Source organism: Rutidosis leptorrhynchoides, chromosome 5 (genome assembly GCF_046630445.1).
Source record: "Rutidosis leptorrhynchoides isolate AG116_Rl617_1_P2 chromosome 5, CSIRO_AGI_Rlap_v1, whole genome shotgun sequence".
Lineage (NCBI taxonomy): Eukaryota > Viridiplantae > Streptophyta > Magnoliopsida > Asterales > Asteraceae > Rutidosis > Rutidosis leptorrhynchoides.
Genome location: NC_092337.1, coordinates 40,534,318 through 40,606,406, shown reverse-complemented (window position 1 = coordinate 40,606,406; position 72,089 = coordinate 40,534,318). Strand labels below are relative to the sequence as shown.

Genomic DNA, 72,089 nt, shown 5'->3' with positions numbered 1-72,089 from the left:
TTATTTTTCAAAGTTTATTTTCATTTCATTTAGGAAAATAGTTTAGCGCGTAACGTTTTTCTTTTTAAGAATTTAAATGGATACAAGTACTAATCGTTTTTAAATATCAATTGCGTCACTAGGCTGGTGTTACTATTGTATACTTAATTTTAAAACATATATTTTTAATGAGCGTGTTTTAAATACACGTTACAACCAATATTCCAACTTACGTTTATTTAATCAACCTCAGTTTAGATAGACAAGTCCTGTTATATGAAAAAGTGTTTTCGTACAGTTGAAAACTACATCAATTGATTACTATGGAATTCCATCGACAAACATATGGAACCAAATACTATATTGTAAAGTATTTATACTTAATATTTCGTTAACGTTATCAAGTCATAATATATACGCGTATTCATATATAATCACATTCGTTCATATAATGGTTCGTGAATCTTTGGAATTTGGTCGAGGTTAAATGAATGTATGAACACAGTTTAAAATTCTTTAGATTCAACTTACAAACTTTGCTTATCGTGTCGGAATAACATAAAGATTAAAGTTTAAATTTGGTCGAAAATTTCCGGGTTGTCACAGTACCTACCCGTTAAAGAAATTTCGTCCCGAAATTTGAGTGGAAAGGTCGTGAATGATAATAAGTATGTTTTCATGATGCATACGGGCTGAAAATTAGAGTTTTATCATCAACGAAAATTTTGGATAAACAATCCATTTATATGAAGAGTACGAATGAAGCTAACATAGAAGAGTGAAATGAGTAAGTGTAGATTCATCTTAACATTTGACGTAGGTATAATTGATTTCCAGATTTTAAGGGATTTTAAGAAAATCTTCGTAATAAGATTTGATTCTCCGGTAACCAAGGGAATTAGGATTCGCTTCAAATGCGATCGTCCATTTTAATTGTTCTGTCAGAGATTTTCTTATAAATTCACCTCCTTCGTTTCCTTACAACTCACACCTTCTGTTGATGCATTTTATGCAAGTCCCTAGACATCTACCCACGTCCATTGCAGGTACAACAGTTTACAGGCCACCATGATCGTTCGTTATAATCCTATCCGTGTTTGGATGTGGTTACAAGAACTACAGGAACGAGATTTGGGTGTTTGGCTATGTTAGACTTAGTCAGACGTACGAGGGAAGCCTCACTCGTTCGGCTGACAGGCTCATACGCACGGTTGATGCTGAGCTAAGTCACAATTACAACCTAAATGAGAAGACACGAGTGAGTGATCACCCGTACGGCTGATGAAGCCAACTCGTACGTGTGATGGATGAATCGTAAGGGTGAGTCAACAGCAGGGGTATATAAAGTCTTATGTTCTTTATTTTAAGTTAAGCCTCTCATTTGTTACACACACTCAGATCTGGTGAGTTCCTCTGATTTTCTCTCAGCCCAAATCACCTAGGTGGTGAATAATAGCTCTAGGTGTTGATCTAATCATACTTGATTTAGTTGTGGTTTGACTAAATTAATCCCAAAAAGCTTAACCTATTCACTAGAGGGTTTGATTCGCTTATTCCGCCATTGTGTGAGTTAAATCTGTTGATTTCTAAGTTCCTAGTCATGTTTCATCACCTTCTATTCTTTCTCCCTCAACTCATATTTTAAAGTATTCATCAATATGCTCCATCCAGTTCTGATTCTTGATATACTTCTAACTTTCATATCGGTCATTCTTCTTTTTCATCTACCGCCGGAAGAATCTATTTACTTCTACTATACTCTTGGGTTTATAGTGTTTCTAGTTCTCCCGTGTCTTTATATTGTTATATGCATCGACATATATGGTTTATAATTTTTGGGTGGTTGTTGGGTTTTATATCTTCCCTTATTTTTTGATGTCCCTGCTTCTGTCTTTCATAATCATTGTCATCTCCAGTTAATGCTTTCTTTTATTTGCTGAAATTTATACCCCAATTTCTGTTTCGGAGCTTTGTCCTTTCGTTTCTTCTTCTTGTGGTTAAGCACCGCTTGTAATGGTACAGAATTCGCAGATATGAATTTCAAAATGAACATTGTTAATGTTCTAGGAAGGAAGTTGTAATGGCACGATCTTGACTTGTCAAATTATCAGAATACCTCAGAAAAGATCGAATTATCAAGAAAATATTTTTTTGATATTTTTAGAGATTAAGTAGAATACAAGAGTCGTGTAACATGGCACATGATGACGGTATGGTCTGTGAATCATCATGTTTCATTAGAAACTCAGCATGAATTACTGTAATATAATCACGTTGATCAAGTGTCATTATATTATACTAACTCATGCTTCATCTCCCAACACTACTTCAAAAATATTCCTATTTTAAACTCGAATGTTTCAGAATTTAGAAACTAAAATAGTTTCTTTTATGATGTAATACAGATAGCGCGAAGAGGTAAATGATTTCATATAAGAATAATTATGGAAATATCTTCAGAAATACGGAGAATATTTATAATGAAAGATACGATGATATCTTAGAATTTCTAATATCCGAGGATGATGAAGGATATTGTCCGCAGGGGTTTAGAGTCAGGAGCATGGTATTCGATAATGACTTCAGCAGATACTGAATCATTTGGATTCTTTGAAGGCAGGTTCAACCTTTGTGATTTGTCCACAGCTTCCTTCATACTTTGCTCAATTCGTTTTTCAGTACCAAACCTCCTCTTTTTCTGAGCTTTGCTAGCATACTACCCTTAATCATCAAACTTTTTACTGTTAAGTTCGTTTATATTTTTTGCTGCTTCATACACATTTTTCCATTTTCGGAGAACGAATTTGTAGTTCGGAGTGTTTTTCAGAAACTTCACATTCAAATTAAGTCCAGAAGATAGACGTTATATATACACATATAACTGTTGGCGTAGACATGCTGCAAGATTTCAAAATACTGATTGCTAATTTCCGATGATTCGTATGGCAATTCTCGTTACAAGATGCGAATGAGTAAATGATGGGATTTTGATAAATATGATGATTTTTAGAAAAGTCAAAGATAAGTGAAGTTGTCAGTAACTTTATTGCTAATGTGGCGAGATATGAAAGGTTTCGATAACGATGATGAGGGGGTAATCTTTATAATAAGGTTTATTCAAATGTAAAATCGAAATTGATTTGCTGGAGCTGTGACAAATTTGGCTATTTTGAAAAGGGATTGTAAAGTTATTTCGGGTAATAATAACGATAAAGAAAATTTCACAGCTACGTGTTAAACGTTTACTTAGTTTCCGAGAGTTTTTCAAGCGCATCACTATATGCATCAATCTTTTCTTCCGTAGATGAAGTGCGGTTGGTTCCTCCTCTCGATTGAGGTGTTTTCAAAATTATGTAAGGTTTGAACGCAGAATGTAATCGTGAAGACACAAATGAGGTTTAAGATGAAATTAAGTGGCAAACTTGAAGAATTGTTTAGTTTCATATGTTATAATCAATATTTTAATTCATTTTAATTGTCCAATGTTGGTAGTCCTCAGTTGATAGTCCACAGTTAGCAATTCAATAATTCATATATAGTTAAATATATAATATTCGAATTAATCAATACGTATCGTGACCCGTGTACATGTCTCAGACTCGATCACAACTCAAAGTATATATATTATTTGAGAATCAACCTCAACCCTGTATAGAGAACTCGATCATTACTGCATATAGAGTGTCTATGGTTATTCCAAATAATATATATATATATATATATATATATATATATATATATATATATATATATATATATATATATATATATATATATATATATATATATATATATATATATATATATGCGTCCATATGATAGGTCAAAACCTTGTATACGTGTCCCGATATTTAAAGTGCATAAAATAAATAACAGAAATTAAATGACGATAAATAAAATTGCGAGAATTAAAATTGAGATAATTATAATGCGATAAATAAATTGCGATAAATAAAATGTAATCAGTTAGCTAGAAACAGTTAGCTAGGAACAGTTAGCGTGGATTCTTAACAAAATTTCTCATAATCAATTTGTTTGTTTCTAACAAATTTTATTTTGTCCAATGTTTTCTTCATTATGCCACTTGTTGGATTCTGATAAATCAAAATCCAAATATGAAATTGAATGAAAATGGTTATTTTATGGTGAACAGATTCGTATATCGGTGAATGTAAATAGGATAGTAAATGACTGTTGAATCAGGTTCGAAGAATGTACAATGTAACTTATTAATATGAAATCTAAATATTCCTCGGGTATTACCTACCCGTTAAAATATTTTCACCATCAACAGTTTGTACGAAAGAATTTTTAATTACAATCTTTATGAAAACATATATACATATATATTTTCTTCAGATGTAATCATAGATTTAATGAGTTAATATGATATTAAACTCATATGATTTTCGGTTTGAGCTAGAATAAGTAATCTCTAAGACTATTAGGAACTACATATTCTTCGCAGAATATTAATGAAGTTATGGGTCAATACTTCATCGTTAACTATTAGAAATCACATATTCTTCACAGAATATTAATGAAATTATGGATCAATACTTCATCGGTTATTGTTGTTGGTACTCCTTGGTATCTATGGTGCGTATGATGTTGATGTTCGTGGGACAGATTGTGAATTTGAGGTGTGAGGTGCGGATGTTGCTGTTGCTGGATGGCGGTGGTACTGTTGATGTTGCTGATGGTGGTACTGTTTATGCTGCTGGTGCTGCTGATGCTGTCGGTACTGCTAATGGTGACGGGGCTGATGTTGATGGTGCTTGTGGTGCTTGTGATGCTTGTAAATCACGCACCATTCTTGTCAGAGTTTCTATCCTACTCTCTATCATTTCTATCCACCCACTCATCTGATTCGATAGATCTTGATTATCAATTTGAAGTTCCCTAACTTCTTCTAATATCCCCCTTCGATTGGTATTCGGAAGTAGAGGTTGAATATTTTCTGAGATTGCAGTAATGCGACCTTCGAGACGGAATATTTTGGCAAGAAGGGTGAAAACAGTGTTGCGCATGGGTTCACCGGTGAGTACATCGTTTTCTCCAATGTTAGGTGGTAAGTTTGGGTCACGATAGGGTTCGCCTTCTTCGTTTCTCCATCGAGTGAGTAAGTCTCGGACCCACCCCCATTTCCTCCAGAAAGAAAAATAGCTAAACGGTGGAGGACTTCGGGTTCATTGACTTCGGAGTCTACTTCAATACGCATCTCGAAATCGCTTCCGAAAATAATGGAATCCAAGCTAGGTGTAGGATCCATCTTTCACGATCAGTAAGAGGATTTTGATATGAAATGATTTTCGGATATCGGATGATATTCTAATTACATAGAATACCCATATATAGTACAGAAGATCCCGTGACTTACGGAGGAAATTAAGGAGACGTGTCAGATAAAGTTTAATGTGATGAGATGTAATTTGTCTGTACATCATCTATGCAATAATTGCAATAAGATGTGTCGAGACTGACAATGATAGGTAGATATTTCTCGACAAAGAACGATAAGCAAAACTTTTGACATGCATGCCAGGTTTAAGTCCAGACTTATTAATATAACCTAACAACTACTAGGTCGAAGTCCAGACTCACTAATGCATCCTAACAACTACCTGTTAGACACACTAATGCAATATCTGGTTCGCTACGACCACCGCTCTGATACCAACTGAAATAACCCGTTCATATACATTATAAACGATTCACAATAGTTGATTACATCGCGAGGTATTTGACCTCTATATGATACATTTTACAAACATTTCATTCGTTTTTAAAAGACCACTTTCTTTACATCGAAAATTGACAGGCATGCATACCATTTCATAATATCCACTATCCAATTGTAAATTGACTTAATAATAATCTTTGATGAGTTCAATGACTCGAATGCAACGTTCTTCGAAATATGCCATGAAAGACTCTAAGTAATATCTTTAAAATGAGCAAACGCACAGCAGAAGATTTCTTTAACACCTGAGAATAAACATGCTTTAAAGTGTCAACCAAAAGGTTGGTGAGTTCATTAGTTTATCATAATCATTCATTTTCATCATTTTAATATACCACAAGAATTTCATTTCCAGTTCTCATAAATGTACGTCCCATGCATAGAGACAAAAATAATCATTCATATGGTGAACACCTGGTAACCGACATTAACAAGATGCATATAAGAAAATCCCCTATCATTCCGGGAAATCCTTCGGACATGATAAAAACAACATCGAAGTACTAAAGTATCCGGTACTTTGGATGGGGTTCGTTAGGCCCAATAGATCTATCTTTAGGATTCGCGTCAATTACTATATCGGTTTACTAATTCTTATGTTACCAAGCAAAAAGGGGCATATTCGGCTTCGATCATTCAACCATATAATGTAGTTTCGATTACTTGTGTCTATTTCGTAAAATATTTATAAAAAATTTTGCATGTATTCTCAGCCCAAAAATATAAAGGGTAAAAAGGCAAATGAAACTCACCTATTGTATTTCGTAGTAAAAATACATATAACGTCATTGAACAAGTGCAAGGTTGGCCTCGGATTCACGAACCTATATTAATTATATATTTTTATATGTTGGTCAATATTTGTCTAATAATTTAAGTCAAGTCATAGTGTACCACAATCCTAATGCTCGAGACTAATATGCAGAAGTAAACAAAAGTCAATTTGACTAAAAATGATTTCCAAAATTTATATATGATTATTATATATTTTAAATATCGTCGTTTTATATTTTTAAATATTTTAAATGATTTATTAAAGTAAATAATATAATTCATTTATTAATAAATAAAATTTCATATAAAAATTTACTTTTATATATCTTAAATAAAATTTATAAAGTTCATTTGATATCATAAAAATATTACGATTAGTTTTATTAAGGTAATTATATTATCTGTATTACATATTTATTTGATAAAATAATTGATAATGCTAAAAACGAGCATATATTTCATAGCATTATTCCTCAAGAAAGACAAACTTTTAGTTGCAATTGTTCTATTTACAAGTGAGATTCGTTTAAATAATAAAAGGTGAATACAAAAGACAGATTCGACGAATTGAAGACGCAAACGACCAAAAAGCTCAAAAGTACAAAAGACAATAAAAAAAGGTTCCAATTATTGATAAGAAACGTCTCGAAATTACAAGAGTACAAGATTCAAAACGCAAAGTACAAAATATAAAATTGTACGCAAGGACGTTCGAAAATCCGGAACCGGGACCAGAGTCAACTCTCAACGCTCGACGCAACGGACTAAAAATTACAAGTTAACTATGTATATAAATATAATATAATATATAATTAATTATATTAATTATATATATATTATATATATATTATAAACCGTCGGCAAGAAAGACTCCAAAAGGGACTGAGCTGTAATTTCAAACTCCACGACTCGCGGAGTTTGAAGGCAAAAATGCCGCGAGTCGCGGAGCCCCAAAAGTCGAAAATCCCTATAAAAGCAAACGAATTCTGATCGCAAAAATAACCAAAAATCCATCTATCTCTCTATCTATATCGTATATATTTATATTTATATTTTAATTTTAATTTTAATTTTAATCCTAATAATAAGGGTATGTTAGCGAATGTTATAAGGGTGTAAGTCGAAATTCTGTCCGTGTAACGCTACGCTATTTTTAATCATTGTAAGTTATGTTCAATCTTTTTATATTAATGTCTCGTAGCTAAGTTATTATTATGCTTATTTAATCCGAAGTAATCATGATGTTGGGCTAATTACTAAAATTGGGTAATTGGGCTTTGTACCATAATTGGGGTTTGGACAAAAGAACGACACTTGTGGAAATTAGACTATGGGCTATTAATGGGTTTTATATTAACTAAACAATACCTTGTTAATTTAATATACAAACTTATAATTTGACGTATTTATATATAACCACATACGCTTGACTGGGTACGGTGGGCGGGATATCTATAAATACCAATAATTATTCATTTTACCGGATACGGAACTGGATTAATAGTTAATAAACTTGTTGAAACAGGGGTGAATTACATTCAAGGGTAATTGGTGTAATTGTTAACAAAGTAGTAAAACCTTGGTTTACACGCAGTCGATAACCTGGTGTATTCATTAAACAAAGTATTAAAACCTTGTTACAATTCGAATCCCCAATTAGTTGGAATATTTGACTTCGGGAATAAGAATAATTTGACGAAGGCTTTCGCTCTTTATATTTATGACTGATGGACTATTATGGACAAATCCGTATGGACATATTAAATAATCCAGGACAAAGGACAATTAACCCATGGGCATAAAACTAAAATCAACACGTCAAACATCATGATTACGGAAGTTTAAATAAGCATAATTCTTTTATTTCATATTTAATTTCCTTTATTTTATATTTAATTGCACTTCTAATTATCGCACTTTTATTTATTGTTATTTAATCGCACTTTTAATTATCGTACTTTTATTTTTCGCAATTTTATTTTATCGCACTTTTATTTATTGCAATTTCATTATCGTTATTTATTTTACGCTTTAAATTAAGTCTTTTATTTATTTAATATTTTACATTAGGTTTTAACTGCGACTAAAGTTTTAAAATCGACAAACCGGTCATTAAACGGTAAAAACCCTCCTTTATAATAATAATATTACTTATATATATATTTGTATTTCTATAAAAGTAAACTAATATAGCGTTAAGCTTTGTTTAAAAAGATTCCCTGTGGAACGAACCGGACTTACTAAAAACTACACTACTGTACGATTAGGTACACTGCCTATAAGTGTTGTAGCAAGGTTTAAGTATATCCATTCTCTAAATAAATAAATATCTTGTGTAAAATTGTATCGTATTTAATAGTATTTTCCTGCAAAAATATAAGCTATTTTATATACTACTCTGCTAAAACATCAAGTATTTTTGGCGCCGCTGCCGGGGAGATCTTCTTAAAAGCCGGAAGCGCAACGCTACATAAAAAAAAAAAGATTTTTAGTTTACTTTTATTAAAATTTGTTTTTATAAAAATACGTTTTAAATATTCAAAAATATAAAAAGAAAAACAAAAATTTATATATTTTTAAGAGTTTGTTAAAAGTTTTATAAGTTTCTTTATTTTTATTTTAGTTTATAAAAATATAAGTTTTATTTAAATATCTTTTATTTATATTAAAACAGAAAATTAGAAAACATAAAAAAAATAATAAATAAAAACGCGTCGAATTTTAAAAAAACTGTCATTTGAATTTCTGAACCCCGCGACTCGCGGGGTTTGCTTCATTGATTACCGCGACTCGCGGAGTTTCTCTGACGCCACCGACAGAACCCTAACTCTGCATTAATTACGAATAATTATTATAATTATTATTATAAAACCCTAATTAGGTTTTAATTAAATATTTATTTTAGTTTTTATTATTATTTTGTATATTTTGTTTAATTAGTTTAATTAATTTGTAAAATTAGTAGTTTTAATAAATAAATAATATAAAAATAATATTTTTATAAAAATTGTACTTTTTACAACTTTTTGTATATTTTTATATTTTGTCCCTTTTTAATCGTTGTAGCGTAATATTTGTATTTTTAGCTCATATTTAGTTTTAAACTTAGTTTTTGCCATAGTTATTTTTACTTCTAGATTTTTAGGCTTTGCCGTAGAATTCCTTAAGTGCTTTTTCTTTAGACTAAGATTTAGGTGCTTTAGAATTTTGCGACGCCTTTTTAAGTTTTAGTTTCTTTTTAAGTTATTTCCATTTGGGATATAGTTTTTCCTGTAAGCTTTAATATTTTTAGACACCTTTTACTATGTATCAATTATCATTCCAATTAGTAATCTCAATTTGCGATTATAATTTTAAGTTAGTTGTAGTAATAAGGTTAGGTTAGTCAAGTATTTTTAATTTTTATAAGTTTCTTTTATTTTTCCGTCACCTTTTATTTTTCAACCATTTTTCTTTTTCAATTCTTTTTCGACGAACTCTTTTTCTTTCTTATTTCTCGCTATTCTAGTTTTAGAACATAGATTTTTATTCTACTTCTTATCTAAATTTCTTAAAATTACGAAAATTTATTTTAAGTGGTTAAATTGATAGACATCAAAATTTTCTGGTTCGTAGTAATAGTTGGATTTGTACGTCGACCGGGTTATTGGAGCCAAACAGTCCTCAATTATATTGAGACCAAACGAATCCTGCCCCTCTGCTGCATCTTTTGGCTATTCGAAACGTGGGCAAAATCAGAAAAGTCTATTAATTGGATAACTTATTATAATTTTTCTTTCCTTTTAAAAACTAATAGGATATTCAGTGAATGCACCGAGCAAGACGTTCACCACCTTTTGTACGTTCACCACCTGTAACTAGATCAAGACATTTAGCAAATATTACTGCCGTTGATTTTTCTTTAGAATCGTCATCCAGTCGACCAAGTACTTCAGTTCAAATTTCCGATAATCCATTTTTTGAACCCGACCTCACAATTGAGAATCCGGAGAATATTCAGGAACGGTTCGTAGATCCTGAACCACTAAACTTTCCTCCGGAACCACCAATCATTCAAATAGAGATTGTTGAGGAATGAACCATTAAATCAGAATCCTCTAGTGATTCCGATTCAACAAATTCAATTATGGAGAATCTGAAACCTTTAAGTATGGAAGATCGAATGAGAGCTAAACGCACTGGCCAAGGTCACGCAATTACTCATCCAGACATTAATGCGCCAGATTATGAAATCAAAGGACAAATTCTACACATGGTGACTAATCAATGCCAATTTAGTGGTGCGCCGAAGGAAGATCCAAATGAACATCTACGTACCTTTAATAGGATCTGCACACTATTTAAAATCCGAGAAGTGGAGGATGAACAGATATATCTCATGTTATTTCCCTGGACTTTAAAGGGAGAAGCCAAAGATTGGTTGGAATCGTTACCTGAAGGGGCGATCGATACATGGGATGTTTTAGTTGACAAATTTCTTAAACAATTCTTTCCTGCATCTAAAGCCGTAAGACTTCAAGTAGAAATTGTTACGTTTACACAGAAACCGAATGAAACTCTATATGAGGCATGGACTAGATATGGAAAGTTGTTAAGAGGATGTCCGCAACATGGTTTAGACACCTGTCAAATAGTACAAATATTCTACCAAGGATGCGACATCACTACAAGGAAAGACATAGATATAGCAGCTGGTGGTTCTATTATGAAGAAAACCGAAACTGATGCTTACAAAATTATTGATAACACTGCTTCCCACTCACATGAGTGGCACCAAGAAAAAGACATCGTTAGATCATCTAAAGCAGCTAGAGCTGATTGTAGCCATGACTTAGATTCCATTTCCGCAAAGATAGATGCTGTGGAGAGACGAATGGAAAAGATGACTAAAGATATTCACTCAATACGAATTAGTTGTGAGCAGTGTGGAGGACCACATTTGACAAAAGATTGTCTCAATATTGAATTAACAATGGAACAAAGAGAGAATATTTCATACATAAACCAAAGGCCTGGAAATAATTATCAGAATAATTATCAACCGCCAAGACCAATTTACAATCAAAACCAGAATTATAACCGAAATATTCCATACAACAACCAACAAGGTCCTAGCAATCAACAAGTATCCAATAATACTTACAATCAGCAAAGACCTAATTTTCAAAACAAGCCACCACAACAAACCGATGATAAAAAGCCAAATTTAGAAGATATGATGACGAAGCTAGTTGAAACTCAAACGCAGTTTTTCACATCTCAAAAACAAACCAATGAACAAAATGCTCAAGCATTTAGAAATCAACAAGCTTCTATTCAAAATCTGGAACAAGAAGTGAGTAACCTAGCAAGGTTAATAGGTGAAAGAAAACCGGGAAGTCTACCTAGTGATACAAATGCTAACCCCCGAAATGAAACAGCTAAAGCTATTACCACAAGAAGTGGTACAACACTTAAACCACCTGAAATACCTGTAACTTCTGATGAAGCTATTCCTACTCCACAAGAACCACAACCTGATCAAGATAAGGAAAAAGAACCGGTAGTTGAAAAGGTTAATGAAAATAACACAGCTAAGGATAAACCTTATGTTAAACCATACCAACCACCACTTCCTTACCCCGAGTAAAATGAAGAAAGAGAAACTTGAAGCTGAGTAATCCAAATTCTTGGATATGTTTAAACAGATAAATGTAAATCTTCCTTTCATTGATGTGATTTCAGGAATGCCTAGATATGCTAAATTCTTGAAAGATCTAATTTCAAATAGAAAGAAAATGGAAGAACTCTCGGCTGTTACTATGAATGCTAATTGTTCAGCAGTGCTGTTGAATAAGATACCAGAAAAACTATCTGATCCAGGAAGTTTCACAATTCCATGTTTTCTGGGAAGTCTTAGTTCAATAGAAGCATTGGCAGACTTATGTGCTAGTATAAATTTAATGCCATATTCACTATACGCTAAACTAGACCTTGGAGAATTGAAACCAACCAGAATAAGCATACAACTAGCCGATAGATCAATAAAATATCCTAGAGGGATAATGGAGAACATGCTAGTTAAAGTTGGTACTTTAGTATTTCCAGTAGATTTTGTTGTTCTGGACATGGAAGAAGATTCTCAAGTTCCTCTCATATTAGGAAGACCATTCTTAAACACGGCTAAAGCAATGATAGACGTGTTCGGTAAGAAATTGACCGTAAGTATAGAGGATGAGAGTGTTACCTTTTCAGTTGATAGAGCAATGCAACAACCACAATCTGCAGATGATACATGTTATTATATTCAAACTATAGATGCACATGCAGAATTATTAGAAGAATTTCCAGAATTATAAGGAACAGGAGAATGTTCTTTAGGAGAAGGTAATGAACCAATTGATGAAGTTGAAATGTTAGCTACACTTATAGCTAATGGATATGAACCAACAACAGAAGAAATCCAAATGCTAAAAGAAGAAGACAGATATCGATATAAATCATCGATAGAAGAACCTCCGAAATTAGAGTTAAAGCCACTTCCAAACCATTTGGAATACGCTTATTTACATGGTGAATCTGAATTACCTGTAATAATATCGTCTTCTCTTACTGAAAATGAGAAATTACAACTCATTTTTGTGTTGAAAGCTCATAAACCAGCCATTGCATGGAAGATTCATGATATTAAAGGAATAAGTCCTTCGTATTGCACACATAAAATCCTTATGGAAGAAGGTCATAAAACGTATGTGCAACGCCAACGAAGACTAAATCCTAATATGCAAGATGTAGTTAAGAAAGAGATTATTAAACTGCTAGATGTAGGTCTAATTTATCCAATTTCTGATAGTCCATGGGTAAGCCCAGTTCAATGCGTGCCTAAGAAGGGTGGCATGACTGTCATTACAAATGAGAAAAATGAGCTTATTCCTACTAGGACTGTAACAGGATGGCGTGTATGTAATGATTATAGAAAATTAAATGACGCCACCAGAAAAGATCACTTTCCCTTACCTTTCATTGATCAAATGTTGGAAAGATTAGCCGAAAATAGTTACTATTGTTTTCTAGATGGATTTTCCGGATATTTTCAAATTCCAATAGCACCCGAGGACCAAGAGAAAACCACATTCACTTGCCCTTATGGTACTTTTGCTTACAAACGCATGCCATTTGGACTTTGTAACGCCCCTGCAACCTTTCAAAGGTGTATGATGGCGATTTTTCATGACATGATAGAAGAATGCATGGAAGTATTCATGGATGACTTTTCAGTCTTCGGTGATACATTTGAATCATGTCTAGTTAATCTGGAACGAATGCTTATTAGATGCGAACAATCAAATCTAGTTCTTAATTGGGAGAAATGCCATTTCATGGTTAAAGAAGGCATCGTTCTTGGTCATAAAATTTCAAAAGAAGGAATTGAAGTGGATAGAGCTAAAGTAGATGTAATTGCTAAACCTCCACATCCCACCAATGTTAGAAGAGTTAGGAGTTTTCTAGGGCATGCCGGTTTTTACCGACGTTTCATAAAAGATTTTTCTAAAATTGCCACTCCTATGAATAAACTCCTAGAAAAGGATGCTCCATTCATCTTTTCAGATGAGTGTATCAAATCTTTTAATATTCTTAAAGAAAAACTTACTAATGCGCCGATCATGATAACACCAAATTGGAATCTACCATTTGAACTAATGTGCGATGCAAGTGATTTTGCAATGGGAGCCGTTTTAGGACAAAGGATTGAAAAACGATTTCAACCTATATATTATGCTAGTAAGACGTTACAAGGAGCACAAACGAACTATACAACTACTGAAAAAGAACTCCTTGCTATTGTCTTTGCTTTTGACAAATTTTGATCATATCTCGTTCTAGCAAAAACGGTGGTCTATACCGACCATTCTGCTCTTAGATACCTATTTTCAAAACAAGATGCTAAACCAAGATTAATCCGTTGGATCTTACTCTTACAAGAGTTTGATATTGAAATCCGAGATAAAAGAGGAGCAGAAAATCTCGCCGCTGATCATCTTTCTCGTCTTGAAAATCCCGAATTAGAAGTTCTAAATGAATCGGCCATACAAGACAACTTTCCTGATGAATATCTATTGAAGATAGATTATAAAGAAATTCCATGGTTTGCAGACTATGCAAACTATTTAGTATGTGGATTCCTTGAAAAAGGATTATCTACCAAAGACGAAAGAAATTCTTCAGTGATATAAAACACTATTTCTGGGAAGATCCACATTTGTTTAAAAGTTGTCCAGATGGAATAATACGCCGATGTGTATTTGGAGATGAAGCTAGTAAAATTTTAAACCGTTGTCACACAGGACCAACTGGAGGGCATTATGGGCCTCAACTAACAGCAAGAAAAGCTTATGATGCTGGATTCTATTGGCCTACAATTTACAAAGACGCACACCTTCTTTGCAAATCCTGTGATGCTTGTCAAAGGGCTGGAAAAATAAGTCAACGTGAAGAAATGCCACAAAATGTCATCCAAGTATGTGAAGTATCTGACATTTGGGGTATTGACTTTATGGGTCCATTTCCAAAATCTCATAATAATCTATATATACTCGTAGCCATTGATTATGTATCTAAATGGGCGGAAGCACAAGCTCTCCCAACTAACGATGCACGAGTTGTAGTCAACTTTTTAAAACGTCTTTTTGCAAGGTTTGGAACACCGAAAGCTTTAATAAGTGATCGGGGTACTCATTTCTGTAATAATCAACTTGAGAAAGTTCTTAAAAGATATGGAGTAACTCATAAAATCTCCACCGCATATCATCCACAAACAAGTAGACAAGTTGAAAATACCAACCGAGCTTTAAAACGTATTATAGAGAAAACCGTAGGATCAAATCCGAAGGAATGGTCCATTAAATTAGAGGATGCACTCTGGGCTTTTAGAACAGCCTACAAATCTCCAATTGGAACCACACCTTTTAGACTTGTTTATGGAAAAGCATGTCATCTTCCAGTAGAAATTGAACACAAAGCATTTTGGGCTTTGAAAATATGTAATCTTGATTTACATGAAGCTGGACGTCTACGATTAAGTCAACTAAACGAATTAGAAGAATTAAGACATGAAGCATACGAAAATTCGTTAATCTATAAAGAAAGAACGAAGAAATGGCATGATAAAAGAATCAGAAGTTCAAAAGAATTTAAAGAAGGAGACAGAGTTCTTCTTTTCAATTCACGATTCAAGCTATTTCCTGGAAAATTGAAATCAAGATGGTCTGGACCATTCATAGTCAAAAGAGTTTTCCCATACGGAACGATAGAATTAATAAATTCAAATGGGATTGAATTTAAAGTTAATGGTCACAGAGTTAAACATTACATACATGGTCCGATGGAAGTCGACAACGAAGTTAATCACAATTTTGACACCACAGCTAACTAAGTGTGGGGAGAATCAAAGGGGTTTATGTATTTCTGTTAGAGTTAGATTGTCTGTTTTCGTGTAGTTCTCGAAAATGGAACCCGAATGGTCTTTCCCTAGCAGACCCTAAAGAACTAGTCTTCTCCCCCCATTCTGAATTTTTTATTTTTTTAGGTTTTTACAAAATGAAGACTGCCTGTGAACTAAACCATGGTCTAATGCTACACGCTTTGATCACTAAATGTAATAATGACATACTCCCGAGTGAATTAGTATCAGTAATCAGAGAAAGAATGGACGGAGTTAGAAAAGAATCCAGATGCGAAGATAAGAAGTTACAATTTGGTAAAGGAAAATCAAAATCCGCAGCGAAAAGAAGAGCACGACACCTAGAAAGATGTCACAAATGCAGAAAATGGTCACATGGAGGTAAATGTTCAAATAATCAAACCTATTCAAATACCGAATTTGTTACTTTATGCATAGACGGACCGTTCATATGTTTAGAAGAAAAGACACGGAATGCTCGAGGTTACGCCTATGTAGCTATGGAAAACCAATTAAATCGACTATCTTATGAATGAGATAGATCATATAACTAAGAAATCTATTTCATAGGTATGTTTGTACAGTTTTTATTTTATTTATTTTTATTTTTAAACCTTTTGATGATAAACGCTAATTTGTTCGCTATAAACTATTAAATTGGTATTAAATAAAATTAGGTTTGGCGACCGAAATTATTGATATCATTCAAAAATTTATTACATCACTGCGAAATTTAACGTTTATTCTTAAGGTATAAATATCTTTAATCAATCAACCCAAAATATTTCAAAAATTCGTCATGAGTTAAATTAGGTCTTGGAACCGAAATTACTTTACCGAAAAGAGGGGCGCATATTTTTGATAATATTTGATTGATTAAAGTGGGATAAAAAGCCAAAAAGATTTTTAATTTTATTTTTACCATGTTTTTAAAATTAATATTTAAATCTTAAATTAATATTGTAAACTTAGTAAAAACAATATATTTAAAATTGTAAATATTTGAAAAATTAATATAAGTTTGGTATGAATTTATAATATGAATTTTTAAATTAAGTTTGGTGTGAATTTTTAATTTTTAAAATATGAAATTTTAATTTTATGCATTTCAAATTTTAAGTTTGGTGTGAATTTTTAATATTAATTTTGAATTTTATATTTAAATTGTGTGAATTTAAAAACAAAAATTTACTTTATCTCATTAAGTTAAAAATATGATTTTTAAAATTCGTCGTAAGTTGAAGACTAGGTCTTTGAACCGAAATTGCTTTACCCAAGGAAGGGACGAGAACTTTTATTATCATTATTTTTAATCTTATTGAATTAAAGTATGCCAAAAACATTGAAAAAACCCAAAAATCTTAGCTTTTAAAACAATCGCTACAAAAAGATAAATTTTAAAATTTTGTCGAGGGACGGACTAGGACATCGATCCGAAACGACCTCGTCCTAAATAACAAGGGAAACAAAATTTTAAAATTAAGTACTTAATTGTTTTATAAGTTAATGATTATAAAAAAAAAAAATAGCAAACTCCGCGACTCGCGGAGTTTGGAGGTTTAATCCCCGCGAGTCGCGGGAGGACCAAAATACAAAAAAAAATATAAACGCACAAACTGATCAGTCCACACCCCCAAAACAGAAAACACTGCGAAATACTCCGAAAAAACACCCAAAAACACCCCCAAAATCACAATTTTTAACCGTTAATCACCAAATCTTTTACTAAAATCATGTTGAGAAGGATGCTATCTAGGAATTACTCAAGAAAAACGGTAAATTTCTACACCTAAACACCATTTAATCCGAAATTAGTGTTCTTGAGAAATTTTTTTCCCAATTTGATTTTGATGCTTTTTAGTGTAATTAGGCTTAAATTGTTTATGTATTATGCTTGTATAACCTAGATTGATGCTGTTTAACATGATTAGAAGCCTTAAACTTCAAATTTTGAGTAATCTAGGGTTTGTGTTCTTGAGCAAATTTGGGGCTTTTTGATATAAACAGGTTATGGCCGATTTTTGTCATGAATTGTTGCTAAATTAAGTAGTGTAACATGTCTAGGTAGTTAAATGATTCAAACTTTGAGCCTAAACATGATTTTGAGAATTAAAGTGGACTTTTTCAAGTCTAAAATTGATGAACTTGATTTTTGAAAGATAATGCCATTTGAAACTTGTTTAATTGCTAGTAATGATTATTTTAACATGTTATTTTAGTTGAATGCTATTGAACTTGGCGAACATTTTCGTATATGCTTATTTGAAAAAGTGTAGATTTGATGAAAATATGAAAATAAGCTTAAGTTTGATATAAATTGATCATGTCATTGTAATTATTTTGATTGATGATTTTGCTGACACTAATGCATATTTGGATGCACAAAAATTGTGTTTGATGTGTTTTGCAGACTGAAAGGGGTGAATCTTCATCCCAAGCTCGCAATGCTCCTGCTAAGAATGCGGAACAACAGGAGGTGGATAACTACTACAAGCAGGATATACCTCATCCGGTCATGACATTTTCTGATATGCACTTGGAAGAGTTGCACCCGAACCTGAGATTTGACAGACTTTGGATAGATTATCCAAAATATCAAAGGGGTTTGCATACTCTTCATTCTAAGGTTGTTGAGGTACCTAGGGTCATAGAATGGGGACCCTTAGAAGCTGTAGAATTGGCCGGGCCAATTAGGGAATTACTTGTACAGAGGTATGGTAATTCTACTTTTAATGACTGGGTACGTTTATTCACCATGCGTAGACCTGTATATAAAGTATGGTGTGAAGAATTATTGTGTAGTATAGAGTTGAATGATCGGGTAACTAGTTTAACCGATCGATTTTTTATTAGATTTTTGTTAGGCGGTTCGATGCACCACATGTCTTTACTAGACATGGCTCAGGCTTTACGTATATATACGCCTGAGGAGTTAGCATCTGCCGATTGTAGAGGGTTGATACTAAACGGTAGAAAGATAGATGAAAATTTTGATACACACGGTGTGTGGAGTCAAATGACAAGCCATCACTGTTTCAAAGAGGGAAATTACTCTTATTTGAATATAGATAGAGCCGAATTAAGAGTGATTCATAGGTTTTTAGCTAATTCGATTACACAAAGAGGAAAGAACAAGGAAAAGGTAAATGAACAGGATTTGTTTTACCATATGTGTATTCGAGACCCACAAAGCGCTGTAAGTATACCGTATTGTGTGGGTTATTATTCATCAGCTATGGTTAGGGGGATGCGACCGCATAGCATAATAGGAGGTGGTATTTTTATTACTTTGATTGGTGAATATCTCGGTGTGGATATAAGTCGGGGGGGATTATTAGTAGAAGAACCAGAACCCCGCGATACTATAGGTTTAAATGTATACCATGGTGCGAAAGTTTTGAAGAGGCGAAATAACGCCGCAGTACCATACCATGGTAGACATCCACAGGTTGAGAGAAACCAACAGCAAGGTAATGTAGGAGGGGGGAATGAGATGCAATAAATGCAAAGGTTTATAGCTTCTCAGGAGTATGAAAATGCTAGACAGAGAGCATTTGAAGATTGGCAAGTTCATCAGAACCAAATCATAGCTCATTGCCAACATATAGGTAGAAACTATATTCCTACACCGAAACCCATCTTCCCTCCCTGGACTATAGAGATGCAACCACCGTATCCTACGTATAACCCTGCCGAAGCATTCTATAGCACCTATGGTTATGCCTGGAACCCCTATTGGTACCAGTATCATCCCTAGTATACTTAGTTTTATTTATTTTGTAATTTGTAATGATTGATACGTTTAATACTTATGTTAATAATGTAATAGTTTTTATAATTTTCTAACTTTTATTCTTAGATTTTAATAATTTTTGAATGTGGGGTAATATACCAAACTTCAAAAATAAGTATATATGTTTGCAGTTTATCTTATGTACACAACAGGGTAAAACAACGCATTTTCAAAGACTGGCATTAAGTTCAGCAAAAGCAACAAATTTTGACGACAAGATGCAAAATATATGTGAAATAACAACAAGACGGAATGAACAAATGATGTGCACCATTTATCATTCAGCAAACAAACGCCAATATATTTGGAAACTTTGATAAAAATTTAATCATTTTCACACAAATCACCCTCAATAATTTAAATTATTACTGATTTCTTGCAAATGAGGGCATTGCAAGATCTTAAGTGTGGGAAGGGGTTAAATTCTTTCGGATTTTAAAATTTTTTACTTTATACACTCGGTTACCATTAAAAATACTAGTAAAGCAGTAGTTGTATTAGAATCTAGTGCTCTCTGATAAAAAAGAACAGCCCTAGTCTTATATACTGACTACCCAATTCTAGTAAAATTTTTCAAAATTTTCAATTAAATGAACTCAAAATCATGTTTATACATATTTATGAACGATAAAACTAGGTTTTAACACCGAAATTATTGTTACCTCGGAAAGGACGATAAAAAGGAAAATAAAAGCCAAGTGTGGGAAAATTTACCAAGTTATCTTAAACATATGTCACATATATCTGTAACAAATAACTGAAAATACTTTTGCTTTGGACTAAACTAAACTGTTTTACCCGATGAAAGAAAAGAAAGATGGATCTACACGATGAATCAATTCCATCATTAAAAGGAAGTAAAGTCTTCCGAAAAAGAAACGCGCTTCTTAATTTAGGTCATGAAGTTGTCATCCAGACCAGCTGTAGGTTGACGAAAAATCTAGAAAAGTCATCACTAAAATCAGCAGGAAATCCACGGACCTCAGCATTAAACAGGGTCGCCAAGTGGTCAGATTTATCCTAATCATGAGAAGGATTTATCTCGTACAATGGGGGGGCACCATGCAAATTAGCTTGATAAGACTAATGAATCAGATCCCCAGAAAGGATAATCTCCTTAAAAGATCAAAAATCAGCTTTTAAGCCTGATATTACTCAATCCTTGAGATTGACCTTAAAGATTGAGAATTACAAACTCATGGAATTCAATGATATCTAAACTTGAGCTTGAACTAGAAAATATTTTGATCAAAATTACAAACCGATTTGTTTTCTGAAAACCCTATTTTCAATGTGTTCATTACCATTGAACGTAAAATCCTAGGAATTCACCTGGAATTCATTAGGTCACCTGAACTAAATCAGGTGTCAACCGTAAGAACGGTGGTTGCATAGCATGGTCAAAGACAGGACCTTGTGCCAGATCGAAAAAATCATAAGGGTGAGCTTTACTATTGCTCCTACCAAGGATAGTAATTGTGTCCGACACGTTATAGACCATAATTAAAAGCATGTCAGGGGACATTGCCTTAACAGTTGCTTGTTCAACGCTTTCCTTTACAACCGGACGGTAGTTTACCGAAAAGTAATATACAGGACAAGTAAACTGGACGTGTTGCTTTCCAAATACAAGGTTAGCAAGTGGGTGACACAAAACCATAAGTTTTGAGCTAAAATTTTCAAATCTGAAACCCACCAAACCCACAAAAATATTTTGCAAACACCGGTAAAGGGTTATTCCGGAAAACTTATCTAGGGTAAAAACTAGATTTAATTTTCAAAAGATCAAATGTTTTCATAAAGATCCAATTTCCTTAATGGATCTAAATTTTTATAGTCATGTGGGACTGTAAACCATATCGTTACTACCATTGTTTATACCGCCGTATAGAAAATCACTGATGTACAAAGTGTGAAGAATAAGGAAGTGATTCTAGTATTTCAAGACGATATTGCTTGAGGACAAGCAACGCTCAAGTGTGGGAATATTTGATAATGCTAAAAACGAACATATATTTCATAGCATTATTCCTCAAGAAAGACAAACTTTTAGTTGCAATTGTTCTATTTACAAGTGAGATTCGTTTAAATAATAAAAGGTGAAGACAAAAGACAGATTCGACGAATTGAAGACGCAAACGACCAAAAAGCTCAAAAGTACAAAAGACAATAAAAAAAGGTTCCAATTATTGATAAGAAACGTCTCGAAATTACAAGAGTACAAGATTCAAAACGCAAAGTACAAAATATAAAATTGTACGCAAGGACGTTCGAAAATCCGGAACCGGGACCAGAGTCAACTCTCAACGCTCGACGCAACGGACTAAAAATTACAAGTTAACTATGTATATAAATATAATATAATATATAATTAATTATATTAATTATATATATATTATATATATATTATAAACCGTCGGCAAGAAAGACTCCAAAAGGGACTGAGCTGTAATTTCAAACTCCGCGACTCGCGGAGTTTGAAGGCAAAAATGCCGCGAGTCGCGGAGCCCCAAAAGTTGAAAATCCCTATAAAAGCAAACGAATTCTGATCTCAAAAATAACCAAAAATCCATCCATCTCTCTATCTATATCGTATATATTTATATTTATATTTTAATTTTAATTTTAATTTTAATCCTAATAATAAGGGTATGTTAGCGAATGTTACAAGGGTGTAAGTCGAAATTCTGTCCGTGTAACGCTACGCTATTTTTAATCATTGTAAGTTATGTTCAACCTTTTTATATTAATGTCTCGTAGCTAAGTTATTATTATGCTTATTTAATCCGAAGTAATCATGATGTTGGGCTAATTACTAAAATTGGGTAATTGGGCTTTGTACCATAATTGGGGTTTGGACAAAAGAACGACACTTGTGGAAATTAGACTATGGGCTATTAATGGGTTTTATATTAACTAAACAATACCTTGTTAATTTAATATACAAACTTATAATTTGACGTATTTATATATAACCACATACGCTTGACTGGGTACGGTGGGCGGGATATCTATAAATACCAATAATTATTCATTTTACCGGATACGGAACTGGATTAATAGTTAATAAACTTGTTGAAACAGGGGTGAATTACATTCAAGGGTAATTGGTGTAATTGTTAACAAAGTAGTAAAACCTTGGTTTACACGCAGTCGATAACCTGGTGTATTCATTAAACAAAGTATTAAAACCTTGTTACAATTCGAATCCCCAATTAGTTGGAATATTTGACTTCGGGAATAAGAATAATTTGATGAAGGCTTTCGCTCTTTATATTTATGACTGATGGACTATTATGGACAAATCCGTATGGACATATTAAATAATCCAGGACAAAGGACAATTAACCCATGGGCATAAAACTAAAATCAACACGTCAAACATCATGATTACGGAAGTTTAAATAAGCATAATTCTTTTATTTCATATTTAATTTCCTTTATTTTATATTTAATTGCACTTCTAATTATCGCACTTTTATTTATTGTTATTTAATCGCACTTTTAATTATCGTACTTTTATTTTTCGCAATTTTATTTTATCGCACTTTTATTTATTGCAATTTCATTATCGTTATTTATTTTACGCTTTAAATTAAGTCTTTTATTTATTTAATATTTTACATTAGGTTTTAACTGCGACTAAAGTTTTAAAATCGACAAACCGGTCATTAAACGGTAAAAACCCCCCTTTATAATAATAATATTACTTATATATATATTTATATTTCTATAAAAGTAAACTAATATAGCGTTAAGCTTTGTTTAAAAAGATTCCCTGTGGAACGAACCGGACTTACTAAAAACTACACTACTGTACGATTAGGTACACTGCCTATAAGTGTTGTAGCAAGGTTTAAGTATATCCGTTCTCTAAATAAATAAATATCTTGTATAAAATTGTATCGTATTTAATAGTATTTTCCTGCAAAAATATAAGCTATTTTATATACTACTCTGCTAAAACATCAAGTATTTTTGGCGCCGCTGCCGGGGAGATCTTCTTAAAAGCCGGAAGCGCAACGCTACATAAAAAAAAAAAAGATTTTTAGTTTACTTTTATTAAAATTTGTTTTTATAAAAATACGTTTTAAATATTCAAAAATATAAAAAGAAAAACAAAAATTTATATATTTTTAAGAGTTTGTTAAAAGTTTTATAAGTTTCTTTATTTTTATTTTAGTTTATAAAAATATAAGTTTTATTTAATTATCTTTTATTTATATTAAAACAGAAAATTAGAAAACATAAAAAAAAAAAAAAACGCGTCGAATTTTAAAAAAACTGCCATTTGAGTTTCTGAACCCCGCGACTCGCGGGGTTTGCTTCATTGATTACCGCGACTCGCGGAGTTTCTCTGACGCCACCGACAGAACCCTAACTCTGCATTAATTACGAATAATTATTATAATTATTATTATAAAACCCTAATTAGGTTTTATTTAAATATTTATTTTAGTTTTTATTATTATTTTGTATATTTTGTTTAATTAGTTTAATTAATTTGTAAAATTAGTAGTTTTAATAAATAAATAATATAAAAATAATATTTTTATAAAAATTGTACTTTTTACAACTTTTTGTATATTTTTATATTTTGTCCCTTTTTAATCGTTGTAGCGTAATATTTGTATTTTTAGCTCAAATTTAGTTTTAAACTTAGTTTTTGCCATAGTTATTTTTACTTCTAGATTTTTAGGCTTTGCCGTAGAATTCCTTAAGTGCTTTTTCTTTAGACTAAGATTTAGGTGCTTTAGAATTTTGCGACGTCTTTTTAAGTTTTAGTTTCTTTTTAAGTTATTTCCATTTGGGATATAGTTTTTCCTGTAAGCTTTAATATTTTTAGACACCTTTTACTATGTATCAATTATCATTCCAATTAGTAATCTCAATTTGCGATTATAATTTTAAGTTAGTTGTAGTAATAAGGTTAGGTTAGTCAAGTATTTTTAATTTTTATAAGTTTCTTTTATTTTTCCTTCACCTTTTATTTTTCAACCATTTTTCTTTTTCAATTCTTTTTCGACGAACTCTTTTTCTTTGTTATTTCTCGCTATTCTAGTTTTAGGACATAGATTTTTATTCTACTTCTTATCTAAATTTCTTAAAATTACGAAAATTTATTTTAAGTGGTTAAATTGATAGACATCAAAATTTTCTGGTTCGTAGTAATAGTTGGATTTGTACGTGGACCGGGTTATTGGAGCCAAACAGTCCTCAATTATATTGAGACCAAACGAATCCTGCCCCTCTGCTGCATCTTTTGGCTATTCGAAACGTGGGCAAAATCAGAAAAGTCTATTAATTGGATAACTTATTATAATTTTTCTTTCCTTTTAAAAACTAATAGGATATTCAGTGAATGCACCGAGCAAGACGTTCACCACCTTTTGTACGTTCACCACCTGTAACTAGATCAAGACATTTAGCAAATATTACTGCCGTTGATTTTTCTTTAGAATCGTCATCCAGTCGACCAAGTACTTCAGTTCAAATTTCCGATAATCCATTTTTTGAACCCGACCTCACAATTGAGAATCCGGAGAATATTCAGGAACGGTTCGTAGATCCTGAACCACTAAACTTTCCTCCGGAACCACCAATCATTCAAACAGAGATTGTTGAGGAACGAACCATTAAATCAGAATCCTCTAGTGATTCTGATTCAACAAATTCAATTATGGAGAATCTGGAACCTTTAAGTATGGAAGACCGAATGAGAGCTAAACGCACTGGCCAAGGTCACGCAATTACTCATCCAGACATTAATGCGCCAGATTATGAAATCAAAGGACAAATTCTACACATGGTGACTAATCAATGCCAATTTAGTGGTGCGCCGAAGGAAGATCCAAATGAACATCTACGTACCTTTAATAGGATCTGCACACTATTTAAAATCCGAGAAGTGGAGGATGAACAGATATATCTCATGTTATTTCCCTGGACTTTAAAGGGAGAAGCCAAAGATTGGTTGGAATCGTTACCTGAAGGGGCGATCGATACATGGGATGTTTTAGTTGACAAATTTCTTAAACAATTCTTTCCTGCATCTAAAGCCGTAAGACTTCAAGCAGAAATTGTTACGTTTACACAGAAACGAATGAAACTCTATATGAGGCATGGACTAGATATGGAAAGTTGTTAAGAGGATGTCCGCAACATGGTTTAGACACCTGTCAAATAGTACAAATATTCTACCAAGGATGCGACATCACTACAAGGAAAGACATAGATATAGCAGCTGGTGGTTCTATTACGAAGAAAACCGAAACTGATGCTTACAAAATTATTGATAACACTGCTTCCCACTCACATGAGTGGCACCAAGAAAAAGACATCGTTAGATCATCTAAAGCAGCTAGAGCCGATTCTAGCCATGACTTAGATTCCATTTCCGCAAAGATAGATGTTGTGGAGAGACGAATGGAAAAGATGACTAAAGATATTCACTCAATACGAATTAGTTGTGAGCAGTGTGGAGGACCACATTTGACAAAAGATTGTCTCAGTATTGAATTAACAATGGAACAAAGAGAGAATATTTCATACATAAACCAAAGGCCTGGAAATAATTATCAGAATAATTATCAACCGCCAAGACCAATTTACAATCAAAACCAGAATTATAACCGAAATATTCCATACAACAACCAACAAGGTCCTAGCAATCAACAAGTATCCAATAATACTTACAATCAGCAAAGACCTAATTTTCAAAACAAGCCACCACAACAAACCGATGATAAAAAGCCAAATTTAGAAGATATGATGACGAAGCTAGTTGAAACTCAAACGCAGTTTTTCACATCTCAAAAACAAACCAATGAACAAAATGCTCAAGCATTTAGAAATCAACAAGCTTCTATTCAAAATCTGGAACAAGAAGTGAGTAACCTAGCAAGGTTAATAGGTGAAAGAAAACCGGGAAGTCTACCTAGTGATACAAATGCTAACCCCCGGAATGAAACAGCTAAAGCTATTACCACAAGAAGTGGTACAACACTTAAACCACCTGAAATACCTGTAACTTCTGATGAAGCTATTCCTACTCCACAAGAACCACAACCTGATCAAGATAAGGAAAAAGAACCGGTAGTTGAAAAGGTTAATGAAGATAACACAGCTAAGGATAAACCTTATGTTAAACCATACCAACCACCACTTCCTTACCCGAGTAAAATGAAGAAAGAGAAACTTGAAGCCGAGCAATCCAAATTCTTGGATATGTTTAAACAGATAAATGTAAATCTTCCTTTCATTGATGTGATTTCAGGAATGCCTAGATATGCTAAATTCTTGAAAGATCTAATTTCAAATAGAAAGAAAATGGAAGAACTCTCGGCTGTTACTATGAATGCTAATTGTTCAGCAGTGCTGTTGAATAAGATACCAGAAAAACTATCTGATCCAGGAAGTTTCACAATTCCATGTTTTCTGGGAAGTCTTAGTTCAATAGAAGCATTGGCAGACTTAGGTGCTAGTATAAATTTAATGCCATATTCACTATACGCTAAACTAGACCTTGGAGAATTGAAACCAACCAGAATAAGCATACAACTAGCCGATAGATCAATAAAATATCCTAGAGGGATAATGGAGAACATGCTAGTTAAAGTTGGTACTTTAGTATTTCCAGTAGATTTTGTTGTTCTGGACATGGAAGAAGATTCTCAAGTTCCTCTCATATTAGGAAGACCATTCTTAAACACGGCTAAAGCAATGATAGACGTGTTCGGTAAGAAATTGACCCTAAGTATAGAGGATGAGAGTGTTACCTTTTCAGTTGATAGAGCAATGCAACAACCACAATCTGCAGATGATACATGTTATTATATTCAAACTATAGATGCACATGCAGAATTATTAGAAGAATTTCCAGAATTACAAGGAACAGGAGAATGTTCTTTAGGAGAAGGTAATGAACCAATTGATGAAGCTGAAATGTTAGCTACACTTATAGCTAATGGATATGAACCAACAATAGAAGAAATCCAAATGCTAAAAGAAGAAGACAGATATCGATATAAATCATCGATAGAAGAACCTCCAAAATTAGAGTTAAAGCCACTTCCAAACCATTTGGAATACGCTTATTTACATGGTGAATCTGAATTACCTGTAATAATATCGTCTTTTCTTACTGAAAATGAGAAATCACAACTCATTTCTGTGTTGAAAGCTCATAAACCAGCCATTGCATGGAAGATTCATGATATTAAAGGAATAAGTCCTTCGTATTGCACACATAAAATCCTTATAGGAGAAGGTCATAAAACGTATGTGCAACGCCAACGAAGACTAAATCCTAATATGCAAGATGTAGTTAATAAAGAGATTATTAAACTGCTAGATGCAGGTCTAATTTATCCAATTTCTGATAGTCCATGGGTAAGCCCAGTTCAATGCGTGCCTAAGAAGGGTGGCATGACTGTCATTACAAATGAGAAAAATGAGCTTATTCCTACTAGGACTGTAACAGGATGGCGTGTATGTATTGATTATAGAAAATTAAATGACGCCACCAGAAAAGATCACTTTCCCTTACCTTTCATTGATCAAATGTTGGAAAGATTAGCCGGAAATAGTTACTATTGTTTTCTAGATGGATTTTCCGGATATTTTCAAATTCCAATAGCACCCGAGGACCAAGAGAAAACCACATTCACGTGCCCTTATGGTACTTTTGCTTACAAACGCATGCCATTTGGACTTTGTAACGCCCCTGCAACCTTTCAAAGGTGTATGATGGCGATTTTTCATGACATGATAGAAGAATGCATGGAAGTATTCATGGATGACTTTTCAGTCTTCGGTGATACATTTAAATCATGTATAGTTAATCTGGAACGAATGCTTATTAGATGCGAACAATCAAATCTAGTTCTTAATTGGGAGAAATGCCATTTCATGGTTAAAGAAGGCATCGTTCTTGGTCATAAAATTTCAAAAGAAGGAATTGAAGTGGATAGAGCTAAAGTAGATGTAATTGCTAAACCTCCACATCCCACCAATGTTAGAGGAGTTAGGAGTTTTCTAGGGCATGCCGGTTTTTACCGACGTTTCATAAAAGATTTTTCTAAAATTGCCACTCCTATGAATAAACTCCTAGAAAAGGATGCTCCATTCATCTTTTCAGATGAGTGTATCAAATCTTTTAATATTCTTAAAGAAAAACTTACTAATGTGCCGATCATGATAACACCAAATTGGAATCTACCATTTGAACTAATGTGCGATGCAAGTGATTTTGCAATGGGAGCCGTTTTAGGACAAAGGATTGAAAAACGATTTCAACCTATATATTATGCTAGTAAGACGTTACAAGGAGCACAAACGAATTATACAACTACTGAAAAAGAACTCCTTGCTATTGTCTTTGCTTTTGACAAATTTCGATCATATCTCGTTCTAGCAAAAACGGTGGTCTATACCGACCATTCTGCTCTTAGATACCTATTTTCAAAACAAGATACTAAACCAAGATTAATCCGTTGGATCTTACACTTACAAGAGTTTGATATTGAAATCCGAGATAAAAGAGGAGCAGAAAATCTCGCCGCTGATCATCTTTCTCGTCTTGAAAATCCCGAATTAGAAGTTCTAAATGAATCGGCCATACAAGACAACTTTCCTGATGAATATCTATTGAAGATAGATTATAAAGAAATTCCATGGTTTGCAGACTATGCAAACTATTTAGTATGTGGATTCCTTGAAAAAGGATTATCGTACCAAAGACGAAAGAAATTCTTCAGTGATATAAAACACTATTTCTGGGAAGATCCACATTTGTTTAAAAGTTGTCCAGATGGAATAATACGCCGATGTGTATTTGGAGATGAAGCTAGTACAATTTTAAACCATTGTCACACAGGACCAACTGGAGGGCATTATGGGCCTCAACTAACAGCAAGAAAAGCTTATGATGCTGGATTCTATTGGCCTACAATTTACAAAGACGCACACCTTCTTTGCAAATCCTGTGATGCTTGTCAAAGGGCCGGAAAAATAAGTCAACGTGATGAAATGCCACAAAATGTCATCCAAGTATGTGAAGTATTTGACATTTGGGGTATTGACTTTATGGGTCCATTTCCAAAATCTCATAATAATCTATATATACTCGTAGCCATTGATTATGTATCTAAATGGGCGGAAGCACAAGCTCTCCCAACTAACGATGCACGAGTTGTAGTCAACTTTTTAAAACGTCTTTTTGCAAGGTTTGGAACACCGAAAGCTTTAATAAGTGATCGGGGTACTCATTTCTGTAATAATCAACTTGAGAAAGTTCTTAAAAGATATGGAGTAACTCATAAAATCTCCACCGCATATCATCCACAAATAAGTGGACAAGTTGAAAATACCAACCGAGCTTTAAAACGTATTATAGAGAAAACCGTAGGATCAAATCCGAAGGAATGGTCCATTAAATTGGAGGATGCACTCTGGGCTTTTAGAACAGCCTACAAAACTCCAATTGGAACCACACCTTTTACACTTGTTTATGGAAAAGCATGTCATCTTCCAGTAGAAATTGAACACAAAGCATTTTGGGCTTTGAAAATATGTAATCTTGATTTACATGAAGCTGGACGTCTACGATTAAGTCAACTAAACGAATTAGAAGAATTAAGACATGAAGCATACGAAAATTCGTTAATCTATAAAGAAAGAACGAAGAAATGGCATGATAAAAGAATCAGAAGTTCAAAAGAATTTAAAGAAGGAGACAGAGTTCTTCTTTTCAATTCACGATTCAAGCTATTTCCTGGAAAATTGAAATCAAGATGGTCTGGACCATTCATAGTCAAAAGAGTTTTCCCATACGGAACGATAGAATTAATAAATTCAAATGAGATTGAATTTAAAGTTAATGGTCACAGAGTTAAACATTACATACATGGTCCGATGGAAGTCGACAACGAAGTTAATCACAATTTTGACACCACAGCTAACTAAGTGTGGGGAGAATCAAAGGGGTTTATGTATTTCTGTTAGAGTTAGATTGTCTGTTTTCGTGTAGTTCTCGAAAATGGAACCCGAATGGTCTTTCCCTAGCAGACCCTAAAGAACTAGTCTTCTCCCCCCATTCTGAATTTTTTATTTTTTTAGGTTTTTACAAAATGAAGACTGCCTGTGAACTAAACCATGGTCTAATGCTACACGCTTTGATCACTAAACGTAATAATGACATACTCCCGAGTGAATTAGTATCAGTAATCAGAGAAAGAATGGATGGAGTTAGAAAAGAATCCAGATGCGAAGATAATAAGTTACAATTTGGCAAAGAAAAATCAAAATCCGCAGCAAAAAGAAGAGCACGACACCTAGAAAGATGTCACAAATGCGGAAAATGGTCACATGGAGGTAAATGTTCAAATAATCAAACCTATTCAAATACTGAATTTGTTACTTTATGCAGAGACGGACCGTTCATATGTTTAGAAGAAAAGACACTGAATGCTCGAGGTTACGCCTATGTAGCTATGGAAAACCAATTAAACCGACTATCTTATGAATGGGATAGATCATATAACTAAGAAATCTATTTCACAGGTATGTTTGTACAGTTTTTATTTTATTTATTTTTATTTTTAAACCTTTTGATGATAAACGCTAATTTGTTCGCTATAAAGTATTAAATTGGTATTAAATAAAATTAGGTTTGGCGACCGAAATTATTGATATCATTCAAAAATTTATTACATCACTGCGAAATTTAACGTTTATTCTTAAGGTATAAATATCTTTAATCAATCAACCCAAAACATTTTAAAAATTCGTCATGAGTTAAATTAGGTCTTGGAACCGAAATTACTTTACCGAAAAGAGGGGGCGCATATTTTTGATAATATTTGATTGATTAAAGTGGGATAAAAAGCCAAAAAGATTTTTAATTTTATTTTTACCATGTTTTTAAAATTAATATTTAAATCTTAAATTAATATTGTAAACTTTGTAAAAACAATATATTTAAAATTGTAAATATTTAAAAAATTAATATAAGTTTGGTATGAATTTATAATATGAATTTTTAAATTAAGTTTGGTGTGAATTTTTAATTTTTAAAATATGAAATTTTAATTTTATGCATTTCAAATTTTAAGTTTGGTGTGAATTTTTAATATTAATTTTGAATTTTATATTTAAATTGTGTGAATTTAAAAACAAAAATTTACTTTATCTCATTAAGTTAAAAATATGATTTTTAAAATTCGTCGTAAGTTGAAGACTAGGTCTTTGAACCGAAATTGCTTTACCCAAGGAAGGGACGAGAACTTTTATTATCATTATTTTTAATCTTATTGAATTAAAGTATGCCAAAAACATTGAAAAAACCCAAAAATCTTAGCTTTTAAAACAATCGCTACAAAAAGACAAATTTTAAAATTTTGTCGAGGGACGGACTAGGACATCGATCCGAAACGACCTCGTCCTAAATAACAAGGGAAACAAAATTTTAAAATTAAGTACTTAATTGTTTTATAAGTTAATGATTATAAAAAAAAAAAAATAGCAAACTCCGCGACTCGCGGAGTTTGGAGGTTTAATCCCCGCGAGTCGCGGGAGGACCAAAATACAAAAAAAAAATATAAACGCACAAACTGATCAGTCCACACCCCCAAAACAGAAAACACTGCGAAATACTCTGAAAAAACACCCAAAAACACCCCCAAAATCACAATTTTTAACCGTTAATCACCAAATCTTTTACTAAAATCATGTTGAGAAGGATGCTATCTAGGAATTACTCAAGAAAAACAATAAATTTCTACACCTAAACACCATTTAATCCGAAATTAGTGTTCTTGAGCAATTTTTTTCCCAATTTGATTTTGATGCTTTTTAGTGTAATTAGGCTTAAATTGTTTATGTATTATGCTTGTATAACCTAGATTGATGCTGTTTAACATGATTAGAAGCCTTAAACTTCAAATTTTGAGTAATCTAGGGTTTGTGTTCTTGAGCAAATTTGGGGCTTTTTGATATAAACAGGTTATGGCCGATTTTTGTCATGAATTGTTGCTAAATTAAGCAGTGTAACATGTCTAGGTAGTTAAATGATTCAAACTTTGAGCCTAAACATGATTTTGAGAATTAAAGTGTACTTTTTCAAGTCTAAAATTCATGAACTTGATTTTTGAAAGATAATGCCATTTAAAACTTGTTTAATTGCTAGTAATGATTATTTTTACATGTTATTTGAGTTGAATGCTATTGAACTTGGCGAACATTTTCGTATATGCTTATTTGAAAAAGTGTAGATTTGATGAAAATATGAAAATAAGCTTAAGTTTGATATAAATTGATCATGTCATTGTAATTATTTTGATTGATGATTTTGCTGACACTAATGCATATTTGGATGCACAAAAATTGTGTTTGATGTGTTTTGCAGACTGAAAGGGGTGAATCTTCATCCCAAGCTCGCAATGCTCCTGCTGAGAATGCGGAACAACAGGAGGTGGATAACTACTACAAGCAGGATATACCTCATCCGGTCATGACATTTTCTGATATGCACTTGGAAGAGTTGCACCCGAACCTGAGATTTGACAGACTTTGGATAGATTATCCAAAATATCAAAGGGGTTTGCATACTCTTCATTCTAAGGTTGTTGAGGTACCTAGGGTCATAGAATGGGGACCCTTAGAAGCTGTAGAATTGGCCGGGCCAATTAGGGAATTACTTGTACAGAGGTATGGTAATTCTACTTTTAATGACTGGGTACGTTTATTCACCATGCGTAGACCTGTATATAAAGTATGGTGTGAAGAATTATTGTGTAGTATAGAGTTGAATGATCGGGTAACTAGTTTAACCGATCGATCTTTTATTAGATTTTTGTTAGGCGGTTCGATGCGCCACATGTCTTTACTAGACATGGCTCAGGCTTTACGTATATATACGCCTGAGGAGTTAGCATCTGCCGATTGTAGAGGGTTGATACTAAACGGTAGAAAGATAGATAAAAATTTTGATACACACGGTGTGTGGAGTCAAATGACAAGCCATCACTGTTTCAAAGGGGGAAATTACTCTTATTTGGATATAGATAGAGCCGAATTAAGAGTGATTCATAGGTTTTTAGCTAATTCGATTACACAAAGAGGAAAGAACAAGGAAAAGGTAAATGAACAGGATTTGTTTTACCATATGTGTATTCGAGACCCACAAAGCGCTGTAAGTATACCGTATTGTGTGGGTTATTATTTATCAGCTATGGTTAGGGGGATGCGACCGCATAGCATAATAGGAGGTGGTATTTTTATTACTTTGATTGGTGAATATCTCGGTGTGGATATAAGTCGGGGGGGATTATTAGTAGAAGAACCAGAACCCCGCGATACTATAGGTTTAAATGTATACCATGGTGCGAAAGTTTTGAAGAGGCGAAATAACGCCGCAGTACCATACCATGGTAGACATCCACAGGTTGAGAGAAACCAACAGCAAGGTAATGTAGGAGGGGGGAATGAGATGCAAGAAATGCAAAGGTTTATAGCTTCTCAGGAGTATAAAAATGCTAGACAGAGAGCATTTGAAGATTGGCAAGTTCATCAGAACCAAATCATAGCTCATTGCCAACATATAGGTAGAAACTATATTCCTACACCGAAACCCATCTTCCCTCCCTGGACTATAGAGATGCAACCACCGTATCCTACGTATAACCCTGTCGAAGCATTCTATAGCACCTATGGTTATGCCTGGAACCCCTATTGGTACCAGTATCATCCCTAGTATACTTAGTTTTATTTATTTTGTAATTTGTAATGATTGATACGTTTAATACTTATGTTAATAATGTAATAGTTTTTATAATTTTCTAACTTTTATTCTTAGATTTTAATAATTTTTGAATGTGGGGTAATATACCAAACTTCAAAAATATGTATATATGTTTGCAGTTTATCTTATGTACACAACAGGGTAAAACAACGCATTTTCAAAGACTGGCATTAAGTTCAGTAAAAGCAACTAATTTTGACGACAAGATGCAAAATATATGTGAAATAACAACAAGACGGAATGAACAAATGATGTGCACCATTTATCATTCAGCAAACAAACGCCAATATATTTGGAAACTTTGGTAAAATTTTAATCATTTTCACACAAATCACCCTCAATAATTTAAATTATTACTGATTTCTTGCAAATGAGGGCATTGCAAGATCTTAAGTGTGGGAAGGGGTTAAATTCTTTCGGATTTTAAAATTTTTTACTTTATACACTTGGTTACCATTAAAAATACTAGTAAAGCAGTAGTTGTATTAGAATCTAGTGCTCTCTGATAAAAAAGAACAGCCCTAGTCTTATATACTGACTACCCAATTCTAGTAAAATTTTTCAAAATTTTCAATTAAATGAACTCAAAATCATGTTTATACATATTTATGAACGATAAAACTAGGTTTTAACACCGAAATTATTGTTACCTCGGAAAGGACGATAAAAAGGAAAATAAAAGCCAAGTGTGGGAAAATTTACCAAGTTATCTTAAACATATGTCACATATATCTGTAACAAATAACTGAAAATACTTTTGCTTTGGACTAAACTAAACTGTTTTACCCGATGAAAGAAAAGAAAGATGGATCTACACGATGAATCAATTCCATCCTTAAAAGGAAGTAAAGTCTTCCGAAAAAGAAACGCGCTTCTTGATTTAGGTCATGAAGTTGTCGTCCAGACCAGCTGTAGGTTGACGAAAAATCTAGAAAAGTCATCACTAAAATCAGCAGGAAATCCACGGACCTCAGCATTAAACAGGGTCGCCAAGTGGTCAGATTTATCCTAACCATGAAAAGGATTTATCTCGTACAATGGGGGGCACCATGCAAATTAGCTTGATAAGACTAATGAATCAGATCCCCAGAAAGGATAATCTCCTTAAAAGATCAAAAATCAGCTTTTAAGCCTGATATTACTCAATCCTTGAGATTGACCTTAAAGATTGAGAATTACAAACTCATGGAATTCAATGATATCTAAACTTGAGCTTGAATGAGAAAATATTTTGATCAAAATTACAAACCGATTTGTTTTCTGAAAACCCTATTTTCAATGCGTTCATTACCATTGAACGTAAAATCCTAGGAATTCACCTGGAATTCATTAGGTCACCTGAACTAAATCGGGTGTCAACCGTAAGAACGGTGGTTGCATAGCATGGTCAAAGACAGGACCTTGTGCCAGATCGAAAAAATCATAAGGGTGAGCTTTACTATTGCTTCTACCAAGGATAGTAATTGCGTCCGACACGTTATAGACCATAATTAAAAGCATGTCAGGGGACATTGCCTTAACAGTTGCTTGTTCAACGCTTTCCTTTACAACCGGACGGTAGTTTACCGAAAAGTAATATACGGGACAAGTAAACTGGACGTGTTGCTTTCCAAATACAAGGTTAGCAAGTGGGTGACACAAAACCATAAGTTTTGAGCTAAAATTTTCAAATCTGAAACCCACCAAACCCACAAAAATATTTTGCAAACACCGGTAAAGGGTTATTCCGGAAAACTTATCTAGGGTAAAAACTAGATTTAATTTTCAAAAGATCAAATGTTTTCATAAAGATCCAATTTCCTTAATGGATCTAAATTTTTATAGTCATGTGGGACTGTAAACCATATCGTGACTACCATTGTTTATACCGCCGTATAGAAAATCACTGATGTACAAAGTGTGAAGAATAAAGAAGTGATTCTAGTATTTCAAGACGATATTGCTTGAGGACAAGCAACGCTCAAGTGTGGGAATATTTGATAATGCTAAAAACGAACATATATTTCATAGCATTATTCCTCAAGAAAGACAAACTTTTAGTTGCAATTGTTCTATTTACAAGTGAGATTCGTTTAAATAATAAAAGGTGAAGACAAAAGACAGATTCGACGAATTGAAGACGCAAACGACCAAAAAGCTCAAAAGTACAAAAGACAATAAAAAAAGGTTCCAATTATTGATAAGAAACGTCTCAAAATTACAAGAGTACAAGATTCAAAACGCAAAGTACAAAATATAAAATTGTACGCAAGGACGTTCGAAAATCTGGAACCGGGACCAGAGTCAACTCTCAACGCTCGACGCAACGGACTAAAAATTACAAGTTAACTATGTATATAAATATAATATAATATATAATTAATTATATTAATTATATATATATTATATATATATTATAAACCGTCGGCAAGAAAGACTCCAAAAGGGACTGAGCTGTAATTTCAAACTCCGAGACTCGCGGAGTTTGAAGGCAAAAATGCCGCGAGTCGCGGAGCCCCAAAAGTCGAAAATCCCTATAAAAGCAAACGAATTCTGATCGCAAAAATAACCAAAAATCCATCCATCTCTCTATCTATATCGTATATATTTATATTTATATTTTAATTTTAATTTTAATTTTAATCCTAATAATAAGGGAATGTTAGCGAATGTTATAAGGGTGTAAGTCGAAATTCTGTCCGTGTAACGCTACGCTATTTTTAATCATTGTAAGTTATGTTCAACCTTTTTATATTAATGTCTCGTAGCTAAGTTATTATTATGCTTATTTAATCCGAAGTAATCATGATGTTGGGCTAATTACTAAAATTGGGTAATTGGGCTTTGTACCATAATTGGGGTTTGGACAAAAGAACGACACTTGTGGAAATTAGACTATGGGCTATTAATGGGTTTTATATTAACTAAACAATACCTTGTTAATTTAATATACAAACTTATAATTTGACGTATTTATATATAACCACATACGCTTGACTGGGTACGGTGGGCGGGATATCTATAAATACCAATAATTATTCATTTTACCGGATACGGAACTGGATTAATAGTTAATAAACTTGTTGAAACAGGGGTGAATTACATTCAAGGGTAATTGGTGTAATTGTTAACAAAGTAGTAAAACCTTGGTTTACACGCAGTCGATAACCTGGTGTATTCATTAAACAAAGTATTAAAACCTTGTTACAATTCGAATCCCCAATTAGTTGGAATATTTGACTTCGGGAATAAGAATAATTTGATGAAGGCTTTCGCTCTTTATATTTATGACTGATGGACTATTATGGACAAATCCGTATGGACATATTAAATAATCCAGGACAAAGGACAATTAACCCATGGGCATAAAACTAAAATCAACACGTCAAACATCATGATTACGGAAGTTTAAATAAGCATAATTCTTTTATTTCATATTTAATTTCCTTTATTTTATATTTAATTGCACTTCTAATTATCGCACTTTTATTTATTGTTATTTAATCGCACTTTTAATTATCGTACTTTTATTTTTCGCAATTTTATTTTATCGCACTTTTATTTATTGCAATTTCATTATCGTTATTTATTTTACGCTTTAAATTAAGTCTTTTATTTATTTAATATTTTACATTAGGTTTTAACTGCGACTAAAGTTTTAAAATCGACAAACCGGTCATTAAACGGTAAAAACCCTCCTTTATAATAATAATATTACTTATATATATATTTGTATTTCTATAAAAGTAAACTAATATAGCGTTAAGCTTTGTTTAAAAAGATTCCCTGTGGAACGAACCGGACTTACTAAAAACTACACTACTGTACGATTAGGTACACTGCCTATAAGTGTTGTAGCAAGGTTTAAGTATATCCGTTCTCTAAATAAATAAATATCTTGTGTAAAATTGTATCGTATTTAATAGTATTTTCCTACAAAAATATAAGCTATTTTATATACTACTCTGCTAAAACATCAATAATATTGGTAATAATAATAAGTAAAAGTTGTATTATTTTGTAATAATAATGATTATTATCCTATTAATAAAAATATTAATTTTTATTTTTACTAAAAAATGATGTTATGATAAATTGATAGTTCTAATTCATAATAATAATGAAATTTTATATTAACAATGATATTCCACTTAAAAATAATAATTTTTGTAAAAAAAATGATATTTTTAATATTAATAATACTTTTAATAATAATAGTGATAAAAATAATGAAAAACGATAATTTTGTCTAAATCAATTTCTTACAATATTTTAAATTTCATCATGATACCCATACTCATTATTTCCTAATCGATTTGTTAGTAGCTTTTAAATCGTCTTTTATATCGCGTTCATTTTAATGATAATAATAATAATCTTAATAATTAAGTGTTTCTAATATTAGTTTTAATTATAATAATACTAATAATAATAAATATTAAGATAAGGATAATACTAATAACTATTTTAATGATAATAATAATAATAATACTAATTATGATAATAACGATAGTAATAATAATAAAAATAACAATTTTTAATGATAATACATTTTATGGAAAACAATAATAATAATAATAATAATAATAATAATAATAATAATAATAATAATAATAATAATAATAATAATAATAATTTAATAAAAATTAGAACGACGATAATAATAATCATTTTTAATAATAATATCAAAAATTCAATTTGACTATAACTTCAAATCCGTTCATCGAATCCATTCGACATCTAAAGGAAAAATTCTTAATTTTTCGCTAGCTTTCCAACGACATACATATCTTATACCTTATCTCAATTGCAGGTGTAACTAACTCGAGATTCAACATAACCTAACTAAGGGAAATATCAAAAGTACAAGCATGCATAATCCTAAATACTCGAGCACTAGTCAGGGATACACTATTGATATGTAAAAATTAATTTACGAGTACTCACGTATCAATATTGAGATTCAATATTGCAGAAAAGGTACGTAGATGCAACGGAGATTATAAACACTAGATTGACCTCACGAGCATACCCATAAACCATACCCATCACCTCCATAGCTATAACCCAAAATTTCCTTAGCCCTATCCTACTCGAAAAACTTATTTGAAATAATTTACCCATAACCTCGTCGTAGTATTTTATGTATAATACAAATAATTATATAAGATTACTAACAATAATCTTAATAATCTTAATAAAATAATAATAATAATAATAATAATAATAATAATAATAATAATAATAATAATAATAATAATAATAATAATAATAATAATAATAATAATAATAATAATAATTAAGAGTGATACTTTTACGGACGGAGTAATACGGAGTAAGAATATGAATTGAACCAGAAGTAGATCATATGCGTTGTATATATATATATCACTCAACTACCCCATTTTACTTTAGTTAGTGACAAAAGGTCACGGACGCACAGAAAAACTAAAACATCCGATTGAAATTGATATCTATAAGTACTCGTTCATTATAAAGAATTTATATATATATTTAATATATAATATATTTAATCTTTAGAATTAATTAAATATTATATTATATTTACGCTCATGGTAAAAATATAATTTTTAAAAAAATGACACGGACGTGGACTCACGACTCATGTACCACTTTCGGTTTTTCGAGCGCACTTTCGTACGTTTAGAAAACTAGCCTTTTACGTTACGCGACGTGTACCTTTAGTAATAGTTTGATTTATTCATCAATAAATTACTTTGTAAAAATGTATCTTATAAAATTTGAGCGTCGTGGTCATTTGCTTCTATAAATCAGTGACTCGTTGTTTACCAAAATATTTTATTTTAAATTAAGACGTTTTATGACGAGATTAAAATATATAGATATATATATATATATATACCTTTTTAGAAATGTAAATTTTGTATCCAAAATCTTTCATCTAACAATATAACATTTAGTTTTTCAAAACTATTTATTTTTCAAAGTTTATTTTCATTTCATTTAGAAAAATAGTTTAGCGCGTAACGTTTTTCTTTTTAAGAATTTAAATGGATACAAGTACTAATCGTTTTTAAATATCAATTGCGTCACTAGGCGGGTGTTACTATCGTATACTTAATTTTAAAACATATATTTTTAATGAGCATGTTTTAAATACACGTTACAACCAATATTTCAACTTACGTTTATTTAATCAACCGCAGTTTAGATAGACAAGTCCTGTTATATGAAAAAGTGTTTTCGTACAGTTGAAAACTACATCAATTGATTACTATGGAATTCCATCGACAAACATATGGAACCAAATACTATATTGTAAAGTATTTATACTTAATATTTCGTTAACGTTATCAAGTTATAATATATACGCGTATTCATATATAATCACATTCGTTCGTATAATGGTTCGCGAATCTTTGGAATTTGGTCGAGGTTAAATGAATGTATGAACACAGTTTAAAATTCTTTAGATTCAACTTACAAACTTTGCTTATCGTGTCGGAATAACATAAAGATTAAAGTTTAAATTTGGTCAGAAATTTCAGGGTTGTCACACAGTCCACTCATTCGATGATCACCCGCACCCGCGTTGGCACCACCAAACCCATCCAATGTCTTAATCTGTATGCCTCCACCATATCCCAATTCCTCGTACTTACCTTGACGCCTTCCGTGACCCTAACTGAAAACAAGCTATGACTGACGAATTTGATGCTTTAATTAACAATGGTACTTGGAAACTTGTGCCTCGCCCATCGGACACGAACATAGTTCGCTCCATGTGGCTATTTAAACACAAGTATAATGCAGAAGGTAATTTGAGTAGGTATAAGGCTCGACTCGTTGCTAACGGTTGAAGCCAATAGGTTGGTATTGACTGTGATGAGACCCGTAGTCCGGTTGTTAAACCGGCCACTATACGCACTGTACTTAGTTTGGCCATTTCTCGACACTGGCCGATTCATCAGCTGGATGTCAAGAATGCCTTTCTTCACGGGCAGCTTTTAGAGACTATCTATATGCATCAGCCTCACGGTTTTCGGGACTCCAGATACCCTGATCATGTCTGTCTACTACAGAAATCATTATATGGTCTGAAACAGGCCCCTCGAGCATGGTTTCAGCATTTTACCGGCTACGCTCAATGGATAGGTTTCTGTCATAGTTGGTGTGACACCTCTTTATTCATTTATCGCCAGGGACCTGACATTGCTTATTTGTTACTATATGTTGATGACATCATCCTGGCTGCTTCTTCTACAGGTCTTCTTCAGCGGCTCATCGCATCCCTTCACCGGGAATTCTCCATGACTCATCTAGGGCCGCTTAACTATTTTCTGGGTATCTCGGCCACCCGTACTCCCTCAGGACTATTCTTGTCCCATAGACAATACGCTACAGAGATCCTTGATCGCGCAGATATGACCACATGCCACCCATGTCGGACCCCGGTTGAACCAGGGGCCACACTCACTACTCATGGTCCTCCTGTGAAGGACCCGACTCTATACCGCAGCCTTGTAGGTGCATTACAGTATTTGACTTTCACACGCCCTGACATCTCATATGCTGTGCAACAGATTTTCCTTTTCATGCACGATCCCCGAGAGCAACATCTTCACGCTCTCAAGCGTATTCTCCGTTACATTCAGGGGACCACGGATCTCGGTCTACAGCTTTACGCATCCTCACCTTCCACCTTAGTTGCCTACTCTGACGCCGATTGGGCTGGTTGCCCCACTACCAGACGTTGCACCTCTGGTTATTGCGTGTTCCTCGGAAATAATCTACTCTCCTGGTCGTCTAAGCGGAAAATTACACCTTCTCGCTCCAGTGCCGAAGCAGAGTATTGCGGTGTTGCAAATGCCGTGACAGAGACATGTTGGATCCGTAATTTACTTCGCGAGCTGCATTGCCCACTTACTTCTGCGACCCTTGTTTACTATGACAACGTAAGCTCTGTGTATCTTTCTTCCAATCCTGTCCAACATCAGCGGACTAAGCATATTGAGATTGACATTCACTTCGTCAGAGACTTGGTTACCCAAGGACAGGTCCGCATCCTCCATGTGCCTTCCCGATATCAGTTCGCGGACATCTTCACCAAAGGTCTCCCGTATGCTCTATTTGACGAGTTCAGATCCAGTTTGAGCATCCGTCATACTCCCGCTCCAACTGCGGGGGATGTTAGCCCACACATATTGCTAGAGTACATTAGTTGATAGCCCATTTTCTTGTAAGGCCATTGGCCCTTTATCTAGAATCTTCTTGTATTGCTTTATATTAAAACCTATGTGTACATTTGATTGGATGGATAAAATAATACAGCCAATTGCCAGTTAACACTTATTTGCTACGAGGCCATATTGGGTCTCAGGTATTTCCACAACGTTCTTGGCAATGATGATTGCAATAAAGTTATTATCACTGGAATTCTTACATTATTGATTCAAGTATAATATCCGTAATTTACTTCGCGAGCTGCATTGCCCACTTACTTTTGCGACCCTTGTTTACTGTGACAACGTAAGCTCTGTGTATCTTTCTTCCAATCCTGTCCAACATCAGCGGACTAAGCATATTGAGATTGACATTCACTTCGTCAGAGACTTGGTTGCCCAAGGACAGGTCCGCATCCTCCATGTGCCTTCCCGATATCAGTTCGCGGACATCTTCACCAAAGGTCTCCCGTATGCTCTGTTTGACGAGTTCAGATCTAGTTTGAGCATCCGTCATACTCCCGCTCCAACTGCGGGGGATGTTAGCCCACACATATTGCTAGAGTACATTAGTTGATAGCCCATTTTCTTGTAAGGCCATTGGCCCTTTATCTAGAATCTTCTTGTATTGCCCTATATTAAAACCTATGTGTACATTTGATTGGATGGATAAAATAATACAGCCAATTGCCAGTTAACACTTATTTGCTACGAGGCCATATTGGGTCTCAGGTATTTCCACAACGTTCTTGGCAATGATGATTGCAATAAAGTTATTATCACTGGAATTCTTACATTATTGATTCAAGTATAATATCCGTAATTTACTTCGCGAGCTGCATTGCCCACTTACTTCTGCGACCCTTGTTTACTGTGACAACGTAAGCTCTGTGTATCTTTCTTCCAATCCTGTCCAACATCAGCGGACTAAGCATATTGAGATTGACATTCACTTCGTTAGAGACTTGGTTGCCCAAGGACAGGTCCGCATCCTCCATGTGCCTTCCCGATATCAGTTCGCGGACATCTTCACCAAAGGTCTCCCGTATGCTCTGTTTGACGAGTTCAGATCCAGTTTGAGCATCCGTCATACTCCCGCTCCAACTGCGGGGGATGTTAGCCCACACATATTGCTAGAGTACATTAGTTGATAGCCCATTTTCTTGTAAGGCCATTGGCCCTTTATCTAGAATCTTCTTGTATTGCTCTATATTAAAACCTATGTGTACATTTGATTGGATGGATAAAATAATACAGCCAATTGCCAGTTAACACTTATTTGCTACGAGGCCATATTGGGTCTCAGGTATTTCCACAACGTTCTTGGCAATGATGATTGCAATAAAGTTATTATCACTGGAATTCTTACATTATTGATTCAAGTATAATTCTCGTTAGGCGACTCCGGGAGTTCTCACATTATCGATTAGTTGTTAAGCAATATAACTCTCTTGGAATGCATGCATGACCACCTGTAGCAACAACAACCCGCTCAAACCGGTTGGTTGTTGGAGGATTCTTTTGCGTGCTTAATTGTTTCATTGTCATAGGATTCTTTTGCGAGAGTCTCGGCTTATTACTGTTGCCAAAAGGCTTCTATTATTTACCAAAAAAAGGTCGATGGTTGATTTTGGTTCTTGCAGCGATATTTGGGCTGAGGTATGCCTTTTGCCGCAAGTTTTGGATACCAATAGTACGTGAATGCTTTTACTCTATAAATTTTTAATTTGTGAAATACTCCGTAATAGTCTATTTATTCAAAAACTAATTTCTCCTTTTATCACAAAGTTTGGAAGTGTAAATAAACTTCTATTACTAGTATTTTCTCTCGGTTATATGTCGGTTTGGTGATCAGATTCGATTTAAAGGACCATTTGACGACATTGAAAATATTTTCAACGCTCTCGGCAATGTCATCTATATTGGACTTTTCCTCGCTTACCAGTTACCGGTGATCATTACCAATTTTGAAATTGGCATGTTTTCGTTATTTTTTTATTACTTACAATGTTTAAAAATCATTAGGTACTATATTGAAGAAGAGGGGAGGCCAGAGAGTTAATCACACTGTTTTACGTCACATGTATTACCTCTTCAACCCTCTAACTCATATCATCGTTTGTGTCTTCTTCCTAGTACTGGCAACCGATTACGCTTATCATCTTCACCTATGTGCTCGGTTCTACTGCTGCATGTTACCTTGGGGACTAGAAGCTACATGTTAGCGTTAATATCGGCTACAATTACTACGTTTACCAATGACAGATTCAACACATATCAGGAAAACCAGCACTGTTAAAATATGAAAGTATAGCAATCTTAACTTGTAAAGTATTGGTGTTTCTATTATCTAACTTAAGTTGTTTAGTGCAGATTCATATTAGAGAGTTATGGACTGCAGTAGAATGGACATACATATTTTGGGCATATGGACTTATAATGGACTGGAGCTTTATGGACAAAAGAGTTTAGTGCTGTTATTTTAAAGATGATAAGAAGAGGGACTAGAGTGCAAATTACATATGACAGACTGGAGCATGCTTATAAAAGAGATCTATTTCCTTTAATTTATTCATTCAACTATTTTCATCAGAATTAACTCTCTCTCACAGATCGACATTCATCCTAAAAACCCTAATTTTGGTTTTTCGTATTCTCAGAGTAACATCTTGTAATTCTTGATAAATTCTTAGTATTACAACTGGTGTTGATAGTATTCCATCAGATTATTGTTCTTGTTCTTTGTGAGATTCTGTTTCTTTGGAGGTTAATAAGATTGATTTGGTTATTGTTTGATATCATTCAATTGTTCATCTATTAGATTCATAAATTTGTTCATGGTATCAAAGCTATCGATTGATACTTTGATCTTCTGTTGATTCGCCGGTTATTTTCTGGATTGAAACTCTAGGGTTTCGATTGGTGTTCTTCAAAATTAGTTCAGATTGTTTAAGATCTTGATTCTTTTGGGTTCGGCAAAGATGTGTGGTTGTTATTTGGGGTTGTTTCCACTGATTTCAGAACAAGTTGAAGATTAACTCTAATTTTTCAAATTGGGGTTTTGTGAAACTAGGGTTTGATTATCTTGGTTTCTCTTTGTTCTTGTTATTCCGCTGACTGTGAGTCTTCTTTCGTGTTTTCTTCTCTAAATTCTGGTAAGTCAACAAGTGAGATTGATTATCCTTGACCGGCTAACTTTGATTAGCTTGGAATCCTGTCACTGATCAATTTCATATACTTGACGACTTACGTTGTAAGAGTTGACTTGTTGGTGTTTATCACATGTACATATAACTCTTTTCTTTTTTATTGCTTTCTTTATTAAATATTACAGATATTGTGTTTTTTCTGTGTTGCAGGTGCTTGTGCTTGTTTCTTTTCTCTAGATATTCTTACTTATTAATTGTTTTCTTTAATTACTATATGTTTATTGCTTATGATTGTTCTTTCTTGTTTTTTTGTTTATTTTACATATTTTGCCTGTTTAAGTGTTATTTCTTTTTATTGCTATCTGCTAATTGTTAAATATGAGTGATCAGAGTGAAAGTGGTGACACTTTAATTAGCAAATTGGACTTTGGTGACCCTCTATACATGCATCCAAGTGATATTAGTAGTACTCCTCTTGTGAGTATTAAACTTTTGGGGACTGAGAACTATAGGGTATGGCAATGTGCAATGACACTTGCTCTAGAGACTAAAAATAAAATTGGCTTTATTGATAATACTTGTGAAAAATCTGAAACTGATGATACTTTGGCAAAACAGTGGGATAGGTGTAATTCTGTGGTTCTTTCATGGATTTTAGGTTCTTTATCTGAAGAAGTCTATTTGGGTCAAGTTTTTTCAAAAATTGCTTCTGATGTGTGGTTAGAATTAAAAGAGACATATGATAAGGTTGATAGTTCTGCCATTTTCAATCTTTATAAGAAGATAAATTCATTGACTCAGAATGGGTCATCTCTTTCTAAGTACTATCATAAAATAAATGCATACTGGAGACAATATGATGCCATGGTTAAATTACTTAATTGTACTTGTAATGCTGCTAAAGAACATGGTGATCATAAAAATTTGACTAAATTGTGGCAATTTTTAATGGGACTTGATGATACATATCAACATATAAGAAGTACTTTGTTAACCACTGATCCTCTTCCTACTGTTAAAAGTGCTTATGCAACCTTGTCTAGAGAAGAGTCTCATAGGGCATCTGTCTATTCTTCTACTAAACTCAGGCCACTGCTTTTATGTCCAAATCTTCTGCTAATAATAATAATGCTTCATCCAGTTCAACTTTTAATGGCCAAAGAAACAATAGGGGACCTAATCAAAATTTAAAATGTAATAAATGTAATAAAATAGGTCACACTATTGATAGATGCTTTGAAATAATAGGATATCCTCCTAGTTTTAATAGAAGGGTATCTAAAAATCCTACTATCAATAATTCTTGGTCTAACAACACTGGTGTTAAATCTTTTTCAAGTAATAATGCAGCAGTGGATACATCTGTTCAGAACACTACTCTTCCCTTTTCAGAAGAACAAATCTCTAAGTTGATGTCTTTGTTAAACAATGATAGCATTTTTGGAAACTTAAAGTCTAATATGGAAGGTATGAATGGAAATTTTATCAAAACTTCTTGGATTATAGACTCAGGTGCTAATCAACATTATATTACAAACAATAAAAATTTAAAAAACTTGGTTGATATTTCTAATTTGAGTTTGTTTGTAGAACACCCTAATGGAACCAAAGCTTATATTAAACAAATAGGTGATTATGCTATAAGTTCTCATATTACATTGTTTGATGTTCTTGTTGTGCCTGAGTATATGGTCAACTTGATGTCTGTTCATAGAGTTGCTAGAGATAGTAAGAAGTTTCTTGGTTTTGATGAACATTATTGCTATATACAGGACTTACCCAACCAGGGAATCATGGGAAAGACTCTGGGGATTGGTAGTGTGCATGGTGGACTGTATGTGTTAGATGATAAAACAAATTGTGGTAATGCAGCTACTTGTTTAAGTAGTTCTGTTTGTTATTTGTCTAAGTCTACTTGGCATAATAGGTTGGGACATCCTGCAGATCCTCTTCTGCAGGTTCTAAAAGGGACTTTACCCTTTAATAATGATCTTGTTGTTCCTTGTGACATTTGTCACAAAGCAAAACTGTCATACCCCGTCCTAATTCATCCGGACGAAGTCTTCAACAGTTGGTCCCATTGCGAGGTTCTGACCTCTATATGCCATGAACGACTCCATGTAATATGAGCAAATGCACAGCGAAAGATTTCTTTCATACCTGAGAATAAACATGCTTTAAAGTGTCAACCAAAAGGTTGGTGAGTTCATAAGTTTATCATAAAACAATAAAATTCATCATTTTGATAGACCACAAGATTTAAATGCTGCATGGTACAACCGAGCCCGAATCATATACCCACCTGTAATGTACATGCGATATCTTTTAAATACAGTACACATTTCTCGTGTACGAAATCCTTTTTCATAAATCTTAGTAACCGTACACATATCTCGTGCACAAAAATAACATACACATAACCTGTGTATAAAATCATTCTCTTGATACATAACATTCACTTTTCATTTCTTTCATAGCTTGGCTTGGTAACCGACCTTAACATATAATGCGCATCAATAATATCCCCAAAAACAGAACATCTCGTCTGTATAATATATAAACCTCGAAGTACTAAACACCACGCCCACTAGCTCTTCCGTCTAGTGAACATTCTGGGTGGGGGTATTAAACCCGGTAGTTACCTTTAAGATTCACATGAATTAGGGCCATACCCGATTCTAATTCTTAGGTTACCAAGCAATAATAATCAGGGGAAAAATATTCACAACAATTAGTGGCAATTATCAAGTCCACATAATTCAATAATAATCCGCAGAACTTCTGTCTGCATAATAATTCATTCGAGGAATGTTTTGCTTGTGTCTATCTCGTCAAACATTTATAAAAGCATTTCATGTATTCGCAGTTCAAAATGTATTTCAAAAGCATTTAATAAAGCAGTTGTAAAAGTAGCGCATGTATTCTCAGTCTCAAAAATGTAAAGAGTAAAAGGGAATCAAATGAACTCACGCATATAAATATTGTAAAACAGTTAATAAAGCATTTGCATGTATTCTCAGCCCAAAAATGTAAAGAGTAAAAGGGGCAAATGAACTCACCTAATGTATTTTGTAGTAAAAATACATATGACGACTTTGAACAAGTGTAGGGTTGGCCTCAGATTCACGAACCCTTTTGAAAGCTTTTCAAAAAAAGAATTCCCCATGACGGGACTCGAACCCGCGACCTCCCGTTCCCTAAACACCCGCCTAACCAAAGCTCCACCGATTTCATTTCTATTTTACTAAGTAACTTAAACGCTTATAACCTAAATGCATCTCCTTCTTCTTCATAATTTAAACCCAATTGAATTAAGTCCATCTAAAAACTAAATGGTCCAATTAATCAAGAAGCCCACCAAAAACTAAATTTAGTCCATTAAAAAATATTAGTAACCAGTAATCGGTCCAGGGAATAATCCACAAGCCCGAATTATTTTATGTTTTATTAGTTGCCACGTGAGTCACCATCTCTGCCTAAAGCATTCGGTTCTTTTATTTATTTTTATTTTTTTTAATAACCGAAAGAAACAGATAAAGATTTTCGCAGTTCATCTTGTTCATTACTGTATTTAAACAGATCGGAAGTGAGCTGCAGTAGTAGCAGTAAAATTCGTAGTAATAGGTTGAACTTGGAAATGGGTTTAGGTTTGTATCCGAAATAGACGACAAGAAGCAATAAACTGATGATATATTTTGTCGAGCTATACAAATCAAATGGGTTTAGTGAGGGGTGGGGTTCTCGGACTGGAATAGATATAAAAAAAAAACATACAGCTGAATGTGAAGTGGGTTTGGGTCGTAAAAAAAAAATTTATCAAGTTATGGTGGTTAACAAGCAGGAACAAATGGGTTCGAATTGTGGTGACGATAGTGGTTTGAAGGTGTCCGAAGATGGTGGGTTTATTCAAGCTGCATCAAGAAGAAGAACAAGAGTAGTGATCGAGTTGAATCCGTAAAATGGAAGATTGAAAGATACAAGTAGTATCCATGAAAACAGTTTACAATGGTGGTTGTCGAATGGTTGTAGCAGTGGCATACAATGAGCAACAATAGGTGATCGAATAGGAAGATAGAAGCAAGAAGATGATGCACTAAGTGGAGGTGTTGAGGGTGGTAGATTATGAAAACACCAACGTGGGATGAGAACTCATTGTTGGTATGAACTTTCGTCTGCAAGGTAGTGTGTAAGTGTGGTTTTTATCGTTGGCTTGACAGAATAACTCGCTAGATGATGGAAAGGTGATGGATGAAGGTTTGTCTTACGATGGTAGAGGTAGAGATGAAGGATGGTTTTGTTTCTTAAGAGCATGTGGTTATATGTATATAAAATTAGATGGTGGCTAATTGGAATCTTAAAAATAGAACGAGTAAATATATGTGGTGGGGTTTTTGTGAATGAAAAAGGGTGATGCATATCTCTTTCTATCATACAAGAAAGAAAGAAAGGAAACAGTAAAAAGATTTACAAGTGGTGATAATCTCTTGAATGTATTTTATATATATATATATATATATATATATATATATATATATATATATATATATATATATATATATATATATATATATATATATATATATATATATATATATATATATATATATATAAACTTATATAACATTTTATTTATAAATAGTTGTTCGTGAATTATCGGAACTGGTCGAATGTCAAATGCATCAATGTATACAGTTCCAAAATTTTTAAGACTCAATATTACAGACTTTTCATATCGTGTCGGAATCATATAAGATTAAGTTTAAATTTGATCGAAAATTTCTGGGTCGTCACAAAAACAGACCAGGGAGCCTTTCCCTCTTAGTGACCATAAAACTACAAGTTTAGGTGAATTAATTCATTTAGATTTGTGGGGTCCCTATAAGCTTGTGAGAAGAGGTGGATATAGGTTTTTCTTGACCATTGTGGATGATTACACAAGGGCAGTGTGGGTTTATCTCTTGAAACATAAGTATGAAAGCTGCTGAAAACATTGTTGATTTTATTCATTTGATTAAAACACAATTTGATAAAAAAGTTAAAGTTGTAAGAAGTGATAATGGGTCTGAGTTTATGAACAATTACTTGTCAAAATTTTTTAAAGATAATGGTTGAAAGGACCCGTCCTAATTCATCTGGATGAATACATTACATTTGGTTACATTGCGAGGTACTTGACCTCTATATGATACATTTTACAAACATTGCATTCGTTTTTAAAAGACAAACTTTCATTACATCGAAAGTCGACGGCATGCATACCATTTCAATAATATATCCAACTATAATTGACTTAATAATAATCTTGACGAACTCAACGACTCGAATGCAACGTCTTTTGAAATATGTCATGAATGGCTCCAAATAATATCTCTAAAATGAGCAAATACACAGCGGAAGATTTCTTTCATACCTGAGAATAAACATGCTTTCAAGTGTCAACCAAAAGGTTGGTGAGTTCATTAGTTTATCATAATCATTCATTTTCATCATTTTAATAGACCACAAGATTTCATTTTTCCATGAATATACATCTCATATCAGGCATTTCGCAAACTGCATAGAGATAAAAATCATTAATATGGATTGAACACCTGGTAACCGACCTTAACAAGATGCATATAGAATATCCCCATCATTCCGGGACTCTCATCGGATATGATAAATCGAAGTACTAAAGCATCCGTAACCCGGATGGGGCTTATTGGGCCCGATAGATCTATCTTTAGGATTCGCGTCAATTAGGGGCCATTTCCCTAATTCTTAGGCTACCAAGCTAAAAAGGGGCATATTCGGTTTGATAATCCAACCATAGAATGTAGTTTCGATTACTTGTGTCTATTTCGTAAAACATTTATAAAAGCAGCGCATGTATTCTCAGTCCCAAAAATATATATTGCAAAAGCATTTAAAAAGGGAGCAAATGAATCGCACTATAATGTATTTCGTAGTAAAAATACATATGATGGCAATGAACAAGTGCAAGGTTGGCCTCGGATTCACGAACCTATATCATTTATATATATATATATATATATATATATATATATATATATATATATATATATTAAAACATATAATGTAAATCTCATAAATTTATTTATTAATATGTATTATTTATATATATTTGTAGTTATTTAGGATTTACATTAAATTCTATTTAAAAAAAAACATATACTTGTTTTATATCTTAAATTATATGTTATATATATATATATATATATATATATATATATATATATATATATATATATATATATATATATATATATATATTTTAAAATGATTAATATCTATTCATTCAGTCATACATATATACATATACATATATACATATATATATACATATATACATATACATATATACATATATATATATATATATATATATATATATATATATATAGACATATATATATACATATATATATACATATATATATAGACATATATATATACATATATATATACATATATATATACATATACATACATATATATATATACATATATATATATATATATATATATATACATACATATATATATATATATATGTATGTATCTATACATATTTATTATTATGTTTGAGAATCAATAGTTTGTTACATGTAATTATTTATCTAGATAATGTTAATATATTTTTATATGTAATATTAATATAGTTATCATATATGTACTAAGTACATTTTATATACAAAATTATTTATTTGTAAAAAAAAAATGATAGTTTTGATTTTTAGTGAGTTACTAATAATAATAACGTTATTAATAATGATAATACTAATAATAGTAATGATATTGTTATTAACGATAATAATAATAATATTACTAATACTTATTTTGACTATAACAATAATGATAATAAAGGTAGTAATAATAATAATGTTAATACTAATAATGATAATAATAAGGATAGTAATATTATCAACAATAATGATATTAATATTAATATTTATCAATGATACTAATAATATAATAATAATAGTTTTTACTAATAATAATAATGATAATACATATAATCATAATGATAATGCTTAATAATAATATTAATAATAGTAATGATAACAATTAATAATAATAATAACAATAATAATACATATACTTAATAATAATAATAATAATAATAATAATAATAATAATAATAATAATAATAATAATAATAATAATAATAATAATAATAATAATAATAATAATAATAATAATAATAATAATAATAATGATAATAATGATAATAATGATAATAACAATAATAATAATAATAATAATAAGTAACTACCTAAAAATAGGCAAAAAAAAAAAAGAAACTAAACTGCCCGCGACGGGACTCGAACCCTCAACCTCCAGCTTAACCCGAATCACACTTAACCATGGCTCTGTTGCTTACTTATCTAATTTATAGTGTCACTTAAATCTATATATATCATTCTTTCTGTTTCTATCTCCTTCTCCTTCTTCCTTTCAGAAATCGAACGACCCTATTTCAGTTATAATAACAATGTTTTAGATTCCTAATTATATTTAAATCTATATCAAATTAATCGTTATCCAAAAAAATAAAAAATAAAAATAAAAAAAGAAAAGAAGCTGCTGCTTCGCGACTGCCCAAAAAAAATTGATTTTTCATTGTGTTAATGTTTAGACAAAAATTATAACACAAAACACTTTTCAAATCAATCCTAGAAACTGTTGGGATTGTTAATTTAACTTAAATCATCACGTAAAATTCGAATTTAATTGATGAACAATTGTTGACTTTTTGTTTCAAACACTTTGACTCGAAAATTAGGATTCGATATAATAAATTGGAGCATGAAAGTTTCCAGATAGTTTACATAAATGATTTCAAACACAACTACATTTTTAGATTTTGAAAATTCATTTGATTTCAAGCTATAGTTAATCCTTGTCAAGAACACCAAGAACTCGTTTCTTGATTTTAAAATTTGGACATATTTAGGTCAGGATTACAACATGAAATATGTTGTAAATCCTTCATAGAAACTTTATAGATCATCAATTTAAACTGAAACATCAAAACGAAATCAAATTTCTTCATTAACAAAACAGTTGACTTTTTAGTTTAAAGGTTTGACTTCAAAATTCAGAATTAATAGAAAGAATTGTGAATTGAAAACTTACAGATAGTCAGAATGGACGATTCCTAACACTAATACATTAGTAGATTTTGAGAATTGATAAAATTTCAAGATTTTTGAATATTGGAACCCAAACAGAGGAACGAGCTGTATAGACTTTTTACTTCTACTTCCCTTAATAAATTGAGGTAATGGATTACATAAAACGTGATGAATAATTGCAGTTAGAACATGAATTAGTTGTGGTTTGTTTTGATATGGTGATTCGTGGACAAGTCTTCACGAGATATATAGAAGGAAAACGAAAGAAAGAAAAAATAATAATTGGAAAACTGGATAAACAATCAGATAGTTCACGCGTATGTACTGTGATTATATAACATAATTTAGTCTTTAATATATATATATATATATATATATATATATATATATATATATATATATATATATATATATATATTTATTTATTTGTATTTATAATATCTGTATATAATTATATTTATATATCTGTTTTCATATATATATATATAATAACTAATCTTATTAATTAATACATATAACAATAATAATACTCTTAATAATAATAATAATAATAATAATAATAATAATAATAATAATAATAATAATAATAATAATAATAATAAAATTTATGATATTATAATGGTAATAATAATAATAATAATAATAATAATAATAATAATAATAATAATAATAATAATAACTATATAATTCATAACAATAATATTATTAATAATAATAATAATATTAATTATAATAATACTAATATTATTATTGATAATAATAATAATATTAGTAATAATAATACTATAACAATTTATACATCAAAATTTTCATATCTATGTGTTATGTATTGAAAATAATACTTATTAATATTACTGATTCTAATATTAATATTAATATTGATAATACTAATGAAAGTAATAATAATAATAATAACTGTAGTATAACAATTATATTTTTAATTTATAATTAAATTTAATATATTAATATTATATATTATTAATCATGTAATATTTAATGATTATTTATGATAACTTAATTTGAGTATTAATTTTTCATATATTTTAATATATACAACATTATACATATAATAATATTTATGTATGGAAATCATATATGTATTTATATATAGATTCTTTTTAATAACAACCTTTTATCTTGAATATAAATTGTTACTTATTTAAATCTGATGATTAAGTTTGTACTCAAATATTATATAAATTTATATTTATGTATATTTATACATTTTCATTTATAACAATTGTTCGTAAATCGTCGGGAACAGTCGAAGGTTAATTGAATGTATAATAACAGTTCAAAATTTTAAGATTCACTTAAATAGACTTTGCTCATCATGTTGAAACCATATATAATTAAGTTTAAATTTGGTCGGAAATTTTCGGGTCGTCACAGTGGTGTTATACATCAGACTTCTGTTGCATACACACCACAACAAAATGGAATTGTAGAGAGAAAACACTGACATTTATTAAATGTGGCAAGAGCACTTTTGTTTCAGGGGGGGGGTACCTTTATATATGTGGTCTTATTGTGTACTTACTGCTGTTCATTTGATCAACAGGACTCCCTCTTCTGTTTTGCTAGGTAAGTTTCCTTATGAAAAGGTTTATGGTGTGGCTCCTAGGCTTGGTCACTTAAGGGTGTTTGGATGTTTATGTTTTGCCACTAGACTTAATAATCATGATAAATTTAGTGCTAGATCAGAAAAATGTGCATTCATTGGATATTCAGATTGTCAAAAGGGCTATAAACTTTACAGTCTTGATTTAAAAACTGTTTTTATATCCAGAGATGTAAAGTTTTATGAAAATGTTTTTCCATTTAAAATGAGTTTACAAAAAGAAAGTGATGATTTGAATAATGTTACTCACTTAAACTTTTTTGAAACAGATATAACAAGTGATGGAGGGCTGTCATACATACCCAATGATGAAAATTTCTCATCTGTCCCTTCTGATAAAAGTGATGGCATTGTTAGTCCCACACTTGGTAGTATTAGTAAAACTACAACTCATTATGATACTGCACCAAGTGATACTACACCTGGTAGTTCTACTAAAGTTGCCAGTGTGGAAACTAACTATGTAACACATAAAGATACCTTGATCCATGAGGATACAAGTGATAATATAAATGATACTGAGGGTGATCCTAAGATTATTGAACCTAGTTATGATCTTAGAATATCTTCAAGACAGTCCTCTATTCCAAAAAAAAATTTGATGATTATGTTTTAAGTGGAAAAGTTAAGTATGGAATTGAAAAAGTATTAAATTATTCTAAGTTAACAAGTGATAATTTTTGTTTTACTGCTTCTTTGAACAAAACCATGGAACCAAAAACTTTTTATCAAGCTTCAACTGATCCAAACTGGACTGATGCAATGAATGCTGAAATGGAGGCATTGAATAGAAACCAAACTTGGATTTTAACTGACTTACCTCCTAATAGAAAGCCTATAGGAAGTAAATGGGTATATAAAATTAAATATAAGTCCACAGGAGAAATAGAGAGGTATAAGGCTAGGTTAGTTGCTAAGGGGTATAGTCAAACTGAAGGGGTAGATTATGATGAAACTTTCTCTCCTGTAGTAAAAATGGTGACTGTTAGAAGTGTTATTACCTTAGCTGTTAATCATGGTTGGAACTTATTTCAAATGGACATTAATAATGCCTTTCTTTATGATGATTTAGAAGAAGATGTATATATGACACCTCCTCAAGGTTTTTTTTGATAAAAATGAAACAAAAGTGTGTAAGTTAGTTAAATCTTTGTATGGGCTTAAGCAAGCTCCTAGGAAGTGGAATGAGAAGTTATGTGAATGTCTTTTTGAAATAGGTTTTGTTCAATCTAAGTGTGATTATTCCTTGTTTACTTTAACTAAAAATAATGTGTTTTTAGTCATGCTTGTATATGTTGATGACTTAGTGCTAACTGGAAATTCCATATCTGAAATTAATTCTGTGAAAGCTTTACTTGGTGCTAAATTTATGATAAAAGATCTTGGTAAACTTAAATTTTTTCTTGGAATTGAAGTTATTTATACTGATAAAGGAATATGTCTCTCTCAAAGGAAATATTGTCTGGAAGTATTGAGTGAATTTGGTCTTCTTGGGTAAAAACCAATAAACACTCCAATTGAAGTTAATGTAACTTCTTATAAAAATGGGAGTAATGAAACTGTTTTGAAAAATTTGTCTATATATCAAAAACTTGTTGGTAAATTGATTTACATAACTGTTACAAGACCAGATATTAGTTTTGATGTGCATGTACTTAGCCGATTCATGCATGCTCCCACACCTTCTCATTTAAAGTTAGCATTCAGAGTTCTCAAGTATCTAAAGAAGAACCCATGTAAAGGTGTACATTATATCAAAGGTATGGATTTAGAACTTACTGCCTTTGTGGATTCTGATTGGGGTAAAAATTTGTTATCTAGAAAATCTATTACAAGTTATTGTATTTTTCTGGGTTCTTGTTTAGTTAATTGGAAAAATAAAAAGCAGCCTACAGTTTCTAGATCCTCTGCTGAAGCAGAGTATAGAGCAATGGCTACTTTAACCTGTGAGTTAATGTGGTTAGTGAACTTATTGACTGAATTAAAAGTGACTAAACTTATTCCTGTAAAAATGTATTGTGATAATGTACCTGCTATGCAAATAGCAGCAAATCCAGTACATTATTAAAGGAGTAAACACTTTGATATTGATTGGCATATAGTTAGAGAAAAACTTAATAGTGGTTTTCTTAAAACTTTAAAAGTTAACTCTGATCTTAATAGTGCTGATATTTTCACTAAAGGTTTGTCTTTCAGTCAACATGATTTTTTAACAAGCAGGTTACAAATGTTTGATCCTTTTACAAGTTAAGATTGTGGGGGTGTGTTAAAATATGAAAGTATAGCAATCTTAACTTGTAAAGTATTGGTGTTTCTATTATCTAACTTAAGTTGTTTAGTGCAGATTCATATTAGAGAGTTATGGACTGCAGTAGAATGGACATACATATTTTGGGCTTATGGACTTATAATGGACTGGAGCTTTATGGACTAAAGAGTTTAGTGCTGTTATTTTAAAGATGATAAGAAGATGGACTAGAGTGCAAATTACAGATGACAGACTGGAGCATGCTTATAAAAGGGATCTATTTCCTTTAATTTATTCATTCAACTATTTTCATCAGAATTAACTCTCTCTCACAGATCGACATTCATCCTAAAAACCCTAATTTTGGTTTTTTGTATTCTCAGAGTTACATCTTGTAATTCTTGATAAATTCTTAGTATTACAACTGGTGTTGATAGTATTCTATCAGATTATTGTTCTTGTTCTTTGTGAGATTCTGTTTCTTTGGAGGTTAATAAGATTGATTTGGTTATTGTTTGATATCATTCAATTGTTCATCAGTTGGATTCATAAATTTGTTCAAGCACTAACACTAACCTGAAACTTTTGGGCCACACAATAACGGGCATTAGGAGATTCGAGCACATGTGTGAAGAAGATAACCGCAATTGGTAGCCAGTACCATGGGGAAGACTGTGACGACCCGGAAATTTCCGACCAAATTTAAACTTTAGTCTTTATATTATTCCGACACGATAAGCAAAGTTTGTTAAGTTAAATCTCAAGAATTTTAAACTGTGTTCATACATTCATTATAACCTCGACCAAATTCCGACGATTCACGAACCGTTATATATAAATAGATATGTATATGTATATATATATATTATAACTTGAGAATATTAATAAAGTATTAAACATATAATACTTTACACGAACGTATTTGTTTCAATATGATTTTCGACGAAATTAAAAAAAATTATATTAAATGATTGAATTATCAGAAATATTGAATTATGATTACAAGTCTCTGTTGAGAGGTCCACTATGATTTGAGAAAATCTATTCCTCTTAATGATATTCAGAATAATTTGTAAATCTATTTATAAATAAAAATAAAAAGTGTCATTTACGAAAGTTAGACAAAAGTTAGTGGAGAATTGGTTTCCATAATATTTTATTAATCTATTTTCAAACGTACAAAGACGTTTTCAATTTAAAAAGAACTTTATTATTAAAACGTATATAACTTTTATAAATATCTAGAATCACTTTTGACAACTCATTACTTAACCAATATAATAAATATAACGATATTTATATTTTATTTCATTAAATATATATAACGATTTAAATTAATATTATATATATTTATACGCGTATTATACATACATAGTTTTTATACTTTTACTATACTTTAACTTTACCTTTACTTTACTTTTACTTTACTTTAACTTTAATAATTCATAATTTAATAATTCACTTTAATAATTCATACTTTAATAATTCACACTTTAATAATTCACTTTAATAATTCACTTTAATAATTCATACTTTAATAATTCACTTTAATAATTCATACTTTAATAATTCAAAAATCTATTATAAATAGAATTCAATAGGTTTAATTATTTCATAGAAACTTGAAAATATATTTCTCTAAACTCTCTCAATCGATTTATATATTTGCTCTGTATTATTTCAAGATATTATTAGTATACATAAAATATTACGACGGAGTGCTGTCCAAGTGATTTCAAAATAGTTTTTTTGAATGAGTCGAAGCTAAGGAAATTATGGGTTATAGCTATGGAGGTGATGGGTATGGTTCATGGGTATGCTCGTGAGGTCAATCTAGTGTTTATCATCTCCGTTGCATCTACGTACTTTCCTGCAATATTGAATCTCAATATTGATACGTTCGTGAATCCGAGGCCAACCTTGCACTTGTTAAATTACGTTATATGTATTTTTACTACGAAATACAGTATTGTGAGTTTCATTTGCTCCCTTTTATATATATTTTTGGGACTGAGAATACATGCGCTGTTTTTATAAATGTTTTACGAAATAGGCACAAGTACTAAAACTAATTCTACGTGGGTTTAAACCAGAAATATACCCTTAGCTTGGTAACATTAAACTACTTGTCTATGTACGGTAGGCGTAAATCCTTAAGATAGATCTATTGGGCCTGACAAACCCCATCCTGACTATGGGATGCTTTAGTACTTCGAGGTTATTTTAAACACACCTGATCTGGTGTACTTCAGAGGGTAAAACATGAACGTTAAGGCTTGTTACCGGGTGCCTACAACTTATAGAATACTTTTATACACTTGCGAGTGTACATATATTTATAAACGGAAATCTTGTGGTCTATTAATATATTGAAATGATTGTTATGATAAACCTATGAACTCACCAACCTTTTGGTTGACACTTTAAAGCATGTTTATTCTCAGGTATTAAAGAAATCTTCCGCTGTGCATTAGCTCACTTTAAGGATATTACTTGGAGTCATTCATGGCATATTTTGAAAGACGTTGCATTCAAGTCATTGAATTCATCAAGATTATTATTAAGCCAATTATAGTTGGATGTATTATGAAATGGTGTGCATGCCGTCAACTTTCGTTGTAAAGAAAGTTTGTCTTTTAAAAACGAATGCAATGTTTGTAAAATGTATCATATAGAGGTCAAATACCTCGCGATGTAATCAACTATTATGAATCGTTTATAATGTATATGAACGGGTCCTTTCAGTTGGTATCAGAGCAGTGGTCTTAGCGAACCAGGTCTGCATTAGTGTGTCTAACTGATAGTCGTTTGGATGCATTAGTGAGTCTGGACTTCGACCGTGTCTGCATGTCAAAAGTTTTGCTCATCATTTTTGTCAGAAATTACCTGCTTATCATTCTTAGTCTAGACACATCTTATTGCATTGATTGCATGAATAGTGTATAGACAAAATTCATATCTTAGCGTATCTGCTAATTCATATCTTAGCGTATCTGTTACTGTAAACTTTGCCTGACATATTCCGTAAATTCCTCCGTAATCTACGAAACCTTTTACTCTATATAATTAGAATACCACCCGATAGCCGGAAAATCATTTCATATCGAAAAATTCTTTATTTAATCGTACGAAATGGAATTCGTCATTAGTTCAAGTCCCTCAGATTCTGAAATGGAATCCAACTCAAGTTCCGAAAGCAGTGTGACCGGAATGGATCAACCAATTAGTCATCATCTATTCTGGATGAATTGGGGATGGGTTCGTAGCCTCCTTAATCATTGGAGACAAGAAGAAGGTGATCCCTTCCATCCACCACATTGCCCTCTTGGCGAAGAACCTGAAGCACTTACCGGTGAGCCTATCCAAAACACCATTTTCCCTCTTATTTCTAGAGTATCTCGTCATGATTACATACTACACCAAATTCTAGATTTTATTTATCCGCTCGTCCGAACTGACAATCACCCCAGTGTAATAGAAGAAGTCAACGAACTTCGCGCTCGGGTAGTGGCTTTGGAGAATATGGTGCAAAGGTTACAAACACCAGCAGCATAAACAGTACCACCATCAGCAACACCAACAGTACCATCACCACCACCAACAACAACATCCACATCCCACACCGCAACATCACAATCTGTATCTCAAACATCAACGTCATACGCCCTGTAAATATCCAGGAATATCAACAACAACAAACGATGAAGTATTAATTCATAAACTTCATTGAAGAGATATCTCTGCGGCAGTTATGTAATCTCCAAAATCTTAGAGATTATTTAATTCTGACCATAAATCGGATGAGTGAACGGAGATGGTAGAGTAGAAACTTTGATCGAAAATGGTGTACGATTTACAAGCTAGAATTGTTTTACCAACAGCATCAACAGGACCGTAGCATCATCAACACAGTCAGTGCCGTCAGTATCGTCAGAATCAACAACACCTATAACATCACAAACTCTGTCAGTTCAAGAATCATTGTGGACATCATTACGAATCAACAGCAAATATATTGTATCAACGAGTTATGAAGTATTAACTCATTTCCAATCGAAAGATTTATATGTATATTTTATATGTATAAATTTTTAAACCATAATAAATCTTCCCGTACTAAGCTATTATGTGTGAATCTTAACTACTCAGTTAATTCATATTACAAATATGCAATGATGTACGTCCTTCGTCCGCAACTTAACCATCGTTAATTACAATCTCTGTCTCAATTCAATAAAATTCCAATTCATAATAAATCAAGTGTATTATTCGAATATATGTTTGATTTTACACTTTCATCATCGATGTACTCGAAACTTTTCAAATAACATCATTCGTACGTTGCGAAGTTCACAAGAATTTCACGAAAACCAACAAATAACAAAGTAATGATTCATAATTTCAATATTATTGAAGAAATACTTATGCAATTTATAAAGTTTTAGGGATTACTCAATTCTAGTTCCAACCATAAAACAAATGAGTTTAATTTAATATTAACTCATTAAATCTATATTACATCTAAAGAAAATATACACATATATTTTCATAAAGACTGTAATAAACTTCTTTTGTACAAAATATTAATTGTGAAAATTTTTTTAACTGGTAGGTAATACCCAAGAGATATATAAATTCACAATTAATATATTACATTTTTCGAAACTGATTCAGCAATCATCAACTATACTCCCTACTTTCACAACAATATCCATTCTTTCATATAAATCAAAACAATCATACTCATTCAAATTCAATTACATATTCTGATTTTGAAATCGCATAATTCAATTTGAAATATAACCAGTATCATCACTCTTAGATTCCTATATCTTTCAAAGCTATACTTTGACTTCAAAACTGTGTTAGAACATCATATGTACTAACGATTACAATATGTGCTCAAACCCTTCAAAATTCCTGAAGACACTTCAACTAAGGAACAATCGAGATGATGATCCAACCACATGTTACCCATAGTTATACACCTGAAAAACTCTCAAAACCCAAGTCATAGTTCAACACGTATCCGTGTTAGACCCTTTGGCATTTACTAGCTAAAATAACTTTTCAATTCCGTTTCAAAATAGACAGTTTTGTCACAGCTCCAGCAAGTCAACTTCGACTTCTCAATCAAAACAGTCTTATTATAACCTCGATAGATACGTTGCCCTTTCGCCAACGTTACCGGGGAATCGTTTATATTCACCACATTAGCAATAAACTTACCAACAACTTCACTGATCTTTGACTTTCCAAAAAAAAAAAAAATCATTATAATTATCGAAACCCTATCATATACTCATTCGTACCTTATAACAAGAATTGCCATACCAATTATTGAGAATCAGCAATTAGTATTTTGAAACCTCGCAGCATGTCTACATTAACAATTACATATACACACAACGTCTACCTCCAAGACTTACATTCTTTGAATGAGAAATTTCTGAAAAACACTCTAAACTGCGAACCTGTTCTCGAAATTTTGAAAAATGCTGATGAAGCAGCAAAAACTGTAAACGACCTTAACAGTAAAAAGTTGAATGATAAAGGATAGTATATTGGCAAAGCTCAGAAAAATAGAAGCTTTGGAACTGGAAAACGGATTGAGCAAAGTATGAAGGAGGCTGTGGACAAATCACAAAGGCTGAACCTGCCTTCAAAGAATCCAAATGATTCAGTACTTGCTGAAGTCATTAACAAATACCTTGCTCCTGACTCTAAACCCCTACGGACAATATCCTTCATCATCCTCTGATATTAGACATTCTAAGATATCATCGTATCTTTCATTATATATATCATCCATACTTCTGAAGATATTTTTATAATTATTCTTATCTGAAATCATTTACCTCTTCGCGCTATCTGTATTATATCATAAAAGAAACTATTTTAGTTTCTAAATTCTAAAACATTCGAGTTTAAAATAGGAATATTCTTGAAGAAGTGTTGGGAGTTGAAGCATGAGTTAGTATAATATAATGACACTTGATCAACGTGATTATATTACAGTAATTCATGCTGAGTTTCTAAATGGAATATGATGATTCACAGATCATAACTTCATCATGTGCTATGTTACACGACTCTTGTATTCTCTTTGATCTCTAAATATCAAGAAAATATTTCTTGATGATTCGGCCTTCTCCGAGGTATTCTGGTAATTTGACAAGTCAAGATCGTGCCATTACAATTTCCTTCCTAGAACATTAACAATGTTCATTCCGAAATTTATATCTGCGAATTCTGGACCATTACAAGCGGTGCTTAATCTCAAGAAGAAGAAACGAAAGGACAAAGCTCCGAACTAGAAATGGGAGTATAAATCATAGCAAATAGAATAGAGCATTAACTGTGGATGATAATGATTATAGAAGAAGCAAGGACTTTGAAATATAAGGGAAGATATAAAACCCAACAACAACCCAGAAATCACAAACCGTATATATCAATGCATATAGCAATATAAAGACACGGGAGAACTAAAAACACTATAAAACCAAGAGTATAGTAGAAGTAAATAGATTCTTCCAGAGGCAGATGAAAAAGAAGAGCGACATATATGAAAGTGAGGAGTATATCAAGAATCAGCACTGGATGAAGCATATTGACAAATACTTTAAAATATAAGTTGAGAAGGTGTGAGTTGTAAGAAAACAAATGAGGTGGATTTATAGTGAAATATCCGACAGAGAAATCAAAATGGATTATCGCATTAATTCGAAGAGGATCATAATTTCCTTAATCGCCGAATAATCAAATCCAATATAGATTACAAAGATTTTCTTTTCGGAGATCAATCGTGATGACGTCAAAAGATACGACGAACTACTATTATCTTATTTCATTCATTTACGATAACTTCACTCACACGCTTCGAGTAATCGAATTATTTTATCCATTCTTCTTGAACATGATAAAACTCTATAATCGTTATAATAACATTCTCATTGTTAGTCATGATGACCTCTATCAAATTTCGGGGACGAAATTTCTTTAACGGGTAGGTACTGTGACGACCCGGAAATTTCCGACCAAATTTAAACTTTAATCTTTATATTATTCCGACACGATAAGCAAAGTTTGTTAAGTTAAATCTCAAGAATTTTAAACTGTGTTCATACATTCATTATAACCTCGACCAAATTCCGACGATTCACGAACCGTTATATATAAATAGATATGTATATGTATATATATATTATAACTTGAGAATATTAATAAAGTATTAAACGTATAATACTTTACACGAACGTATTTGTTTCAATATGATTTTCGACGAAATTAAAAAAAATTATATTAAATGATTGAATTATCAGAAATATTGAATTATGATTACAAGTCTCTGTTGAGAGGTCCACTATGATTTGAGAAAATCTATTCCTCTTAACGATATTCAGAATAATTTGTAAAGCTATTTATAAATAAAAAAAAAAAGTGTCATTTACTAAAGTTAGACAAAAGTTAGTGGAGAATTGGTTTCCATAATATTCTATTAATCTATTTTCAAACGTACAAAGACGTTTTCAATTTAAAAAGAACTTTATTATTAAAACGTATATAACTTTTATAAATATCTAGAATCACTTTTGACAACTCATTACTTAACCAATATAATAAATATAACGATATTTATATTTTATTTCATTAAATATATATAACGATTTAAATTAATATTATATATATTTATACGCGTATTATACATACATAGTTTTTATACTTTTACTATACTTTAACTTTACCTTTACTTTACTTTTACTTTACTTTAACTTTAATAATTCACTTTAATAATTCATACTTTAATAATTCACTTTAATAATTCATACTTTAATAATTCACTTTAATAATTCATACTTTAATAATTCACTTTAATAATTCATACTTTAATAATTCAAAAATCTATTATAAATAGAATTCAATAGGTTTCATTATTTCATAGAAACTTGAAAATATATTTCTCTAAACTCTCTCAATCGATTTATATATTTGCTCTGTATTATTTCAAGATATTATTAGTATACATAAAATATTACGACGGAGTGCTGTCCAAGTGATTTCAAAATAGTTTTTTTGAATGAGTCGAAGCTAAGGAAATTATGGGTTATAGCTATGGAGGTTATGGGTATGGTTCATGGGTATGCTCGTGAGGTCAATCTAGTGTTTATCATCTCCGTTGCATCTACGTACTTTCCTGCAATATTGAATCTCAATATTGATACGTTCGTGAATCCGAGGCCAACCTTGCACTTGTTAAATTACATTATATGTATTTTTACTACGAAATACAGTATTGTGAGTTTCATTTGCTCCCTTTTATATATATTTTTGGGACTGAGAATACATGCGCTATTTTTATAAATGTTTTACGAAATAGGCACAAGTACTAAAACTAATTCTACGTGGGTTTAAACCAGAAATATACCCTTAGCTTGGTAACATTAAACTACTTGTCTATGTACGGTAGGCGTGAATCCTAAAGATAGATCTATTGGGCCTGACAAACCCCATCCTGACTATGGGATACTTTAGTACTTCGAGGTTATTTTAAACACACCTGATCTGGTGTACTTCAGAGGGTAAAACATGAACGTTAAGGCTTGTTACCGGGTGCCTACAACTTATAGAATACTTTTATACACTTGCGAGTGTACATATATTTATAAACGGAAATCTTGTGGTCTATTAATATATTGAAATGATTGTTATGATAAACCTATGAACTCACAAACCTTTTGGTTGAAACTTTAAAGCATGTTTATTCTCAGGTATTAAAGAAATCGTCCGCTGTGCATTAGCTCACTTTAAGGATATTACTTGGAGTCATTCATGGCATATTTTGAAAGACGTTGCATTCGAGTCATTGAGTTCATCAAGATTATTATTAAGCCAATTATAGTTGGATGTATTATGAAATGGTGTGCATGCCGTCAACTTTCGTTGTAAAGAAAGTTTGTCTTTTAAAAACGAATGCAATGTTTGTAAAATGTATCATATAGAGGTCAAATACCTCGCGATGTAATCAACTATTGTGAATCGTTTATAATGTATATGAACGGGTCCTTTCAAAGACACAAACAATGATATAAGCGGGAAGGTTGGAGAGGTAAACCATGTGACGTAAAACTATGTGACTAACTCCCCGGCCTCCCTCTATTCTTCAGTATCATACCATTTTCAAATATTATGATTAAAAAAAAATTGACAAATAACGAAAAGATCTGATATTTCAAAGTTTGTAATGATTACTAGTAAGTGAGAAAAAGTCCAATAAGAACAAATGACATTGGCGAGAGCGTTAAACATATGGTCAACGTCATCATACGGTCCACTAAATCAAATCCCCTAAATTCTATCCGATCATCACATACAACCCGAGACAAAGTACAAGTAATAGAAGAGTCTTTACGCATTTCCAAACTTCGTGACTAAAGGAAAAATAAGTTTTTGAATAAATAGATTATCATACCATAAATTAAAACCTTTTATAGTAAAAACATGCACACTCTTGGTATCCAAAACTAGTGTAAAAGGTATACCTTATTCACAAATATAGCCGACGAGAACCAAAATCAACTATCGAACTTTTTTTGGTGCATAATAGAAGCCAAGTGGGAAAGGCAAAGAGGTGAGACTCGTGCAAAATAATCCTCCAATGACCAACCGAGTGACAAATGATTGTTTGAGCGGGTTATCGCTGCTTCGGGTAGTCTTGCATTCAAAGAGGTTTATATTGCTTAACAACTAATCAATAATGTGAGAACTCTTGGAGTCGTATAATAAAAATTTATACTTACATCAATAATATGAGAAATCTCGTGATAATGACTATTGCAATCATCAAAGCCAAGATTATTAGTTCACAATAATACAACTACGAACACCAGACTCTCAATTTATACAATAAATAAGAATTGAAGTGCAGAGAATGAGAGAACATGATATTGGAATAAAGGATTGATAATATTAATCATGTCAAGTGCATCTTTCAAATGAACCATACGTCCCTATTTATACAGATAAAGACCAAATCTGGAGATTTGGTTTCCAAAACTACTTAGCTATAAAAATGGAAAAGATAAACTAAAAACTAAACTAATTTGCTAATAAATCGAAAGTCAACTCTGGAGATAAAACTGAATCTTCAAAACAAATCTTCTTAATCTGCAAACATATCTCTAGAATAATCTTTAGCTTTGGCTTCAAGAAATCTTTAAACGTTGACTTCAGCAAATCCAGAGTCTGCAACTTCAGACTCTAAATCTTCAGACTCTAAAATCTGCAAAATACTTTTGACTCATCAGATCATTATTTTCATTTTCCCAACAATCTCCCCCTATCTGATGATGTCAAAACAACCTGTACACCTAATTAACCACCTTAGCATACTCCTTTTCAATAAGCTTACACTTGCTCTTCATGTGAGGAATTTTCTTCAACATATTCAGCTTGCTATACAAGTGTTTCAACAATTGTACCCTGAAAGGAGATGTTTGCTCTGTTTCACACCTGGACAAAAGATTAATCAACATATCAATGCTTGCCTCTTCAAACTGATCACACCTAATCAACATCTTATGATTTCCAGTAGTCTTTATCATCAAGCCATCCAAGTGTTCAACATACTTGTTATCAACAAACTCCAAATGCTCAGGAACAGCATATCTTTCAATATGTCCCTTAACTCTTCTCTCTTTCATTCCCAGGTTAAATGTTTCACAAAACACTTCATAATCTTTAGTACTGATGAATCGTTCTTCAAACACCAAGTGAACCAACATGCACACTCTCTTTAACACTTCATTCACAATAACTTGATCCCCTGCATACTCCTTGATACAAACAGCTATGCCTCTCCATTCACAAAAACCTAAACGAACAATTTAATTCATTTTAACTCTTAACCTTCTGTCTGGCAAATAAGCCATTGTTAACAGCAAAATCACACCTTCAAACTCAGATTTTTCAACCTCAACTTTCACAACATCATCATCATATCTTCTGAATCTAAACCTCTTGTTCATCTGAGCCCTAAGATCACCATCTGCTCTTTGTGTAGCAGTAACCAAAACACCACTAGAATTACCATGTTTGTCACCAGTACCCTTATCAACAATATCCTCCCCCTCAATGTGTTGCTCCCCTTCAATGTAAGTCTTCTTAGATTGCTCCCCCTCAATACCTGCATCAATACCTGATCTTTTTCTTTTTTCCCCCTTTTTGACATCATCTAAAGGCAGAGAAGATAGGAACTTCCAATTTTCAGTCTGTTGATTTTTGAGGGAACAAATATCAGATGCAAACCCAGTAAAACATTGTCTCAGTTCATCAAAACCAACCATTTTCTTCTCCAGCTCAGTCAACCTTTGATTAATCTCTGTTACAGACCCTGAACCACTTGTACCAGTCAACCCCTGCATATCCCCAACCAACCTCCTCACCTCCATCAACTAATCTTTAGAAACAAAATTATTATTAAAGTTAAGATTATTAATCTTAGACTGCACAACAGAAAGCTTGTCATCAAACTTCTTAGTCAACTTGGTCAAAGCCTGATGTAGGCCAACCATGGTGACTGGTGCCTCAGTCTGAGAAGTAGTGCCAATGTATGAGGGTAGGGTTGGTATGTCCTCACAGCCTTCCTATTGTAAAGAAAACTGATCTTTGGACATAGAAGGTTTTGAGGCATGTATCTCACCCTGTGACATGAGTGTGATATTAGCAGCCTGTGCAAGAATGTGTAAGGATGGAACATTTTGGGTGGGTAGTGGCAAACTTAAGTCTGGAGTAAAAGTTGGCTTGGCCATTTCAGTTGATTTTTGGATTTGGGTATTTGAGTCTAGGATTAGGACTTCTTCATGTAAGTCAACTGAGTGGGTTTCTTCAGTGACTGTAATGTGGGTATCCAAGTTAACTATCCTACCAGATTCAGGTTGGGTCAAAGCACTCCTCTCACCAACCTCTACCAGAGGTGATGAAGTAGTACGAGAAGCACTCTTCCTTGTGAATTTTTGAGGTGAATCCACAAGTACTGTATTATCTAAGGTTTTAATTATGGTGGTATCCTCTGTATGAACTGGTGGGTTCATAAGGTGGGTTGAGTGGGAAATTTGCTTAGTAGCAGTGGGTGAAGATGGGTTAGAATGAGGTGGGATTTCCTCATTCATGTCTTCAGCCTGCTCTGTTTGTGTAACAACATGGGGTGGAGTTTGTGTGAGGGTAGAATCTGATTGCTCAGATTCTAAAGATTGTTGACCATTGTTGTAATCTTCTGCAGACCCTGATTGCTCAAATTCTGAGGAAGATGCCCATGCAGACTCTGATTGATCAGAATCTGTAGGTTGGTCTGCAAGGCCAAGATTGACCCAATGCATCATAGCAGGAGTAAGAGCAACTTCTTGATCATTCACAATGTGGCTGTGAAACATTCTGACACTACATTCTGGAATAAATGTATACTCATACATAAGAAACACTTTAAGCCCATCATATAAAGCAGGAGTCATAGCTTGTTCAAACATTAAACTTAAGATTCTGATAAAAGGCACATTATGATCCCTTCGAGTTTTTTCAGTGAGAACCAAGAGTTCATTGAAATATAAACGTGCAAAATCAATATCCCTCCCTGTGACTATAGCATGAAACAGATGTGCCTCAAAATCATTAATCTCAGTCAGACTACCACACTTGAAACTCAGACTTCTAATGATATTCGACAACAAAAACATCCACCTTGGAGAAAACATACTAATCTTAACAGATGAATCAGTTAAAGGAGTCCAAAATTGACTAAGGACAGAAGCAAGCTACAAGCATTAGTAACCGCTTTCATTGACTAACCATAGGAAAACAAGATCTTACAGCAGATCTTGACATAGTTCTAACAAAGTTATCTTGAACAGGAAGATTCAAAGCAATTCTTAAATGATTTTCAGTAAGAGTTAAAGAATTGTTACCATCTCTATAAGTACCAGTGATAGTTCTAGCTTCTCTGTTCCCAACGCAAGTATACCAAAATTCTCCAAACATCTCTGGAAACATGATCATTGTCTTGAAGACAGCATCCTTCAAAGGGTGATTTCGTATGAACAATACCAAATCCTCATACCCTTCATTAGCAAAATTCTCTGGAATAGTACCACAAGCAACGCTGTTATTAGCCGAAACTTGTACATCTTTTCCTCCTCTGAAATCTTTGGCCCTAATCATGTTATCGGAGGGTACAAGAACAAAAGGAATGAACTTTGAATTTGCCATTTAGCTTCAACAAAAACTTTCAAGAACACGAGCGAATTTTGAAAAACTGAGAGAATTTTTGAAGAAGATGATGATCGAATGAGAGGAATTACGAATTAGGAATTAGGGTTTATTACTCTGAAGATTTTAAAGAGTAAAAATAGGAGAGATATGCACAAAATAAATACTCTTGACAAAAATTTGATAAAGTTACCATTTACCATCTTTTATTTTAGGAAATAGAATAAAAAACTTTACTTGACAAAATAAGGAAACGATTTTACAGTAAAAATACACCAGCGTAAACTTTCCCAGACCCTGAATAACATGATGTCATCCAGACTTTGAATATGACGTCATCCAGACTCTAATTTTTTTTTCTTTACAACAACATATTAGGGAATATCATCACTGGACAACATTTCAATTGATGGATTTAACATTCCAAGTTGTCCAAGAAGATAGAAATGCCTTTCCTCAGGAAGTGCTTTAGTAAAAATATCTGCCAATTGATCCTTAGTGCCAATATGCTTTAAAAACACTTTGCCCTTTTCAACACAATTCCTTATAAAATGATGCCTGATTTCAATATGCTTGGTTCTTGAGTGAAACACTGGATTCTCAGTAATAGCAATTGCACTTTCATTGTCACACATTATTGAAGTGTTGGTCAATGTTAACCCAAAGTCCAGACGTTGATGTTGCATCCAAAGTAACTGAGCACAACAAGTTCCTGCAGCAACATACTCAGCTTCTGCTGTAGAAGTAGCCACAGAGTTCTGCTTTTTAATAGACCAGCTAACCAACTTTCCACCTAGCAATTGACATCCACCAGAGGTGCTTTTCCTATCTAACTTGCATCCTGCATAGTCTGCATCTATGTAACCGATTAGATCAAACCCTGAGTCTTTAGAATACCAAAGATCCAGGTTAGGGGTACCTTTTAAGTACCTAAAAATTCTTTTCACAACTTTATAATGAGA

General features: G+C 32.4%; 2 protein-coding genes across 2 annotated transcripts; both read left to right on the top strand.

The window, feature by feature from the left end:
• Positions 1-41,511: 41,511 nt before the first annotated feature.
• Positions 41,512-42,714, top strand: LOC139848540 (uncharacterized mitochondrial protein AtMg00810-like). Its single transcript, XM_071838268.1, has one exon. The coding sequence runs from the start codon at positions 41,512-41,514 to the stop codon at positions 42,712-42,714; it is 1,203 nt and encodes a 400-aa protein (XP_071694369.1).
• Positions 42,715-46,238: 3,524 nt separating this feature from the next.
• Positions 46,239-56,235, top strand: LOC139848539 (uncharacterized). The gene is made up of 6 exons (XM_071838267.1): positions 46,239-46,962; positions 47,076-47,327; positions 47,451-47,818; positions 49,702-49,794; positions 50,078-50,151; positions 55,560-56,235. Exons 1-6 carry the CDS (start codon positions 46,239-46,241, stop codon positions 56,233-56,235), a joined length of 2,187 nt encoding a protein of 728 aa, XP_071694368.1.
• Positions 56,236-72,089: the final 15,854 nt, after the last annotated feature.

Excerpts from the sequence above, each read along its gene's own strand:
- LOC139848540 (XM_071838268.1), top strand. The coding sequence starts at position 41,512 with ATGCATCAGCCTCACGGTTTTCGGGACTCCAGATACCCTGATCATGTC.
- LOC139848539 (XM_071838267.1), top strand. The coding sequence starts at position 46,239 with ATGAGTGATCAGAGTGAAAGTGGTGACACTTTAATTAGCAAATTGGAC. Across the intron at positions 46,963-47,075 it reads ACTCAGGCCACTGCTTTTAT|GTCACACTATTGATAGATGC; the intron begins GTCCAAATCTTC and ends GTAATAAAATAG. Across the intron at positions 47,819-49,701 it reads CTGCAGATCCTCTTCTGCAG|GAACAAATGGGTTCGAATTG; the intron begins GTTCTAAAAGGG and ends GTTAACAAGCAG.